The sequence below is a fragment of the Perissodus microlepis genome, chromosome 4 (genome assembly GCF_051167445.1).
Source record: "Perissodus microlepis isolate ML-2025 ecotype Zambia chromosome 4, ASM5116744v1, whole genome shotgun sequence".
Lineage (NCBI taxonomy): Eukaryota > Metazoa > Chordata > Actinopteri > Cichliformes > Cichlidae > Perissodus > Perissodus microlepis.
Genome location: NC_140464.1, coordinates 19,147,027 through 19,219,115, shown reverse-complemented (window position 1 = coordinate 19,219,115; position 72,089 = coordinate 19,147,027). Strand labels below are relative to the sequence as shown.

Here is a 72,089-nt window from a genome sequence, read left to right as displayed (position 1 = left end):
ACTGCAGGGTTTGAGATCTTTAATGAAAACAGATGGCTAAAGCATATATAAAAAATATTTATATTATAAATTCAAAACAGAATATAATCAAGTCGCAGATTTTGACTCTGTGAAACAGTGATATTGTTTGCTGAGGAGGAGTCAGTGCAAAACTAATTTCAATATAAATATCTATGCTATGGTCAAGAGTAAAAGTCGGGACTCAGTCTAACAGACACAGTGTTGACTGTTCAAAGACATTCTGACTTTAACAATGACCAGATCAGTTTATTTAGCCACTTTAGAGTTTCTGATTTGTTTCTCAGCTGGTAAGGACATCTGTTCTGTTGGAAAAATAAGCTGATATAAAGAAATTTGATAACTTACGAAACTAGTGATAACTAATGATAATAATGATTTATGTTTATATGATGGGACCTAGAACACGCTGGAGAAATTATGTCTCTCGGCTAGCCTGGCAGCTACTTAGTGGTCGGGGAGAGGGAGGTCTGGGCTTCTCTGTTTAGGCTGGCCACATGACCCGGCAGCAGATAAGCTGATGAAAATGGATGGATGAATGGAGTTCAACTTATTTAGCTTTCAGGCCACATTAGGCTATTAGAGACACTGAGATAATGAAGTTCAGTTTTGAATTAGACTTCATCAGGTAGACCATCTATGGACAGAATGTGCAGCCTGAAAACACTGCTGTGTATTAAAGTAAAAGAGAGACACATTGAGACAAAAACCATTAGGAGACCTAAACAAAAGGTTCACACACACTAACAAGAACTGACAAGCAGAGAGACTCTCACACCAGACCATTTTGTTAAGGAAGCGTCTTTTATGTTATAAAACAGCACTTAACTCACTATCTAACATCATCTAACTCCCATGATGATTAAATAATGTTTCCTTTAACAATTTGTTATAAACAAGCAAATAATTAAATAAATAAACAAAGTGCAGTATTCCTGAAACATATTTGTCTTGGTCTTTTGTGTTATTTTTGAGTTTTGAATCTTTAACGTATTTGAGTTTGTCTTTTTGTTTAGGTTTTGGTAAATGGACTGGTTCTTTTATAGCATTTTTCTACAATCTCCAGAGACAACAACAGAAAGCAAGTGTATCTGCAGGTGAGAGGCTTGACAGCAGGAGGATTTCTGCTTATTATTCTGTTTATTATTGTGCTTGAGAGCCACAGTGAACCAAGGTGAGGAAACACTGTACACAGCTCTTAAAATTAGCAATTTACTTTTACAAAAATGACTTCCAACTCAATATAATAAACAATAGAACTGCATTGATCTGTAATATGTTTATCATTATCTATTCATTCATTTTGGTTGTAATGAATAGAATCTATTTTGATTTACTTTGTTCATACTTTCACAGTACTCAACAGGCAACTTATGTTGCCTAAAAAACATCATCTAATGTTTCATTCTTGTTCAAATAAATCTGTTTTTAAAGTTACATTTCAGTTTCTCACCTCTCCAAACTCTCTGTTAGCAAAGCAGTCATGCATGTTTCAGTTATAACCTGACAGTTTCCATGTGTATGCAAAGTGAACTTCCTCTCAGTTTGAAATAAAGATTTGAAATCAGTCCGTCAGTTTCATCAGATGAGAAGCTCCCATCAGATCACCTTCAGCACCATCATGTTCTCTGTAGCTCTGCTGCTACTGCTGCTGCTGGATCCTGTGAGTCTCACTGAACGCAAACACTGACAGCATGGACACCACACACTGTTACTTTTATAGAACCACATTCAACTTGTTTTCTCTGCAGGTGTGAAGTGTGAGCAGCTGACACAGCCACCCTCTGTGATTGTGCAGCCAGGTCAACGTCTGACCATCACCTGTCAGGTCTCTTATTCTATGGGCAGCTACACAGCTTGGATCAGACAGCCTGCAGGGAAAGGACTGGAGTGGATTGGGATGAAAAGTATTTCGTATTCATACTATAACTCACTAAACAGAGAGTTCAGCATTGACTTGGACACTTCAAGCAAGACAGTGACTTTAAACGGAGAGAATATGCAGCCTGAAGACACTGCTGTGTATTACTGTGCCCGATACCACAGTAACACAAAGCAGCAGCAGAGCTGAACAAAAACCTCTCAGTGGCTGAGCAGTTGTAGCATGAAGCCACCAGAGGTGGAGCTCTAAGACCAATAATGTATTCAAAAGTGTTTCTGTGGGAAGGAAACAGTTCTTAGAAAAACTATTCAGTTTGTGTGGAAAATCTAAAAAAAAGTGATTTTGAAAGATCTTGAAATAGCTCTTAAATAAAATGTCATGGCATGAATAAGCTTTACTGTTTTCTTTAATGAAATGTTTTCAGACAGACTGAGGTTTATGTTGTGATCACTACCTTCAATGAAGTAGTAGTAGCAACAAATGTTACCTACACCAATTCAGAGACAGTTTACCATCTCAATAGACAACAAAAAACAGCAACTGTATCTGCTATTTAATAATAACAAAGACTGTTTATTATCATGATCAACAGTCACATGTTTGGTGAAAATGATAAAAATTCACACAATAATCACTACTACAAAGACGATGAAAGCAACTTTGTAATACTTTCTCCTGTCCAGTCTCAAAACAACAAAAACTAGTTCATATAAAGTGTTCACAAGGGCAACATGCACATTTACACTTAATCATACACCATAAAAAAACTTGCTGTAAAATCTGTAAAAACTCTGGGTTCAAGACCCGGGAATCATGACAAGGAGGAGGAGATGAAGCAAGCTGATCTCTAACTATGATTAACCACCACATTAGACTGCGCAGAGACAAATGAATGAGAAATTATGTGTTTGAAATACAGACACTAATTATTGCTGTTTGTCTGTAAGAAACGAGCACTTAACCAGTGTTTAAAAAACCTGGATAATCTCACAGAGTGACCTGTAAATACTCAGGGTCTAGTGGTGATATTATTGCTCCTTGGATCAGATATTCTGGTGGAAAAGGACCAATATATAACTGAAACTCTTGACATTCAGAATTTGTTTTGACTGAGTCTGTAAGACTGATAAATACAGATCTGAAACCTGAGCTGGAGAAGATCAACATAAGCATGGACAGAGCAGAGAATCACAGAGTGTGTGCCCACCCCAACCCTGAACTCTTGTAAGGCAAAGGTAGTAAACACTGAGCACATGTTACTGGAGACAGGAATTCAATAAATTGAATGTGTCCAGAGTTTAGTAGTTAAAAAAACACATGCCGCAGTAACTGAGCCCATGTTTGGAAGCAAAAATGATAAAGAAAAAAAATATTATTATTTTGAGGTACCTCTGAATACATTTTAGCCCTTCCATAGTAAAATCCCAATACCATATTTCTGCCCCGTAATGAATTGCTGTCCTCTCAAAGCACTTCCATCACACCCTGACTTTCCAGATGATGCTGAGACTGTCTGTAATGATGACAGTGCTCTGTCTTCCCTGTAATTTGGTTTATGGTAGAATGCCCTAACTACATTTTTCATTCCGATTAATTTATTAAATCATTTTCATTTATTTTACCTCTGTTTCTTTGTACAAGTGTGAATGGTCAGGATATGGAGTCCATTCACTCCAGTGTTAATAAAACCCCAGGAAACCATCAGTATTCCCTGTAGAGAACCTGGTTTCAGTTTTGGTGTAAATGGCATCTGCTGAGCACACTTCTCTGACTTCAAGTTGGAAAACATCAGGTATGTCATCTTTTTGCTGTCATCTTGACAGACTTCTATACGTCCTCTCAAACTGCTCACATATATGTTATCACTGGAAGGTCTGTGGCCAACACCTATCGATTTCAGTCCTTTTCCTGGTTGTTGTCTTATATAGTGCATACCACAGCAGGTAAATGCGAAACCAGATCCTCTACAGGAGAGACAGAGTCTCCCCAGGCTGTTTCACTACAGGACGGGAAGGAATGGACTCCATATTCTGACCTGTAACACCTGAGGAGATGGTAAATGATGAAACAACAAGAAACAGAATCCTAAACAAATGCAGTGATCTGTCAGGATTTGAATCACAAAAAGACCTGAACTTTAGCATACTTTAAACTATTGTATATTTAATTTAATGAGGTATAATATAACAGGCAATTTAACTACAAAGGAAGAATGCTGCTCTATTATATGGAGATAATGTTACTATATGGGGGGTATCTTCATCAACAAGATCACAGGACAACCTATTTTAATGAGACTGTGCCCAGCCTGCGGCTTCCTGAACCCATGCACTGGCTGCCATTTGAGCTCAATTCAATTCAATTCAATTCAATTCAATTCAATTCAGTTCAAATAGTGCCAAATTATGACAGTTGCTTCAAGATGCTTTTTATTGTAAGCTAAAGATCCTACAATAACAGAGGGAAAACCCCAACAATCAAACAGCACCCTCTGAGCAAACACTTGGCCAGTAATGTATCATGTCCTAATTCAGTACTGGTATTAATCAATGACTAATAAGTGATTAATAATTGACGCACATCATACTTTAGATGATCAAAAATATTTTAGCTGTTGAATTTCATCTTTGCTTCTGATTTAATCTCTCAGGGATTTTCTTCTTATACTAATTTCACTAATTAACATCATTAGTTGTGAGTTGTTCCAGTAGTTTCATTTTTCTTAGTCTCTGGTGATTTGCTGCCCCTCTCTTATCTTTTTTGAAATGGGATAGTCTTTTACCACGTATAATAATGAATAATATATTTTGAATGAGTAAATTAATTTTAGAAGAAAATAAAAATTGGAAAAAAAAATCCGTTACAACCCAAAACTTTACTTCTCAGCCTCACAGTGTGGATGGATGTGATAACTAAATATTTTTCAGATTAATTCATGAAATGTACAAAGTGCAGTTGAAGATCTAAAATAACCTTATGCAGTAATATTAATAACTGCCAGCTGTGAGAGAGGTCATGTTAGTCTTGTTCTATATATGTTCTAGTTACACAAAATATATCATTTTAAACAAAAAAAAATTGATATCCAACTTTAAAATATCCTATTTTTGAATGTTTTACGAAGAGAGAAAATCAGCTAGGTTACAAAATGAAGGCAACATTAGATTCAGTCATAAGGAATAACAGCACAAGAGCCACACCTTCTTCATTAAATCCTGATGCAAATGCGACTGTGTGAAGTGTACTTCTGTCCTGCTGACCTATCTTGTACTTTGTGTAGATCATCGGAGCAGCAGTGGAGAATCAGGATGACAAACAGACTCACTCTGCTGCTGGTTGCTTTTTTTCTGCCATGTGAGTGCTTCTGCTTCTTGTTTCATCATTTACCAGGAAACACTGTGTCAGTCAGTAATACCAGAACATCATTTCTGTTTTCATTTCATCAGGTGTTACAGGTCAGAGTATGGAGTCCATTCCTTCCAGTCTTGTAGTGAAACAGCCTGGGGAGACTCTCAGTTTGTCCTGCAGGGGATCTGGTTTCACATTTACCTGTTGTGGTATGAGCTGGATAAGACAACAACCAGGAAAAGGACTGGAATGGATCGGGGTTGGCCACATACCTTCCAGCAGCAACAGATATGTGAGCAGTTTGAGTGGACGTATAGAAGTCAGTAGAGATGACAGCAACAGCATGGTACATTTGAGGCTTTCCAACCTAAAGGCAGAGGACTCTGCTGTGTATTACTGTGCAAGACACACACAGTGGTTTCTGATATGAGAGAAGCTTTACAAAAACCTTCAGACATTTAACAGGAACCTACAGGGGGCAGTAGATGGTCAAAAATCTAATGTTAATCTGCAACTGTTTGACATAATGAACAATTAAGGAAGGGAATTTAAAAGTGCTGCAGAGATTAGCAGTTAGAACATGCTTTTGAATAATATTTGAATATATTTAAGATATTTTTGCTCCTCCTTAATAAAATAGGGATGCCACACTTATGTCCTCTCACTAACTATCTGAAGCACTTCCTTCACTTTCAAGATGATGCTGAGACTGTCTGTTCTGATGACAGTGCTCTGTCTGCCCTGTGAGTCCCTTTATGCTATAATACACAAAGTGATTTTTTCATTACTATGATTGTATTAAATTATTTTTTAACTGTTTATACTTCTGGTACTTTGGCAGGTCTGAATGGTCAGGCTATGGAGTCCATTCCCTCTACTCCAGTGTTGAAAAATCCTCATGAAACTCTCAGAGGATCTTTCCTGTAGAGGATCTGGTTTTAATTTTGGCAGCTATGGCATGCACTGGATCAGACAACCTGCAGGAAAAGGCCTAGAATGGTTTGGAACTATTTGGAGTGACGCAAGTAGAACTGAATATATTGCCAGTGTGCAAGGACGTATAGAAATCACCAGAGACAACAGCAACAGCATGACATATCTGAGACTGTCTAATCTAAAGCCAGAGGACTCTGCTGTGTATTACTGTGCGACAAACACACAGTGGTTTCTGATATGAGAGAAGCTTTACAAAAACCTCCAGCTATATATTTTCATAACAAACTGTAGGGTGCAGTAGATGATTACAAATATTACAACATTTTTAAGAAGACATGACATGAGTGAGAATATTTATAAAACATTTGTTTTTGAAGATAAGGTGATTCATAAAGAAAATCAATATGAAAAAAGTATATAAGCATTAAAACAGAGGGCATGAATAAGTTTAAATTAATCAGTAATTGAAATATGCACATGAGCACATATATCACCATATATGTAATCCATATAATCATAATCATCAGAATGGCTGCTCATTCTCCTGACCATTTATATTTCACTTACTGCTGAAGAGATTATTCAGAACATGATACATGTTCTTCTACGTCTGAGTGCATATTTAAAATAATGTACTTCTAGACACACAACTGTGAAAACTAATGATAAAAAAATCTGTATGAAAAAATATGTCAACACTCAAGCAAGCACTCTCTGATCACTGTAACATTGCTGATTTTACAGCTGTGTTCGTCTAGCATAGCTCTCCCTAACCAGGAAAATAGCACTGCTAATATCTGTACCACATTACTGGAAAATAGAGAAGGAACTCAAATGTTTCAGCACATAGTTTAGAAGTTACCGTCTCCCATAGAAAGTGAATCTAAGGGAATAAAACCAATGCTAAACAACTCTAAAAAACAAAAGCATACAATTTGATGCAACATATTTTGTTTTTAGATTCATTTGAATGATACGTGAAACAGACAGTTCAGGCCATTTGTTGTAAAGTCCATCTATCAGCCATCCACAATGATGAATCGGCTAAGAAGTACAGAATAGATAGATGGATGGAGTTTTAATTCCAGTTGTAATGATTTAAATAGTTAATTTAATTGTCTGCAAAATAGATTGAAATGATTCATGAGTTAGCAATCGTCAGCATGAAATCTTTTATTCTAATTTCTTTGACATTCCATTAAATCCATTTTTATTCATATATTATTACTTTAAAGCAAATATCATCTAATCATACTTTATATTGTAAGGTAAAGTCCTAACAATATTACAAAGAAAAACCATGACAGTGGAGAAAAAAAAGAAAAAGGACCTCTTGGAAAGCCTGATTCAAGAGGTGCCATTATCTGTAATAACTGGAAAGGATGAAAAAGAGAAACCAAGAGGTGATGAACATTATAAAAAGAGCACTGCAGATTGGGAAAGTCAAATCTGAAGCATAGAGCCCTGGAGCCAGAGCAACCCACTGAAAGGTAGGGCCAAAGAGGAGAGTGGCCAAACTAGAAGAAACAGGAGAAATACATTTAATTAAAAAAATATTACAATACAATAAAATATTGATCATGAAAAAACCCTTTTGTTGCAAGAGCCATCATATGTCTTGTGAATAAAAGTTGTAAATTATTTTCTGTGCACTTCATGTTGTAAAATAAATACCAAATAATGTTTTCAAGAGAAATCTAAGTTGACTGAAAGTGCAGTAGGGAGAGAATCAAACTTCCTTTAGTTGAATGAAACCTCCAGGACACCCAGGCTCACGGAGGGCATCAATCTGTTGTGATCAGGTGGGGTGAGTAAAAAGTCAAGAGAGAAATGAAAATGTTAAAGAGACAATAATTAATACAACCATAAATAATCAGTAGGTTGGTAGGATGAGATTCAGATGAGATCAGAAACATGCATCTCTGGGCAAGAGTTTCCTGGAAAACAATACCCAGAAAAAGAGTGAGTACGATGTCTTTTAATGCTAAAAAACTATTCCCATCAACAAGTGAGTCCATGTTTGGAAGAAAAACTAATGCAGAAGTAAAAGAGTGAATTAAATGCAATGTTTTTATTTTGAGATGCATTTGAATTTTATGTGACCCAGATAGTTTAGCCCCTCCCTATTGAAATATACACAGGATACTCAGGTTCTTTTAATGACTGGCTCTCAAAGTATTTGCTTCACACCTTCTCTTTCAAGATGTTGCTCAGTTTGTCTGCTCTGCTGACAGTGCTCTGTCTGCCTTGTGAGTCACTAGAATATATAATACAGCAGGTGGAAATTACTAACATGTACTTGAATTTGTTTCTCACATTACTGATCTTTCTTTATTTATAATTTTCATGTTTTTTGGCAGGTCTGAATGGTCAGGCTATGGAGTCCATTCCCTCCACTCCAGTGTTGAAAAATCCTCAGGAAACTCTCAGTCTTTCCTGTAGAGGGACCGGTTTCAATTTTGGCCAAGCAGGAATGCACTGGATAAGACAGCCTGCAGGAAAAGCTTTAGAATGGCTGGGTGTTATATGGTATGATGCAAGTAAAACAGTGTATACAAGCAGTGTGGAAGGACGTATAGAAATCACCAGAGACAACAGCAACAGCATGATGTATCTGAGACTGTCCAGCCCAAAGCCAGAGGACTCTGCTGTGTATTACTGTGCCAGATACACACAGTGGTGTACAAATATATATAATATATATTGTGATTCTACAATATATAAGCTTTTAAGGATAATTTCAGAAGAATACATAAACAAGATATATAGTCAAGATTTTAGATTCGCATAAAAAACAAATGTCCAGTAGTTTTTACATGAGCACACTGTTGTTAAATAATATATCATGAAATAAATATATGTTTATACATTTAATATATTTTCCGAGTTAACACAAGGTATGGCAAATACAGTAAAATCAAAAATATTTCAGCATCATTTAGACTATACTTTTTCAGCTATCTAAAGAGTGGTTCACCATCTGTAGAGATAATAGAAAGGTGGAGGTCAACCTGTCAAAAAAGTATCATTTTGTTTTTTCAGTGCCTGATGTCATGAGGTCACGGAAAGACGTGAAGGAACGACAAATGGGATGCTCAGAAAAACCAACTGCACTAATTTGTACTGATGAATGTTGTCAGATTTACTGTGGTTGCGAGTTAAACTTCTAGGAAATAAATACATTTATAAATAAATGAAAACATTTTTTGTTATTTTACCATCCATCCATTCATCCATCCATCTTCTTCCGCTTTATCCTGGGCTGGGTCGCGGGGGCAGCAGCCTAAGCAGAGAAGCCCAGACCTCCCTCTCCCCAGCCACCTCCTCCAGCTTATCCGGGGGAACACCAAGGCGTTCCCAGGCCAGCCGAGAGATATAATCTCTCCAGCGTGTCCTGGGTCTTCCCCGGGGCCTCCTCCCGGTGGGACATGCCCGGAACACATTAACCCAGGAGGCATCCTTGTCAGATTCTCTTTTATTTTACTTTGGGGTAAAATCAGGAAAAACTAAAGTAATTATCTTTGTATTAGTAATGAATGATCAAACCCTGCTGAGTAAAACATGAATGAACATACATATTACTTGTATATCTGTTTGTTTGCTTAGCTTGATACTTTCTTTTGATAAACTGATTAATGATGAGGAGAAGCTGATGCAAACTCAGGCTGTTTCCATCTTTGAATATGTGCTGCAGAATATAAAAATGGGCACGACAAGATTGAGCTGCACCACTGAAGACTGTCAGAAAAATGGCTTTGATGATAAATTCTCATGAGTTTATGGTTGTTTTTCTTTTCTTGTCAATTTACAAGCCAAATAAGAACAGATTCGTTTCAAAAATAAAGATAAATTTCAATTCAATTCAATTTTCTTTTCTTTTCTTTTATTTATATAGCGCCAAATCACAACAACAGTTGCCTCAAGGCGCTTTATTTTGTAAGGTAGACCGTACAATAATACATACAGAGAAAAAAAACCCAACAACCCACATAGCAAGGTCTGGCCCGGATCTGGTATCAAGCCGGCACTGCTATCTGACTTCTGGCATGATAAGACGTATGATATCCAGATATGAGCCAGGCCTGGCATAGATGGCACTGTCTATGTGATGGCATGCCATATCTGGCTCGATTGTGGTTTGGTTCATGTGGCCCAGGCCCATAGAAAACAGGTCTGGCCCGGATCTGGCATCAAGCTGGCACTTCTGACTGACTGGTGTCATGTCAGAGTGTATGTAAACCAGATATGAGCCAGGCCTGGCGTAGATGGCACTGTCTATGAGATGGCATACCATATCTGGCCCAATTGTGGTTTGGTGTATGTGGCCCAGGCCCATAGAAAACAGGTCTTCCCTGGATCCGGCATCAAACTGTCGCGTCTGACTGACCCGTGTCATGGCAGTGTGTATTCCAACCAGATGTGGGCCAGGTCTGGCAATGAGGCACTATTTATGTTCCTATTTTCCTATTTTAGTTAGAAGACCCAAATATATACTGCTATGGTAGCCAAAGTTTCAAATGCAGGTTTGACAGGTTTGTGAGTTTACACTTTATCCAAAACCTTGTGACGGTTTACTCATCTGTGCCAGTGGGTGGCTGTAGCTCAGGGGTAACAGTAAAAATTTACCACCCAATTTACCATCTGCTGACAAAACAACAGAAAGCAGCTGAGAGAGAGAGAGAGGGAGATGCATGGAGAAAACCAATCAGGAAACCTTAACAAAAATGCCACAAACTCCACACTGACATGAAGCCACAAGAAGAGAGGCTCTCACCCCACTTATGCTTACAAGACCAGACCACTTAGATAAGAACGCTTTTTATCAACTTTATTAAACACGAAATAACTCATCCAACACTTACTTCCATGAAATAATAGAAAATGCTCTGTAATGTAATCTTTACTCATTTGTAAGAAAAACCAACAAACAACAAAAAATGTTTTAAAAATGCAATGCTCCTAAACCATGCAGAAGTCCTGTTCTTAGAATTTTGTGTTGATTTTGAGTTTTGAATCTTAAATATATCTGAGTTTGAAATTTTGATTGAGTTTATTTAGGTTTTATTTAACTTTAGCCTTTAGAGTTCGGATTTTTATGTTAGGTTGAATGTCATTCATCATTCATGCTGAGTGACAGTTTTAATGTATTTTACTTTTTTGTGGAGGTTCAGATGTTTGATAAAACGGTTTCCTGATTTAGTGCTGGTTTTTAAGCAACAACTTGTTGTTTGTGAAACTTTTTCAGAGATGCCATCAACATGAACTTTAGCAGTAACAAGTCATATTGTTCCCACAGTATTAATATCTTCATAGAACATGTGTTTAATAATTAGCACTTATGGAGATTTTCATACAGTTTGAGAGAAAATTATTATCTATTTTTTCATAAATAATAAATATAATTTGTGCATTTATAAGATTTACCTGACTAATATAAGTGATGTGCAGAGGTTTGTGTGACATGACATGTGTTCCTCTTTGAGGAGAAGAAACTGATGCAAATTCAGATTTTTACATAAGTGTTGCCAAATATAACACAAAGACTGCATGGTTGATTTACACAACTGTAGACTGAGCAGAGGGACATGACTTTTACAATGAACTGTCCTGCCTTTATGTTTGTTTTCCTTATAGTGTCAGTTTACTGGGCTGGTAAGGACAGCACATTTCTGAAACATTATGAAATGTTTGAAATAAAGAAGCTAATTTTGTTTTTGTCTGTAGGTACTGAGGCTCAAACATTGACTGAGTCTGAATCAGTGATTAAAAGGCCTGGAGACTCCCACAGACTGACCTGTACATACTCAGGGTTCGGTTGGGAAATTCATGCTGCTTGGGTCAGACAGGCTGCTGGAAAAGGACTGGAGTGGGTTGCTTGGATCCACTCTAATGGTAATGAGATCCGCTACTCTCAGTCATTCAGAGGCAGATTTACCATCTCCAGAGACAACAGCAGAAAGCAGCTGTATCTGCAGATGAACAGCTTGACGACTGAGGATTCAGCTGTTTATTATTGTGCAAAAGAGCCACAGTATCACAAACCATCAGCAGAGCTGAACAAAAACCTCTCGGTGCCTGAACAGTTATAATATGAAACTACCAGAGGAGGAGCTCTAAGATAACTGATTATTATTATTATTCAAGGGAAAGAAATGATAGAGGTAGTGGTTGCGCAAATACAAATTCTGATACATAGTCTTATACGTATGGGTTATGTAATTATAAAACTGGGACTATGTGATGGATTTACAGCACTGTAGACTGGACAGAGAGACTTTTACAATGGACAGTTCTGGATTTGTGTTTGTTTTTCCTGTCCTCTCAGTTTATTGGGCTGGTAAGGACAAAGTATTCTTTCTTTTAACATTATGAATTTATATGCTTGAAATAAGAAGCTAATTATTTGTTTATCAGGTCCTGAGGGTCAAACACTGACTCAGTTTGAATCAGCAGTTAAAAGGCCACAGACTGATTTGTACATACTCAGGGTTCAGTAATTATAGTAATGTTTGGATCAGACAGGCTGCTTGAAAAGGACTAGTGGATTGCTTAAATTGCTTATGATAGTAGTAGCACCCACGGATCTCAGTCAGTCAGAGGACGGCTTAACATCTCCAGAGACAACTCTTCTGTCGCTGGCCCACCTTCTCAGAAGAGGAAGCAATGCCATATGAAAACTCAAAAACACAGACACAAAAAACACAACACATTTAGAGAAATAAACTGCACTTTGACATCATCAACACGCTGAAAGAAACACTAAAAGTGCAAAGGCATGAAAAACACCTAGGATCAGAGGAGTAACCATTTTGATGATACTTTGTTCATAATTACATGTACTGTATGTAACCCAAATACACCTTACTCTATGTTAGGGGAGAAGCTGGATATGTGTAAAAACAATCAAAACACAGGAATTTCAGTTAACTGTGACTTTAGTTATCAACAGGTAATAGGTTCATAACAGAAATTACAACCTGGGCCTTTCACAAAATGAAATAAAATTTAAAGTCATTGTCCTTAATTATTTGAATTGTTCCTTTAAAGGGTATTTGGTTAGGTTGGAACCTTATCTTCAGTTTGTTCCTCAGAGTTATAGAGGGTCGATGGTCAGTCAAGTCAGAGAGCAGATCAGCTGATCTGTCAGTCAGCAATTTATACACTGCCCCCAAAAATATAAAAATCAAATTCAGCAACGTCGCAATTAGAGAGGTTACATATTTAATTATATCACATTAGTTATAGTAATATCACTTTCTCACTTTAAGAGCACTCCTGCCACTACTTTACATGCATGTTGAAAGTTAACACAGTGAGGCCATTGTAATGGGAGACATTAAACAGATAGTGAGGCTCCTTCTGCTTATTAGGGATGTAAATCCTTAGGTGAAGGCTAATCCTTTCTAATTCTTTCAATTTATTGGGCTGGTAAGGAAAGTGCAGTTGTTTTACTAACATTGTTGTGAAATTGAACTGATATACTCGGAAAACAGTCACTAATCATTCTTTTTGTCTGTAGGTACTGAGAGTCAAACACTGACTGAGTCTGAATCTGTGATTAAAAGGCCCGGAGACTCCCACAGACTGACCTGTACATACTCAGGGTTCAGCAGTGATATTCATGTTGCTTGGATCAGACAGGCTGCTGGAAAAGGACTGGAGTGGATTGCTGTCATCTGGGGTGACAGTAGTGGCAGCTTCTACTCTCAGTCAGTCAGAGGTCGGTTTAGCATCTCCAGAGACAACAGCAGAAAGCAGGTGTATCTGCAGATGAACAGCCTGACAACTGAGGATTCAGCTGTTTATTATTGTGCTCGAGAGTCACAGTGACACAAGAGGAAGAAACTCTGTAAAAAAAACTCTGCAGTTTGCTTTCTGCCTTTCACAGTCACGTAAATTAAGTACAACATAGCAATCATACTCCATAAATCTACTTAAAAACACAATGAAACTACCTTATTGCAAAAATATGTTTGCAAAGCTGTCATGTTTATACGTGTTTATGACTGTGAAGAATAAATTGACATGTATAAATCTATGTAAATAATCTTAAAATTTTCATCCTTCTTCTAAATGATGTTTTTCACCCTAATATACGAGTTCTTTTGAACATCATCAGTGTAATCTTTTTTGATCCGCTTATATATTTGTGTTTGTTTAAGATAAACAAACTGTGAGCAATCACTTGCACAAAAATGCTGGACACTATAACACACAATAACGCTTTTCTCCTCTACTTGAACTCTTAAAGTGCACTATACTACATTATTATTGTTAGGTCAGTAAAGCACCCCTCTGACAGCCAAACATATTTGTTTCCTGATTGGAGTGTTAAATTTGTTATTGACGTGACATTGACCAATCAGCTGAAAGGAAGAAAAATTGGGTCAAAATTCATATTTGCAAGTTGAAACTCACACACAACCAGGGAACTTGACAGCAGTGTTTTACACGTGGTTTTTTAACACTGGAAAAAGCAAGAAACTCCCCCGGGGTGTTCACTGTAAGCACATGCAGATCAGAAAGCAACACAACACAGACAACAGCAGACAAAACTACCCAGTGCATATCGAACTCATCTTATATGGGGTCTGTGATCCCCCCTCCTGCCGTTGGGTACCCTTTCATCCTTTGTTTTTTTCTTTTTATCTTCCACTTATGATCCATAACTTTCTGACCCTACCCCATAACTTCTCAAGAACCAGTTGTACATCCATCATTGAATTGAGACCTTTTGTCAGCTTTATGGCCAAAGTAAGTCCGAAAGTCTACAAAACAGCAGTTAACAGTTAATCAATTTGGCAATTTTGTGAGGTGCGCATTCCAGATGTAAACTACTATCTATGCTAAGTAAGGGTTAGCATAGATAGTAGCAAGAACCTGAATCCCTGGTGCATGCCCAGCGGCGCCGGGTTTACTTGCTGTACAGGCATTGAAAGGGCTGGACAAAATGTGGGACGGTACAGATAAACGCAGATGAACGCTGAGAAAGGGTCCTATGTGCATACTTTACCAGTGCCAAGCTGAATAACCCTATGTGTGGACTAGTCACCGTTGGCCATAACACAATCAGAGGTTACTTATTGATCCTAATTATTACATTTTCAAACACTGATAAGCATGTGTTCATATAACAAGTGGCACAAACGTTTTCATTAATATAATGGTAGATGTATTTGACCTAAATATATGGTCCGTGCGTTTTGAACATGCAGGTCAAATGCTTAACACAGTGACTTAACTATATAAAACACTCCATTTTAAGTGTGCATAGTATATATGAGTATGTATGATTGCACAGAATTTATGTGAGTAATTATTATTACATGTCTAGTGTATACATGTATGTATATCATAATAAAATCCACAACACATTTTCTTTTTAGGCATTTGAATAAAATTTAAGCCACATACTTCTCCCTACTAAAATCCAGGTGGCGGACTTCTGTCCTCTTGATTTGAAACCCTTCATTCACACCTTCACTTTCAAGATGATGTTCAGACTGTGTTGTCCTGCTGACAGTTGTCCGCCTGCACTGTTGTGATACATAAATTATTATTTTTTAATTAGATCATTTGTTTAAATTGTTATTTTCTTCCTGATTTTCATAGATCTGTTTTTTCTTCTGGTTGTTCAGCAGGTTTGAATGGTCAGGCTTTGGAGTCCATTCCCTCCACTCCAGTGTTAAAAAAGCCTCAAGAAGCCCTCAGTCTTTCCTGTAGAGGAACCGGTTTCAATTTCAGCCAAGCAGGAATGCACTGGATCAGACACCCTGCAGGAAAAACACTAGAGTGGATGGTTATTTAGTGCTGTGTGTTACTGTGACAGATACACACAATGGCAGAAGAATATGGTTTGCATATTTAGGAGACGGCATAAACATGCACATACAAATACACATTATAAGGTGAGCAGCTGCTTTTGCAGTCTTTGATTTTCTGTTTAACTTATTGTCAAAAATGTTAGAAAACGTTTTTAAGTTACAATATAAACATTGAAAATACTGAAATGGGACATAAATGAGTCATATTTAATATCTAATTGGATTTGCTGCAGAGCAGGACAAATATCAGCATGATGATATGAACAAACTCATTATTAAATCTTTTACCATTTGTTTAAACAACAAGTACTTCTGAAGTATTCTGTCTCACCAGTTCATGAGAACTAAAAGGAGCTGTTAAATGCATCAAACTCACCAGTTGGACACTTTGTGCTAATCACTGTTAGGTTTCAGATCTTTCCCACAGAAAACAACTGACTGCAAAATGTGAACATTGCTGCATGAAAGCAGTGCAGTAAATGAGCATCTGTAATTTTCTATTAATTGTGCTGAAACCCTTTTTCTTACTACTCAATGCCACAGCACAATCTGTTTTCTCTTATAATCGATCAGAATCCATCTGTATGCGAATCAAACTTCCTCACGGGCTGATATAAAGTCTGATATCATGCCGTCAGTCACAGAAGAAGATGAGAAGCTCATCAGATCATATTTAGTACCAACATGTTCTCTGTAGCTCTGCTGCTGCTGGATCCCGTGAGTCTCACTGAACAGAAACACTATGATCACTGCACACTGATTCTTACTGTTACTACATTCAACATGTTTTGTCCACATGTGTGAACAGCTGACACAGTCAGCCTCTGTGATTGTGCAGCCAGGTCAGCGTCTGACCATCACCTGTCAGGTCTCTTATTCTCTTGGCTACTGGACAGCTTGGATCAGACAGCCTGCAGAGAAAGGACTGGAGTGGATTGGGGTGAAAGTTAATGGATATTCATACTACAAAGATTCACTGAAGAACAAATTCAGCATTGACTTGGACACTTCAAGCAACTCAGTAACTTTAAATGGACAGAATATGCAGCCTGAAGACACTGCTGTGTATTACTGTGCCAGAGAGTGACAGTAAGAGAAAACATCAATAGACCTGAACAAAAACCCCTCAGTGCATGAGCACATTTGTAACATGAAGCCACCAGGGGAGGAGCTCTAAGACCAATAATGAATTTAAGGTATATTTAAGAAAAAAAAAGGGGGAAAGGTTGTTAAGGGGTTACTATTCTTGATAGAGGGAGTGTTAGACACAAATATTACTCGCAGCAGTTCAGCACCAGTTTACCATCTCCAGAGAAAACAGCAGAAAGGAGCTGAATCTGCAGATGACATCGGAGGATTCTGCTATTTATTGTTGCCAGTGACACAGAGATACTTTATCAAGAGAAGGGTTTGCTTCACCTTCACCCTCATCTACACTTTCACAGAAATACAGCTTCAATCGTTTTTTAAGCTGTAGAGAGATTTTTATAAAGCACTGTGTTCTGCTACATCATAATATCAAGATGAAATAATCTAATTATATATTCTTGTTTTTGCTTGTCTGTGGGCAGACACCCCACCGTTCTTATTCTGTCAGTGGTGTTTGGTTGCCTTTTAATTGTTTTTTAACTGGAAAACCATTTGTGATATGTCCATCATTCACCATGCTGAGGATGAGTTTTGTTAGAGTTTAGTTTTGTATTATCAAGTTTTGGATGCCTCATAAAATGTTTAATGATCTGGTTCCTGTTTTTAAGCAACAGCTGATGTTGTAGTGAATCCACTTCCATCAACATGAGCTTTAACAGTAAAGAGACATAATGTTCCTGTTGTCAATTACTGTATTACGTTATGGAGCACACATTTAGTAATGAATAAATAGTAAACTGAGGATTTTTCTCTTTATTATTGTGTTCAAGAGCCACAGTGACACAAGAGGATAAAATGTTGTCTAAGTAAATAGAAAACTTGCTCTCTGCAGTTTACATTAATATAAATTAATTTATTGCTGTTCAACATCAACAACATCGTGAAAGAAACACCATCTTTAATACATTTATCAGCATTAATTCAGGTCAGACTAAACATAATGAATTTCAAAATCACAAAAATACAGTCAGGTCCAAAAACAAATAATATAATTTTAATATATAAGTATAATGTTTATAAATATCTGAAAAGATTTTGGTTGGTGATTAAATTTTGAAGAAACTTTTTCTTTACTAAGTAAAAAAAACAATAATAATTTTTTTGTGTATAATTATTTTTATAAGATTTGCTTAATTTTTTTTTTTAAATACAAGTGGTGTGCAGATGTTTGTATGAGATGAAGTGTGTTTCACTTTAAGGAGGAGTTTATGCAAATTCAGATTTTTACACATGTGTTGCCAAATATAACAGGGAGATTTTCATGACTGTAGACTGAGTAGAGAGACATGACTTTTACAATGAACTGTCCCGAGTTTACCTTTGTTATTCTGATAGTGTCAGTTTACTGGGCTGGTAAGGACAGCACATTTCTTCTGCAAACATTATGAAATGTTTGATATAAAGAAGCTAATTTTGTTTTTGTCTGTAGGTACTGAAGGTCAAACATTGACTGAGTCTGAATCAGTGATTAAAAGGCCTGGAGACTCCCACAGACTGACCTGTACATACTCAGGATTCAGCAGTGATATTCATGGTGCTTGGATCAGACAGGCTGCTGGAAAAGGACTGGAGTGGGTTGCTTGGATCCGCCATGATAGTAATGAAATCTACTACTCTCAGTCAGTCAGAGGCCGCTTCACCATCTCCAGAGACAACAGCAGAAAGCAGGTGTATCTGCAGATGAACAGCTTGACGACTGAGGATTCAGCTGTTTATTATTGTGCCAAAGAGCCACAGTATCACAAACCATCAACAGAGCTGAACAAAAACCTCTCAGTGCCCGAACAGTTATAACATGAAACTACCAGAGGAGGAGCTCTAAGATGCCTGATTATTATTTAACTGAAAGAAATGGAAGAAATGCAAATAAGGGGGTTGCTATTCTTGATAGAGGTAGTGGTTGAGCAAATGCAAATTCTGATACATATGTATTATGTAACTATAACACTGTGACTACAGCACTGTAGACTAGACAGAGAGAGATGACTTTTACAGTGAACTTTTCTGGGTTTATTTTTGTTTTTCCTGTCCTGTCAGTTTATTGAGCTGTTAAGGACAAAGTATTCTTTTGCAAACATTATGACTTGACAAGAAATTATACGCTTGAAAAAGAAGCTAATTATTTGTTTAACAGGTATTTAATTTCTATTAAGTTTTTCACTTGATATAAGATATTTGTGATTAAAATAAGTGAAAAAAATCTGCCAGTGGAATAAGTGAAAATTCTCCAGATCCAAGATGCACTGTCTAAAAACAAGTTCATATATCTCACTAAAATGTTACTCTGTAGCTGATTGTGTCTTATTTTAAGTGTGATGAGATATTTTTGACTATAAATTAGACAAATATACTTGGTAACATTTTGAGTTTTTGCAGTGCTGTGATTGTGCAGCCAGGTCAGTGTCTGACCATCACCTGTCAGGTCTCTTATTCTCTTGGCTGGTACACAGCTTGGATCAGACAGCCTGCAGGGAAAGGACTGGAGTGGATTGGGGTGAAAGGTATTGCAGGCTCTTACTACAAAGATTCACTAAAGAATAAATTCAGTATTGATTTGGACACTTCAAGCAACACGGTGACTCTAAATGGACAGAATATGCAGCCCGAAGACACTGCTGTGTATTACTGTGCCAGAGAGTCACAGTAACACAAAACATCAGCAGACCTGAACATAACCTCTCAGTGGCTTAGCAGTTGTAGCATGAAGCCACCAGAGGAGGAGCTCTAAGACCAAGAATGATTTAAGAGTGTATTAAAGAAAAAAAAGGGGGGAAATGGCTTTAAGAAATATTACCCATAGCAGTTCACCACCAGTTTACCATCTACAGAGAAAACAGCAGAAAGCAGCTGTATCTGCAGGTGACATCAGAGGATTCTGCTGTCACCTGACAGCAGAACCTGACAGTGTTATATCATATCTAACTGTCGCCTCCCTGCTCTCTGAAACAGGGTAATCAACCTTTTATTAATGTCAGATAGGCTATTTGTATATTCTAAATATATCTGTAGCTCAGTATGGTGCAAACACTTATTATGACAGAGGATTCCTGGCCCATGTTAAAATTGACAAATGTCATACTGTGAAGACATGAAATCTGAACAGTATGCTAATACTAATATTCACTCATTCACTCATGAATTTTCATAGCAGATTAAAGTGGATTGGAAGTGTGCATTATGGATACAGCACATACGACACTGTGTAGCACTAGAGATGTGTAATTAATAATAATAATAATGGATTGGATTTATATAGCGCTTTTCAAGGCACCCAAAGCACTTTACAATTCCACTATTCATTCACTCTCACATTGACACACTGGTGGAGGCAAGCTACAGCCACAGCTGCCCTGGGGCAGACTGACAGAGGTGAGGCTGCCATATCGCGCCATCGGCCCCTCTGGCCAACACCAGTAGGCGGTAGGGTAAAGTGTCTTGCCCAAGGACACAACGACAAGGACAGGGCAGGGATCGACCCGGCAACCTTCCGGTTACAGATGCACTTCCCAACCCCCTGAGCCACGGTCGCCCCGAATTAGTGACAAAACATTCATTAACTGTGCTCAAGAGTCACAGTGACACAAACATGTAAACATGTAATATTTGTATTTGTTTTTTTCTTTTTGTGAGTAAAGGTGTGCCTTTACAAAAATAATAGTGAACCATAGTGGAAGCAGGTAGGGGTTCTCTGACATTTTTGTTCCAACAGTTTTCTCATGTTTTGTGGCTAGTTGGGAGCTCAGCCACTGTATTTTGTTTACTGATAGACAGAGTGTGCTCAGTTTGTTTTTAGCTAGGAAGGGGTGTTTCGTTTGTTGTTTTGGCCTTGAAGACCCTGACGCACAGAGCTTCTCTGTGTTTTATTTTGGGCCTAATTGGTTCGTTTGGTTAATTGTGAAATAAACAGTGTTTTACTGACGTCAACTTTGTGGCAGTTAATAGTTTTCTTTTCAGTTTGTGTCACACCCACCCCAGATAAAACCTTGCTTTTAAGTGGGGTGTAACACTTCACCTAATTAAATAAACACAGCTGACCTTGTGCTTTAAATGAGTTAAGAACTGACTGTATTACAATAAAATTATTTTGACTCACATGTTTTTAAACATTTACATGACATTTATATAGTGCATATATTTATCCCTAAGGCATCAGATTAAATGCTTATTTATTCAGCTGTGTCATTAACATGAAAGCTACATGGAAAATGTGAATTGTCTGATTTCCCTCTGTTAGCTTTTGTTTTCAATGAAGCATAACAAAAATATTTTATTACTCTGCATAATGAAGCAGATAATATGTTACAATTAAAGTACAACTTATAAATCATAAGAGATGCCAACACAAGAGCCACTCCTTCTACATAATATCCTGATGCAAATCTTCACTGTGTGCTGTGTACTTCTGTGCTGCTCACTTGTCTTGTGCTGTGTGTTGATTGTTGGAGCAGCAGTGAACAATCTCTAGACTCACAATGACACAGACACTCACTCTGTTGCTGGTTGCTTCTTTGCTTCACTGTGAGTTCTTCTGCTTCTTATTGTTTAATATTTTTACAGGAAACAACGAGTGCTATAAGAACATTTTGCAGATGTCTGTCTCACTGGTTCCTTTTTAACTCCTCAGGTGTTACAGGTCAGAGTATGGAGTCCATTCCTTCCAGCCCTGTAGTGAAAAGCTCTGGGGAGACTCTCAGTCTCTCCTGCAGAGGATCTGGTTTCACATTTAGCTGCTGTACTATGCACTGGATAAGACAAAAGCCAGGAGAATCACTGGAATGGATGGGAGAAGGCTTCACAGATTCCAGCAAAAACAGATATGTGAGCAGTTTGAGAGGACGAATTGAAATCACCAAAGACAACAGCAACAGCATGGTGCATCTGAGACTTTCCAACCTTAAGCCAGAGGACTCTGCTGTGTATTACTGTGCCAAAGACACACAGTGGTTTAAGTAATGAGCGAGGCTTTACAAAAACCTTCAGCTATACAGGACACTACAGGGGGCAGTAGATGATCAAAAATATGATGTTCAACTCACTGTCACAATAACACCTGTGTTTGCACGATCTGTGAATACATATTAGTAAAACACACAGAATCTAAAAACATGTTATGGTAACAATGAAAAACAATGTGAAAAATAAAATTCATAAACTTTTAACCACAATTTTAAGAAGAAAAAAAAACAGCAATGAAAATAGGATATTTAGAAAAATAAATATTTTCACTACTTTTCACATGAACACATCAAAATGTTTTAATTGATTCTCTTTAAATTCTGAGTTAGTGCCTTTAAACTTATTCTGAGTTAAACTGGTGAAACCCTTGTTGAAAGATAAAACGCTAAAAAAGACGAGTCAGAAAGGCCACTGAAGCAGAAACAAAGAAACATGAAGAGAAACATGGTACTTAAATAAATGAATTTATAATAAATTAATTTATAAATAAATAAATACTTAAAAAAAATTCTACTTTGGGGTAAAGTCAGGAAAGTCAGAAAATACTAAAATCAGGAAACACTGATTATAGAATTTAGTAAAGAAATAATTTTCTTTTTCTTAGCAGATACAGTGTTTCAATACAATGTTTATTTTTAACGAGTGATCAAATCCTGCTGAGTAAAACATGAATGAACATACATATTACTTGTATACATGTCTGTTTGGTTGATTAATGATGAGGAGGAGGTGATGCAAACTCAGACTGCTTCCATCTTTCTTTTATTTTCTTTGGCTCTCGGAGGAGGTGGACGCACTTTTTCTCCTCTCCCTTATCTTCCCTGCTAGTTCTTATGTCCTTGTCTAGTCTCGTGTCTTTTTTGTATTACTTTCCCTGGAACACTCTCTCACAGTCTGTGTCTAAAACCTAAAAGAGAATTATGGATTTGATCAACTGGTCTCTGAATGCTATTGACACCCTTTAACGAGAAGTCTGGGCTCGGGAGAACCCGAGTGCCCTGGAGGGACTTTCCCTGCCGGATACACGATGGACGGGTGGCAGAGGATCGTGTGCCTGGCGGGACTGTCGATCGAGGACGCTTAAGATATCTACCTATTCGGAACCATGATAACAGGGTTCTTGCTGATCGGAGCTGGCTTGGCCCTGGCTTATCGGAGAATTAAGAGAGCAGAACCGGCTGTTCAAACCCCCACAAGGCTGCCCGCTGGGATTGGAACAACAGGTGCGACTTCTCAGAAAGGGCTCACCGAAGGCAGCATGGTTAAGAGCTTGGAGGCATTTACGACTGCAGTGAATGCTCAGAATAACACCTCTGAGCGTATGTATGTTGGATTACATCAGGAAAGAATCAACTCAGAACAACATCTCTGGGCGGAAGCTGGATCACATCTCGGATCAGTTGGCTGCTGTCGTGAGGTCTCAGAATCTGCTATGTGAGCAAAAGAGTGACAAGACCACGGAATCGACGGCTAATAACATCATGGAGAAACTCGTAGCTATTAACGGGAGATTGAGAGACCAGTGTCGGAGTGTTAAAAACAGCTTGAAATTCTCATGAGTTGTTTGCAAAAGAAAAATCACCATCATAATGCGGCTACCCCTTCGGCGCCAGCTTTGGGCTCAAGGCTGGAGCTGAACAAAAACTCCCTGATAACGACTGTGTTGAGTCTGTTCCTTCCCATTCCCTACAAGGCCACCTGGGTTGGCTGGAAGACTGTTTACTTAGCCTGGCGGGGCGAAGGACACTGTCTCAGCTGAACTATGGACACGCACACACATACATATACTGATACTGATAAGCACTCACTGACACATCACCCTCCCTATCCAACGCCACCTCCAACGCTTACCTCCCCCATGATGTGGACATCGGGTCAGCTGGAGGCGGAGTCGAAGATAGCAGCGGTCCCAGATCAGATGTACACACTGGAACACTTTCCCATGTTGCTTGTCTGTGTTTATTGTGTTATGGTGTGTTGATACCTGTGCATTCCTGTATTATCCTTTTGTGTTGCACATTTCGATGTTTTTTTTCCTCGCTACCTGGCCTGACCTGTCTCCCCAATGTGATGTTTGTGTATTGTATGTACGGTCGGCAAGGTCTGTCATCTCGGTTGTGGGCAAAAGACCTGCAACTGACAAATAAAGGCTATCTGAGAGATGATGAGATGCATCATCTCTCATCTCATCTTTGAATATGTGCAGCAGAATATAAAAATGGGCATGAAAAGATTGAGCTGCACCACTGAAGACTGGCAGGAAAATGGCTTTGATGATAAACTGTCATGAGTTTATGGTTGTTCTTCTTCTCTTGTCAATTTACAAGCCTGGTAAGAACAGCTTAAAAAAAGTTTAAGATAAATATTTTGATGGCAGAAGATAATTCTGGTTGACTGTCTGTACCAAAGGTCAAATGCTGACTGAGTCTGAGGCTGAGGCGGTAGTAAAAAGCCCTGGAGGACCTGTACATACTCAGGGTTCAGTAGCCATCAGAGGAACAAAGAAAAAAAGCATTTAAACTGCATTTCAATCCAAAACAGATAGACAAAAATGGGCAGACATAGAAATAAAGTGCTATTTTGAGTACTTCAAGTACATTTTCAAAACGGTATTGTCTTTAAATAATAATAATAAAAATTTTAACATAAAGTGCAGTTTTTCTCCTTAGAAAATAAGGGAAAAACATAAAAGGATATTTGACCAGCTTCACCTTTAAACCCTGAGTAACCTTAGCCAAAATTATTTTGTACATTAGGCTAAAACAGTGTGATCATCAAACATTTTAGTGCAAAAAATAACAAACTCATTGGACTCACAATACCTCCATGCTTATTTACTGTCCATCTCTTTCAGCCAGTTACTTAGACGAACTAGCCTGTTCACATTTTCAGAGCTCAAGGCAGCTCTCTTTTTTGTTACTATATGACCTGCAAGTGAGAACAATCTCTCACATGAGACAGAAGTGGCAGGACTAATCAAATACTTGCAGGCCAGGACAGACAGCTGTGGGTGGGTCACTGCTCGAGTGGACCACCACTGCAGTCTGTCTCACTGATGGTGGATTGTGCTCTGTGCAAACTCAGGGCCCTGTTAAAAATCATCTGAATCTGTGTAGTGGTCTACAGTCCAGAGCAATTCATTTTGCAAGAGAATGTTTAAGTTTGTCCAATGTTGACTCACTAATTTTGATCTTGAAGCCAGTCAATTCCTCAAGTTTGGGCTGCTGACACCTTTTGTTGGTACTCGAACTGCTAGCTCTAACAGCTCCCACAGGTTCTGTGCTGCAACATGTTTTGCATTTAGATGGTACTGTAAGGTCGAAGTGCTTCGGTGGTGTGCAAACTCCTTTTTGCACAGTTTGTATAAAACCATGCGTTAATCAAAGCTTCCGTTGGGTAGTCTTTCGAAATGAAATTTGCCTCCGGTCAGTCCTAGCAACACTCTTTCTTCTTATTAGCTGTGTCCTAATTCAAGGGCCGCGTCCTTCGGAGGACCGGGCGCTCGCAGTCCACGTTGGCAGGGTCCTCCGAAGACCGAGAAGGCCGTAAGTGTGAGGCTGTGGAATGGGACCGTTTAGCCTTCTGATGTGCGTCACCACTGTGTCGGTAGCCAGCTTCTCCTTGCTATCTAAAATATAACAGGACATTGGAGTAAATTCTGTGCCATCTCACACTTCTGTTTAATCAGTTTTCTGTTTGACGTTTATTCAGCCGTGTGAAAACTATAAATGTAATCGCAGCCAAACCAATTTACTCAGGAACAAATAAAACACTGAAAAACACTGAAAAAAGTTATCTTAGTGACTTTCGCTACTCATGTTTAACCTGAGCGGCGAAAGACTGCAAAGGATCTGAAAACGATGTGCTGGTAGTCCGATGTTCTTGCCGGCTCTAGTGAGCCTTGACCATCCGGTCAGTGATTGAGGTGGTGGGGTAACAGACGTCTCCGAAAACATCAGAGCGCTTTTGCACATATGTGATATCTTGATAAACCGAGCAGATATTTGAAGTTTACACACCTGAAAATATGTTAGAAGTTCATTTTGTGACCCAGAAAGAGTAATACTTCAAACTCTTTAGCTGTGCTCCTCCGCCATTGCTGTGTTTGAAAATTATTTTTTTATTATTATACAAATATTATCAATAATAATTTAATTAATAAAGTATTGAAAAGCATAATAAGAGTAATATTAAAACTAAGTAGCTACCGCCGTTGTTGGAAACTGGAATTGGCTGGGCCGCGTTATGAATTCTGGGCCAGGGTGGGCCACAAAGGATACACCCGACCCATCCTTCAAATTCATATTCATATTCATGAATATTTGGTTAATTTTTTTATTCTTTTAATAAGCTGTTCTGGTAAGGATGATACGTTTACTTTCACTGGTGAAAAGACAGAATATCTGCATCATTGTGTCTAATGAGCTGTTTTTTTTTTAAGGTACTGACGATTGTTCTTTTTTGTGGAGGTTTAGATGTCTGATAAAATGGTTTACTCATTTAGTGCTGGTTTTTAAGCAACAGCTGTTGTTTGTGAAACTTTTTCAGAGATGTCATCAACATGATGACATTCACACTCTGTATTATTAACTTTATAGAACATGTGTTTAATAATTATTACATATGGAGAGTTTTACTAATGTATCAGAAATTCATGCATTTTGTGAGAACCTTATTATTTCATAAATAATAAACATAATTTGTGCATTTATAAGATTTACTTGACTAATATAAGTGATGTGCAGAAGTTTGTGTGACATGACATGTGTTCCTCTTTGAGGAGAAGAAACTGATGCAAATTCAGAGTTTTACATAAATGTTGCCAAATATAACAAAGCGACTACATGGTTGATTTACACGACTGTAGACTGAGCAGAGGGACATGACTTTTACAATGAGCTGTTCTGGCTTTATGTTTGTTTTCCTTATAGTGTCAGTTTACTGGGCTGGTAAGGACAGCACATTTATATTGCAATTATGAAATGTTCGATATAAAGAAGCTAATTATGTTTTTGTCTGTAGGTACTGAGGGTCAAACACTGACAGAGTCTGAATCAGTGATTAAAAGGCCTGGAGAATCACACAGACTGACCTGTACATACTCAGGGTTCAGTGGCGATTTTCACGCTGCTTGGATCAGACAGGCTGCTGGAAAAGGACTGGAGTGGGTTGCTTGGATTAGCAATGCCGGTAGCATCTCTTACTCTCAGTCATTCAGAGGCCGGTTCACCATCTCCAGAGACAACAGCAGAAAGCAGGTGTATCTGCAGATGAACAGCCTGACAACTGAGGATTCTGCTGTTTATTATTGTGCTCGAGAGTCACAGTGACACAAGAGGAAGAAACTCCCTACAAAAACTTAACATATCAAAAAAAAAAATTTAAATTGCAAAATTTGCTTTCTGCAATTCACCTTTACAGATTAATACACATCAACACACTGACGGAAACATTATCCTCATCTGTACTTTATCTAAATGTTTTAAATTTCATCAGTGATATTAAAAAGGTCAAACAATCTCTGAGCTAGTGTTGTGAATTACATTGTTTTGCGTTTGCACCAAAGACTTTTTGCAACACGACTGCAATCTCTAACTATTAGTAACAGGAGAACTCATATCACTTTTATAACTTTTTGTTGTTGTGATGGCAGATTTCTTTTCTTATGTTTTGATCACTTAAGTAATTTAGTAATATCACTTTCTCACTTAGTTATATGGATGTAGAATAGCATAACATCTGTGTTTCTAATGTTTCCACACACACAGTGAAGCCATTTTGTGAAGATGTCAGACACATCCAGGCGCCCATGTGAAGGGGTCGTTATTCTCCTTATATTGGGAAGCAGATTTGGGATGTAAATCTTTAGGTAGCAGCTGAGTGCACAGTAAAGTCATAGGTTCCATGTGAGTTTATTCCAAAACTTCCATGACATTGCCAGTCTGTATCTAAAGCAAACGTCCTCACAGACTCTTATAAAGAGTGATGTTAGTGCTGTGAACAGAAGAAGCTCCCATCAGTTCACCTGTAGCTCTGCTGATGCTGTTTGTTGCTGAATCCTGGGAGTCTGACTGAGGCAGTGACACTACTATTACATTTCTCCAAAACAAGTGCTGTAAATACTAAATGCCTTCTCCTTGCTCTCTGAAACATTTATTTTATTACTCATCAATTTATCAATGACAGATTTCATATTTGTACAGTCCTCTGTAGTTCAAAAGGCAGTATAGACACTTATTATGATGGGCACATAAAAATAGTTTGGAAACACATTTATTTGTGTTTCCAAACTATTTAACTTGACAGGTATTGATGGTCAGACTCTGACAGAATCTGAACCAGTCATTCAAAGGCCTGGAGAATCCCACAGATCTGTACAGGCTCTGGATTCACATTCAGAGACTACTCTATGAACTGGGTCCAACAGGCTCTGTGAAAAAGACTAGAGTGCCTCGCCCTTATAAACACAGGAAGTTCTCATATCTATTACTCCCAGATAATCAAAGGGAGATTCAAATCAACAAAGATGACCCACTTTAATACCACTGCTACTACTACTACTACTACTACTAATAATAAATCTACACTCTCAGTCAGAGGCTGGTAAACTGAGGATTTTTCTCTTCATTATTGTGGTCAAGAGCCACAGTGACACAAGAGGATAAAATGCTGTCCAAGAGGATGGAAAATCTTTCTTTCTGCAGTTTACATTAACATAAATGATTTAATTGCTGTTCAACATCAACAACATTGGGAAAGAAACACCATCTTTAATGCATTTATCAGCATTAATTCAGCTGTAAAATGTAATCATTGTAATATTTGTTTATTTATAAGGTTATCTTAAATAAGTTCAAAGAATATAATATAAAGATTACACGACTGAAGCACACCAGTGTAGACTGGGCAGAGACAAATGGCTCAAACAATGAACCATCCTGAGTTGAAGGCTTTTTCTTATCCTGTCAGCTTACTGGGTTGGTAAGGACATCTGTTTTCTCTCATAATCTGTGAGCATCCATCTGGATGCAAAGCAAACTTCCTCACAGGCTGATATAAAGTCTGATATCATGCAGTCAGTCACAAAAGAAGATGAGAAGCTCCCATCAGATCATATTTAGTACCAACATGTTCTCTGTAGCTCTGCTGCTGCTGCTGCTGATGGATCCTGTGAGTCTCACTGAACAGAAACACTATGATCACAACACACTGATTCTTACTGTTACTGCATTCAACATGTTTTCTCCACAGGTGTGAAGTGTGAGCAGCTGACACAGCCAGCCTCTGTGATTGTGCAGCCAGGTCAGCGTCTGACCATCACCTGTCAGGTCTCTTAATCTCTTGACTGGTACACAGCTTGGATCCGACAGCCTGCAGGGAAAGGACTGGAGTGGATTGGGATGAAACATACTTCAACTTCACATTACAAAGATTCACTAAAGAGCAAGTTCAGCATTGACTTGGACACTTCAAGCAACACAGTGACTTTAAATGGACAGAATATGCAGCCTGAAGACACTGCTGTGTATTACTGTGCCAGAGAGTCAAAGTAACACAAACCATCAGCAGACCTGAACAAAAACCTCTCAGTGCATGAACACATTTGTAACATGAAGCCACCAGAGGAGGAGACCAATAATGATTTAAGGGTGTATGAAATGGCTCTATTCTTGATAGAGAGAGTGGTAGACAGAAATATTAGAAAACAGCAGAAAGCAGCTGAATCTGCAGACGACATCAGAGGATTCTGCTGTTTATTGTTGTCCTCAAGAGTCAGAGTGACACTGTGATACTAAATCAAGAGAAGGGTTTGCTTTGTCTTCAGTATATATTCTTGTTTTTGCTTGTCTTTTGGCAAACACCCATCGTTCGATATTCTGTATGTGGTGTTTTTTGTTATGTTTTTTTTTTAATTATTTTTTTTTTTAAATGAACCTTTTTTGATATGTCCATCATTCACCATGCTGAGGATTAGTTTTATTGGAGTTTAGTTTTGTTTTATGGAGTTTTGGATACCTTATAAAATGTTACTGATCTGGTTCCTGTTTTTAAGCAAGAGCTGATGTTGTAGTGAATCCACTTTTTCAGAACTTGCATCAGAATGAGCTTTAACAGTAAAGAGTCATAATATTCCTATGATTAATGACTGTATTACTTTTTGGAGCACACATTTAATAATGAATATATATGGAGTTTTTTGCTCATGGTTAATAAATCAATTGGTGACTAAATTTGTATTTATTAAGTAACAAATAATAATAATAATTTGTAAATATATATAATATTTGCTTAAATATTTTAATATAAGTCGTGTGCAGTTCTTTATATGAGACAAAGTTTTTCTTTAAGGAGGAGTTTATGCAAATATGCATAAATATGCAGATTTTTACGCATGTGTTGCCAAATATAACAAAGGGACTACATGGCAGATTTTCATGACTGTAGACTGAGCAGAGAGACATGACTATTATAATGAACTGTCCCGAGTTTACCTTTGTTTTTCTTATAGTGTCAGTTTACTGGGCTGGTAAGGACAGCACATTTCTTCTGCAAACATTAAGATATGTTTGATATAAAGAAGCTAATTATGTTTTTGTCTGTAGGTACTGAGGGTCAAACGCTGACTGAGTCTGAACCAGTGGTTAAAAGGCCTGGAGACTCACACAGACTGACATGTACATACTCAGGGTTCAGTGATAATAGACATGCTGCTTGGATCAGACAGGCTGCTGGGAAAGGACTGGAGTGGGCTGCCACAATCTGGAGTGACAGTAGTGGCAGCGTCTACTCTCAGTCAGTCAGAGGCCGCTTTACCATCTCCAGAGACAACAGCAGAAAGCAGGTGTATCTGCAGATGAACAGCTTGGCAACTGAGGATTCAGCTGTTTATTATTGTGCCACAGAGCCACAGTGACACAAGAGGAAGAAACACTGTACAAAAACCCATCAAACTAAGTCAAACACTGATTTTTGTTTTTTCTCCCAAATTAAAGAAAAATACATTTAATTGACTCACACTCACAACAACAATAAAGTTGGTTTTGTATAGTTTTGCAATAAATAGTTTTTTGTAGATGTTTAATTGTAAATGTTTTCATCTGCCATGTCGGAATTGAAAAGATTTTTCCAACACTACAAACAAATCCAACACTATATTTGTTTTTTAAATAATATTTCCTTTTATTTGTACTTTTATTTGTACTTTTGTTTGTGTGTGTGTGTATTGGCGGTTTGCAAACAGCAAAATTGTGCATTACAGCCACCAACTGGTGTGGAGTGTTGACAGAAGTGTAAAAGAAATACATGAATGAATGAATACATCTCCCACATACAGACATATATCTGCTCATTAGTGCTAAGTGATGGACAATGTACTCAATGTACAACTGAGGCCTAAACTTCTTTTGTGGGCTGTACTACACAGCAAGCCACTGTCAATTAATTTAATTAATTTACTGGGCTGGTAAGGAAAGTGCAGTCGTTTTACTAACATTGTTATGAAAGTGAAATGATAAGCTTGGAAAACAATCACTAATTATTCTTGTTTGTCTGTAGGTACTGAGAGCCAAACACTGACAGAGTCTGAATCTGTGATTAAAAGGCCCGGAGACTCCCACAGACTGACCTGTACATACTCAGGGTTCAGTGGTAATTATGAAACTGCTTGGATCAGACAGGCTGCTGGAAAAGGACTGGAATGGATTGCTTACATCAGTGGTGGCAGCAGCTATATCCACTACTCTCAGTCATTCAGAGGCAGATTTACCATCTCCAGAGACAACAGCAGAAAGCAGGTGTATCTACAGATGAACAGCTTGACGACTGAGGATTCAGCTGTTTATTATTGTGCTCGAGAGCCACAGTGACTCAAGAGGGAGAAACACTGTACAAAAACTCAGCACATCAAACCAAGTCAGAATTTGCTTTTAGCTTTTTCGAAATGAACTGCAGTGATGGGACATGTATGAAATGCATGTTGGCACTTTGGACATACGTAGTTTTCTTTAGAGGACCACTCTAGGTTTTCATTGGCATGATACCTTCTTTCTGTTTCGGCCTTATCAAAATATTTGCTCTGTTCGTCCTTTGAGAGCGACTTCCACTGTGGACAGAAGATCACAACAACACAGTGCCAGCACACAGCTTAAGTCCTACAAAAAACTGCAGTATGCATGCACAAACATGGGCATGAAACATTAACGAATGCCTAAATATATGCAGGTACACATTTACTGTCGCTCCCATAACTGCATTTACAGCGGCACTCCCAGTGATTTTCAATTCTGCTTTGATTTTTGGCCTTTGCCCTTAAGATATATCATGAATGCATTTGGTGGTTTCTTGATCTATGGGCTATCTTCATCTTGCTGGGATTGACGCTTTCTTTTTCTACAGGAATAAAACACAGAGTAAGAGCATGTGTTGTCACTGTGTACAAGCGTGAGGACAGTAGTGTAAAAACATGAGTAAAGCTGTGAAATGAATGAAGAACCATTAAAGGAGGCTGATTAAAAGAATTCACACAGACATCTGCAGACAAATGACAGATACCTGCAGATTGCTGAAAAAACAGCAGAGAAGCTTACTTGGGAGTGGAGCTGTTGGGTTGAGGAGCAGGAGTGACAAAATCACACACCTTCACACCATCCATTCACTGGGCAGTGATTACGTTTAGTGATCAGCAAAGCTTCACACCATAGTAATACAAAAATAAAATACAAGGAAGGTATGGGTTATGTGCTGGCCCCGGAATAATTTCCTCAAGAGTGGAAGGAACACTTTTCACTGGCTGAGTGGAAGATGGCTGAGAAGTTGCATCAAACAACCAGAGGAGGCGCTCTAACACCAGCCATTTTAACAGAGCTTGCAATGATAACTATAAAGACGTTATGTGTATTTGAGTGGGTGCAAAATATGATGATATACAGCTAAAAGACAGTGATCAGCACAACACAAATTTTCAGCCATGTGCACAAACTAGTAACTAGTGCAGCGCAAATAGCTTCCTCTATAAAAGAGCTATTAAGCTGCTAAAATCATCACTACAAAAATCCTGTAAATATACATGTTCTATTTTTTCAGCAGTATGTTTTGTTGAGAAGTAGACATCAATTCAAATCTCTAAGTAACTTGTAGTTACTTAATATGTGACATAAGTTTTTACTTAATATATAAATAAATAAGAACTAATGAGCTTAAATTTAATGATTAAAAGGTCTGGAGAATCCCACAGACCTACCTGTACATACTCAGGCTTCAGAGGTGATTGTGACTGGATCACACAGGACTGGAGTAAATTGTTTGGATCCGCAGTAAAAGTTACCATGTCACCTACTTTCAATCAGTCAAAGGCTGATTTATCATTTAAAGAGACAACAGAAATCAGGTGCATTGGCAGACAGACAATGTGACAGCAGGAAGATTCTGTTGTTTATTATTGTGCTCGAGAGCCACAGGGACACAAGAAGAAGAAACGCGGTACAAAACACAGCATTTAAAATTTGTAATTTACATTCACAGAAATGATTCATCATTATTCATTTATTCATTTTGATAGTAATGAATAGAATCCACTTTGATTTACCTTGTAATACACAGTAATGTGTATGATAAACATAAAACACTCAACAGCTCATGTAGCCTAAAAACATAATTTAATGTTTGATTCTTCAAATAAATCTGCTTTTAAAGTTACAGTTCAGTTTCTCACCTCTCCAAACTCTTAGCAAAGCGGTAACACATGTTTCAGTTATAACCTGACAGTTTCCATGTGTATGCAAAGTGAACTTCCTCTCAGTTTGAAATAAAGACTTGAAATCAGTCCGTCAGTTTCATCAGATGAGAAGCTCCCGTCAGATCATCCTCAGCACCAACATGTTCTCTGTAGCTCTGCTGCTGCTGGATCCTGTGAGTCTCACTGAACAGAAACACTGACAGCATGGACACCACACACTGTTACTTTTATAGAACTGCATTCAACTTGTTTTCTCCTCAGGTGTGATGTGTGAACAGCTGACACAGTCACCCTCTGTGATTGTGCAGCCAGGTCAGCGTCTGACCATCACCTGTCAGGTCTCTTATTCCATGGGCAGCTACTACACAGCTTGGATCAGACAGCCTGCAGGGAAAGGACTGGAGTGGATTGGGATGCGATATACTTCTGGCACTCACTTTAAAGATTCACTAAAGAGCAAGTTTAGCATTGACTTAGACACTTCCAGCAATAGAGTGACTCTAAATGGACAGCATATGCAGCCTGAAGACACTGCTGTGTATTACTGTGCCAGAGTCTCACAGTCTCACAAAGCATCAGCAGACCTGAACAAAAACCCCTCAGTAGCCGAGCAGCTGTAACATAAAGGCACTAGAGGTGGCGCTCTAAGACCAGCAATGTATTCAAAAGCTTTTCAGTGGGAAGGAAACAGTTCATAGATAAACTTTTCAGTTTGTGTGGAAATTCTACAAAACTGATTTTGAAATATTTGATAAAAAATGTCACAGCATGAATAAGCTTTACTGTGTTCTTTAATATAAATGATTTCAAATTGTGACTTAAAATGTTTTCATTGACAGGCTAATTGTTTTTAAAATTGTATTTTGACTGCATCATCTACAACTAAAAGCAAAAACCTGCACAGATACTTGTGAATGAATTGTTGATTAAAGTTAAATATAGAAAACCACATTTATTGACAGAAAAAAGGTTCCCTTCGTCTCAGAAACCAGAGAATCCTGATTGTGAAATGATAGAATAATGATCAAAAATCAGAAAGAACAGTTTTGTTTGTTGTCACATGGACTCTTGGACTGTGTTGGAAACTCTTGTGTAGATAAGATTGTTTTGTCATTAGGTTTTTATCTTTTTATCTTTTATGTTGTTTTAGTGTAACACTGAGGGCTGTGGGGGCGCTGTAATTTCAAATTCCTGTGTGTGATCTGTACACATGGTTTTTGAAAATAACGCTGACTTTGACGTTGAGTAATGAATGAGCTGCATCCGACAGACTGTTGGAAAATGGCTCCAGAGGGTGACCACTACCATCACTGAAGTAGTAGTAGCAACAAATGCTACCCACACAAATTTAGAGACAGTTTATCATCTTTATAGACAACAAAGACAGCAGCTGTATCTGCACATAAATAGTCTAAAGCAGGGCTCTCAAACTCACAGCCCAGGGGCCACTTGTAGCCCACATCACCCCTACTTGCGGCCCAAATATTGACGTGAAAAAATATAATACAATTTGGCCCTTGAAATTACTTTTTTGTTAGGGAGGATTTATTTGTTGTTGAGTGCAATGTTAAAATAAGTTCTTCAAAAAAAGTTATTTAATATGAAGACAATATGACCAAAGAGTACAAACATGTTGAGGGTTCGGCTGTGTTAGTTCAATAAGAGAGTTATTTGTGAAGAAAACAATTTTCACTAGCAGTTCACTTTTGAGTCTGTGTTTCCGCAGGCCCGGCTAGTTTAGAGACTTATTCCTCATGAAGAACGAAAAAGAAGACGGAGCATCTTCAACCGGTCTTTTACTCGCTAACGAGGGAAGCTTTGGTCAGAACCAGGCGGTGGGGCTTAATGCTCCTTACCTGTCTCTAGCCCAAATCCTTCAAAGAGCAGCTCTCCTCGCAGCTATTTATTCCCATGACAGTTACAGTTTACACAATATAACACAAGCACCTCCCACCATAGAACCCCCTTGGTTACAAAAGACAAGGCACTGTGTGTGTGTATGTGTGTGTGTGTATGTGTGTGCACGAACGTGTGTGTGTGTCTGTGTATGTGTATGTGTATGTGTTTGTGTGACCTCCTGCTCACCAAAAGGATCATAAAAGCAGGAAGCTTACAACACAAGAAAGAGATCTCTCAGATAGGATGCATCTACAATAAAACCTCCATCAGCCTCCCCCAGCACCAAATTGGCTGGAGAGGTGGTCAGACACAAAGGAATGTCTTTGATCCTATAGTTTGAACTAAGACGAATCCTAAACAAATGCAGTGGTCTGTCAGGATCTGATTTACAAACAGACCTCTGTTTCCATAGAAGTTGAAAGACTGAATAAATAAACCAACAATTTTTTCAAATTATTTAAACACCCATTTTTTGTACAAACAACCGTACTACTGTATATTTCAAATTTCATGAAGTATAACAAAACAGACAATTTAACTCACTCTGTTCCAAAGGAAGAATGCTGCTCTAGCACACGGACACAGTGTTACTATATGTGGTGTATTTTCATAAACCAGCTCACAGGACGGCCTATTTTAAAGAGCTTGTGCCCAGAGATGCCAGAGAGCTTTTCTGGATACTACATTTTTATTTTCTTTAGGAAGAGTGTTGTTGAAAAATAAATGCATGCAGGAAAAGAAACCGAGCCTATTTGTAGTGTACATGCCAGACACAGCACACAGTACGAGCAATAAAGAACAAGTTCAACATCAACACAGACTGTTCTAATAGTACATTGACTCTAATGATCAGTGTATTACTGTGTCAGATAACCAACCCTTTTTTTTAGTCTTGTGATTTATTAAACATTTCTCTCTTCACTGATTATAGACTTTATATGATATAATATATGATACTATATAATATCATAATCCTCACTCCACCCTCACTGGATGCAAAGAATACACATATAATGAAATTTTCAAAGGCGTTGTTGTAGCAGAGTGTACCAAAAATCCTTAAAATAACCACAATAAATACAACCCAATTAAAAAAAATACATAAATGAAAAAAAAATCTTTACAGTCCTATAATAAAATGCAGCAATTGTAAAAGGAGAAATTTCAATTCATTTGAATTTTGCGTGACCCAGACATTTTAGTCCCTCCCTATTTAAATCCAGACGGCTTACTTAGGTTCTGTTATGACTGGCTGTCCTCTCACAGCACTTCCTTCACACCTTCTCTTTCAAGATGATGCTTGGACTGTCTGTTCTGCTGACAGCGCTCTGTCTGCCCTGTAAGCTGCTTCATAACACAGCATGTGGAAATTAGTTCATTAAATGTTCCCGAATGTATTTATAACTTCCCTGATCTCTTTTTTAATTTTTTTTTATTTTTGGCAGGTTTGAATGGTCAGGCTATGGAGTCCATTCCTTCCACTCCAGTGCTGAAAAAGCCTCAGGAAGCCCTCAGTCTTTCCTGTAGAGGAAGAGGTGTCAGTTTTGGCAGCTTTGGAATGGACTGGATCAGACAACCTGATGGAAAAGCATTAGAATGGCTTGGGCTTATTTGGTCTCATGGAAGTAGAACTGCTTATGCGAGCAGTGTGGAAGGACGTATAGAAATCACCAAAGACAACAGCAACAACATGGTGTACCTGAGACTGTCCAACCTAAAGCCAGAGGACTCTGCTGTGTATTACTGTGCTAGACACTCCCACAGTGGTGTAAATACTCAGGGAGGCTTTACAAAAACCTCTTAACTCAGTCTTGCAGTCAACAAATGAAGGAAGCAGTTTGAAGATAAATTTAAGATATTATGTCTGGCACCATGCTTTTACATACAGAATGAAAGCTGTGGACTTCCTGTTTTTATTATGTGCGCTGTTTAAGAACATATTCATCTGTTGTTGTTGGGAAAAATGCCTGTACTTGAAAGTTTTACTGCACTGTTGAATTCATTACTTGTTAATTCATAAATAAACTGTTTGAAAATATTACATTAACACAATTAAAAACATGATATTTGGCAGAAATATTTTGAAGCCAAATGTAGTTAACTGGTTTTCATGCACAGCAACATACATCACTCCAGGAGGTACAAAACATCTACTTCTGTGTGTTTTAAGATACACAACATTAAGTAGTTACATGTTAAATTTTCAGGGGGCGTCATACAGATGTGAAATATGCACAAACCTTCAAATTCTTTAATAGCCAGGTTTAAAAATAATACATAAGCAATAAGGCCCACAGGAGCTGACATGTACTTGAAGAAGAAAAGTAACTCTATCTGACACTTGCGGTGAATTTGAGCAAACCAAAAATTTAGTGAAGGAGCCTTAAGTACTTGTGCAACGACAAGCCTGCTTTTATATCCATGAAATTTTCCATTCAAAGTAATTTCTTTAACAGTCTTCTATAAAGACTTGACCTCATCATGTCAGTTTCAGCATTAAAAGTGAAGCTCCCATCAGGTCACTTTTATTTTCTCTACAGCTCTGCAGCTGTTGGATCCCGTGAGCCTCACAGCTTCAGTCAGCCAGCCAGCAGGAAAAAGGACTGGGGTGGATTTGTATCTAATGTGTTGGATATACTTGTGCCACAGAGTCACAATAACACAAACCACCAACACCAATATTTAAATTTTCTGTGCTTCTGATTTTAGATGTTGCACAGGTTAAAATTCAGCATTTTCCTCACAGAACACATTCAGCCTCTGTGCTTTTTTAAACATATATTAAACTATAGAGACAATCCATAATTACTAAAACACTGTTGGATTTATACCAACAGTAAGGATTGGGGAAAAACTACTGAGCATGTCAGACTTCATCTAATTAAGGAAGCACAGCTGATTGTGTAATTTAAATGAATTAAGAACTGACTTCATCAAAATAAAGAATGAAGAACAAATGAAATCATTCAGATTCATATGTTTTTAAACATTTACGTAATAGTTATAAAGTGCTTATGTTTATCCTTAAGACTTCGGATGAATGGCATATTCAGCAATTATTTAATTATTTTTGATTATTATACTTCATGATGAAGAAGCTGTTTCAAATAATAAATGCTACAATGAAAATATGACTTATTAATCATAAGAGATGCCAGCACAAGAGCCACTCCCTCTACATAATATCCTGATGCAAATCTTCACTGTGTGCAGTGTACTTCTGTGCTGCTCACTTGTCTTGTGCTGAGTGTTGATTGTTGGAGCAGCAGTGAACAATCTCTAGACTCACAATGACACAGACACTCACTCTGCTGCTGGTTGCTTCTTTGCTTCACTGTGAGTTCTTCTGCTTCTTATTGTTTATTATTTTTACAGGAAACAACGAGTGCGATAAGAACATTTTGCAGATGTCTGTCTCACTGGTTCCTTTTTAACTCCTCAGGTGTTACAGGTCAGAGTATGGAGTCCATTCCTTCCAGTCCTGTAGTGAAAAGGCCTGGAGAGACTCTCAGTCTTTCCTGCAGAGGCTCTGGTTTTACCTTTAGCTGCTGTACTATGCACTGGATAAGACAAAAACCAGGAAAAGCACTTGAATGGATGGCAGAAGGCTTCTCATCTTCCAGCAGCAACAGATATGTGAGCAGTTTGAGTGGACGTATAGACGTCAGTAGAGATGACAGCAACAGCATGGTGTATCTGAGCCTTTCCAGCCTAAAGCCAGAGGACTCTGCTGTGTATTACTGTGCCAAAGACACACAGTGGTTTAAGTAATGAGAGAGGCTTTACAAAAACCTTCAACCATACAGTTTCACAGGTACCTACAGGGGGCAGCAGATGATCAAGCATATTATGTTCAACTCACTGTCACAATAACACCTGTGTTTGCACCATCTGTGAATAAATATTAGTAAAACGCACAGAATCTAAAAATATGTTATGGTAACAATGAAAAACAATGTGAAAAATAAAATTCATAAACTTTTGACCAAAATTAAGAAGAAAACAAGAAAACAGCAATGAAAATATAGGATGTCAAAAAATAAATATTTTCATTACTTTTCACATGAAGATATCATAATGTTTTAATTAATTCTCTTTAAATTCTAAGTTAGTGCCTTTAAACTTATTCGGAGTTAACTTGGTGAAACCCTTGTTGAAAGATAAAACGCTAAAAAAGACGTGTCAGAAAGGCCACTGAAGCAGAAACAAAGAAACATGAAGAGAAACATGGTACTTAAATAAATTAATTTATAAATAAATAAATACCTTTTTTTTTCAAATTTTACTTTGGGGTAAAGTCGGGAAAGTCAGGAAATACTAAAATCAGCAAACACTAAAAATAATTTTCTTTCTTTTTCTGACCAGATACAGTGTTTCAATACAATTTTTATTTTAAATGACTGTTCAGACCCTGCTGAACATACATGATAAACCCTGATGAACATACATATTACTTGTATATATGTTTTTCTGGTTAGCTTGAACATTTCTTTTGTTAAATTGATTGATAAGGAGGAGCTGATGCAAACTCAGACTGCTTCCATCTTTGAATATGTGCTGCAGAATATAAAAATGGGCATGAAAAGATTGAGCTGCACCACTGAAGACTGTCAGGAAAATGGTTTTGATGATAAATTCTCATGAGTTTATGGTTGTTTTTCTTCTCTTGTTAATTTACAGGCCTGGTAAGAACAGCTTAAAAAATGTTGAAAGATACATGTTTTAATTACAGAAGATAATTCTGGATGACTGTTTGTAGGTACTGAGGGTCAAACGCTGACTGAGTCTGAGGCGGTGGTAAAAAGGCCTGGAGATTCCCACAGACTGACCTGCACATACTCAGGGTTCAGTAGCCATCACTGGAACGCTTGGATCAGACAGGCTGCTGGAAAAGGACTGCAGTTTGTTGCTACTATCAGCCATAACAGTGGCAGCATCTACTACTCTGAGTCAGTCAGAGGCCAGTTTACCATCTCCAGAGACAACAGCAGAAGGCAGGTGCTCTCCAGGCCTTTCCCTGCAGGCTGTCGCATCAAAGCTGTGTAGTAGCTGCCCATAGAATAGGAGACGTGACAGTTGATGGTCAGACGCTGACCTGGCTGCACAATCACAGAGGGTGGCTGTGTCAGCTGCTCACACTTCACACCTAAGCAGCAGATGAGCAGTTTGACAGCAGAAGATTCAGCTGTTTATTATTGTGTTCGCCACTCACAGTGACACAAGACGGAGAAATGCAATACAAAAACTCAGCAGTTTGCTTTCTGCCTTTCACAGTCATGTGAATTAAAAACAATATAGCAATCATGCTCCATAAACATACTTGAAAACACAATAAAACAACCTTATTGCAGAAGGATTTTATGAAGCCTTCATGTTCATACGTACTTGTGCCTATGAAGAATAAAGTGACATAAAAAGTCACAATTTTCATCTGTCTTCTAAATGATGTTCTTCACTGTGTAATGCCAAGTGTATCATACTTCAAATACGAGTTCATTTAAACCCTTTTTATATTTTTGTTTGTTTAAGATAAACTGTGAGCAATAAATTGCACAAAAAAGCTGGATGTACAGTAGCTAATAGTAAATGGTTAATGGTTCTTATGTAACACGTCTCTACTCTCCTTTAACACTCAAGGTGCTCTATACAACATTAATGTTGCTACAATAAAACAAACTGATATTTAATTTCTGTGTTTTATCTGTCAGATAGTTCAGTAAACACTCAATTATCTCATGTTCATGGTTTACAGAGTTAACTCTTCACACCTCATTCCAAACTGTTACTACTTGCCATCAACTATTTTGTCCAATATTGAGATCATAAGTATTTGTCACGATTATTCATTGACTGTTAAGACAAAAATGTTTTTATTCCACCGTGATGGAAACAGAACACAGCTTTCACATCTGAGCAAATCTTTGTATGGAAATAAAAATCCTGCTCTTTTCCACCTAAATTCTGTGATCGTTTAGATGAAAAATAAAAATAGATGTCATAAAATCTAACAAAAAAATGTAAATGTATTTACATTACACTTCCTAAGCATAAATTCACATGTGTTCATATATGCTTAGGAACATCATGAAGGCTTCATTCACAAAACATTATTATTCAGTTTATTTAGTTTTATTGTATCTTTGAGAATCCTCACAGAGTGTGATTAGCAGAAAGTAAATTGCTGAGGTTACTGTGGTACTCTGTCATGGTACTGGGTCTGTGATCCAGTGTGTGTTATTTCTAGTTTAAGTTATATTCTCTGATTTATTGTTATTCATGGTTTTGTCTCCTTATTGGTCTCTGCATATGTTATATCCATAGTTCCTAGTTTTTAGGTTTCTGTTACTGTGCCTTCCCTGTGTCCCATATTTCATGTCTAGTCACCCTGTGTCGTCCTGTGTCCAGACTATGTTCCCTCTGTCTCCCCAGTCAGTCATATCTCCTTGTCTCAGTGTCAAGCCCGAGTCTGAAATTGAAACCAGTTCCTCTACAGGAAAGACTGAGGGCTTCTTGGGGCTTTTTAAACACTGGAGTGGAGGGAATGGACTCCAAAGCCTGACCATTCAAACCTGCTGAACAACCAGAAGAAAAAACAGATCAGTAAAAATCAGGGATAAGTATTGACTTAAACAAATGATCTAAATAAAAATAATAATTTATGCATGAACATGAAGCAATTTACAGGGCAGACAGACAACTGTCAGCAGGACAGACAGTCTGAACATCATCTTGAAAATGAAGGTGTGAGCGAAGAGCTTTAAATCAAAAGGACAGAGTCTGCCACCTGGATTTTATTAGGGAGGGCCAAAAATATGCGGCTTAAACATTATTCGAATGTATCTACAAATAAAATTTTACATTCAATATCACATCGTTCAGTATTGGTTTAACGCATAAATATACTGTATGTTTGCTTATGTAATACAATATAATCCAATGATTTAATACTGACATTTCTTTTTCAAATTCTTATTTAATGTAAAATTACCACCAGAATAAAATAAAGTCACAATTTTTCAGTTTGTTTGTTTTTTCAGGTTAAGATATGTTTTGCTGAGGAGGAGGAGTCAATGCAAAACTGATGTTTTCAGCAGCTTTTTATGGGTTTGAGAGTAAGACTCAGGGACTCAACCTAATATACACACAGCAGGCTGGACAAAGGCAACTGACTCTTAGAATAATGAAAACTTTTTATTTAGTTGTTTTCCTGATTCTGTTCTGTTTCTTGACTGGTAAGGACATATATTTCTGTTATACAAATAAATATATAATAAAAAATATGACTGGACTAATGAGCTGTTAACATTTTTGTAGGTACTGAAGGTCAAACACTGACTGAGTCTGAACCAGTGGTTAAAAGGCCTGGAGACTCCCACAGACTGACCTGTACATACTCAGGGTTCAGCAGTGATATTCATGCTGCTTGGGTCAGACAGGCTGCTGGGAAAGGACTAGAATGGATCGCTTATATCAGCAGTGGCAGTAGCACCTACTACTCTCAGTCATTCAGAGGCCGCTTCACCATCTCCAGAGACAACAGCAGAAAGCAGGTGTATCTGCAGATGAACAGCCTGACAACTGAGGATTCAGCTGTTTATTATTGTGCTCGAGAGTCACAGTGACACAAGAGGAAGAAACGCTGTACAAAAACCCATCAAACTAAGTCAAACACCGATATTAGGTTTTTTTCCCCCAAATTAAAGAAAAATACATTTAACTCCCTCACACTGAAGCCTTGGTTTTGTACAGTTTTAAAATAAATAGTTTAAATGTAAATGTTTTCATCTGTCATGTGTAAATTGAGAGGATTTTCTTTCCCAAAACTACAAACAAATCCAACACTAAATTTGTTTCTTAAATAATGTTTCCTTTTATTTGCACTAAAATTGTTTCTTACTACTTATACTAAATTCCACAGTGTGATCTGTTTTCTCTCATAATCTGTCAGCATCATCTGTATGCAAATCAAACTTCCTCACAGGCTGATATAAAGTCTGATATCATGCTGTCAGTCACAGAAGAAGATGAGAAGCTCCCATCAGATCATATTTAGCACTAGCTGCTGGATCCTGTGAGTCTCACTGAACACAAAAAATATGATCACTGCACACTGATTCTTACTGTTACTACATTCAGCATGTTTTGTCCACACGTGTGAACAGCTGACACAGCCAGCCTCTGTGATTGTGCAGCCAGGTCAGCGTCTGACCATCACCTGTCAGGTCTCTTATTCTCTTGGCCACTGGACAGCTTGGATCAGACAGCCTGCAGGAAAGGACTGGAGTGGATTGGGATGAAAAGTACTCGGAGCTCTTACTAGAAAGATTCCCTAAAGAAAAAGTTCAGCATTGACTTGGACACTTCAAGGAAGACAGTGACTCTAAATGGACAGAATATGCATCCTGAAGACCGCCCCCCCCAAAAAACTGAAAAAAAACAGTAAATGAGCAGCTTGACATCAGAGGACTCTGCTGTTTATTATTGTCCTCAAGAGACACAAAGCAAAGACTCTATCCTTTCATAACTTGTTAGAACTGTTTTATTATTATTTTATTAATTTTCCTTTATTATTTATTATGAAAAAAACTAATTTCAGTCTAATGATACTGTAATTTGGTCCTTTATATTCAATGAAACAGAAAAAACTGAATTGAAAAATGAATTTGAAAAATCGGCTATTCTATATAAATACAAACTGTGTTCTGTTACATTGTGCCGTCTGCAGCAGAGACACCCTACAGTAAATGGACAGAATATTCAGCCTGAAAACAATGCTGTGTATTACAGGGCCAGAGTCACATTCACAGAAAAAAAAAGCTCTAAGACTGCGAATAAATTCCTGTTTTTTTAGTGTCTGTTTATTTTTTATAAATCCTTGGCAATGATTTTATTATGATTTTGTAAGTATTGATAAAGCCCTAAAACAAAATGCCAGTACATGAAACTGAATTTAGTTATCAATAATGTTATAAAGTGATTAATTTATGACATAAAATGATTTCATTAAAATAATATTTTGGTTTGTGAGCTTGTATTTATTTATTATATTGTACATTTTAATCTACAAACTAATAAGGTGCAAATTATGCAAAGTACTTGTTTATTTACAGAAACATAGAACCCAACATTTACATGTACAGTAAATGTTATAACAATGTTTTTTCTTTCAATTTTATTAGCAATCATATCAAACTTTGTTATGTTGTATGGATTCAACATACAGAGTCGAGCAAGGTCATGACCTCTGAAGTTCTCCTCTTCCTCTCATATTGATGTCTGCACTGTAGACTGGGCAGAGACAAATGGCTTCCACAATGTTTAGAAATTATTTTTGGCTTGCTTTTCTCATTTTTATTTATTCCAGCCTGCATAAGCCAAAGACGCAGAGTTCACCCAGGACATGTCAATAACTTGTCACAGGGACAAGTTTAAATTTTTCTTTTAAAATTCAGTTTTTAATGAACCTCAGAGTTATTTTTTAAGATTGTTTTTGTTTTTCATCTTTTAAAAATGTTAAAAACACAGTCTCTTTCACTGCTTGAACAATCAATGTATCTCCAATAATGTATCAGCGTCCATCTGTATGCAAAGTAAGCTCCCCCACAGACTCGATATATTGCTGCTGGTTGCAAAAGAAGAATAGAAGCTCCTGGGAGATCACCTTCAGCACCAACATGTTCTCTGTAGCTCTGCTGCTGCTGCTGGCTGCTGGATCCTGTGAGTCTCACTGAACACAAACACTGACAACATGAACACTACACACTTTTAATTTAAATGCATTCAACACATTTTCTTCACAGGTGTAAACTGTGAGCAGCTGACACAGTCACCCTCTGTTATACTGCAGCCAGGTCAGCGTCTGACCATCACCTGTCAGGTCTCTTATTCTCTTAGCTGGTGGACAGGCTGGATCAGACAGCCTGCAGGAAAAGGACTGGAGTGGATTGGGGTGAAAGATACTGGGAGCTCTTACTATAAAGATTCTCTAAAGAGCAAGTTCAGCATTGACTTGGACACTTCAAGCAACACAGTGACTCTAAATGGACAGAACATGCAGCCTGAAGACTCTGCTGTGTATTACTGTGCCAGAGACTCACAGTAACACAAACTGTTAGGAACCCTGAACAAAAACCTCTCAGGGCCTGAACAACTGTAGCATGAAGCCACCAGAGGAGGAGCTCTAAGACCATGAATGAAACTTAACTTCATCTTCTAAGAAACTTCTTCTGCTTGTTGTCTCATAACTGTTAAAATATGATGGGTTTAAATTACGCCTAACGAATCAAGTGCTTTTATTGTCATTTCAACCATGTGCGGTGGTACAGTACACAGTGAAGTGAGACAGTGATCCTTCAAGGCCATGGTGCCACATATAACAGACACGCAGCACATGACTACATGAAAAGCAAGTGTGAAAAAATTGCAAAAAAGAAACAAAAACATGAATAAAATAATTGAAAAACAAAGCTCAGAGACTCATTTTCTTTACTTCTGTAATTCAAGATACAATCAGTTCTCAGATACAATTTGAGATTATAGTACCAACTACTGTATAGTCCAATAACGTCACACTACATACAATACTTTGAGCAGTCACTTTATTAGGTACACCTGTTCAACTGTTGTCACGGTCCTGGGTTGGTGACCCAGTGTTTTCTGTTATTAATCCTTGATTTCATGATGTGTTATTGCTAGTCTGTTGGTTTTGGTTTCTGTCTCAAGTATTCCTAGCTCCTCGGTGCTTTAGTATTTTCCGAGTTCTAGTTCTTAGGGTTTGGTTCTGTGTTCCCTCTGTTCAGTGTTGAGACTGTGTCTCTGTCCCTCTCATATCCTTCCTGTTCTATTTTAATAGTCCTGCTCTGTGTCAGCTTCGGTCCCCCATCTCGTCTGCCTAATTAGTTCTAAAATGCAATTTTAGTTGAAAAGTGCATTTTTGAGGAATCATAAACAGTGACACTGTGTGCGTCATGTCTGAGTGTATTTTATTATGGGACAGCAGTGAAAGAGTTCAGGGGGATTTTGACACTGTTACAAGAACTGTCTGCATTCCCACCACATTATACGATATATAACTGTCACCTCCCTGCTCTCTGAAACAGGGTAATCAACCATTCATTAATGTCAGATAGGCTATTTGTGCATTCAAAATATATCTGTAGCTCAGTATGGTGGAAAAACCTATTAGGGAATTCCTGGCCCTGGCAAAATTGACAAATAGGTGAGTTTGTGTAATGAAAAATGCCTTAACTGTTTTGACGGCTGCATTAAGAGCAGTGAGAATAAAATTTCTGCTGTGAGAACTGAACCAAACTGACTGAGTAAAACCTGTAACAACATATTAGGTAAAAGTATAAGTTCAGATTGACTATTTACTGATATCTTGCTCAGTTGTTCCCTGATCTCAAGACTTTCATTTTCTCGTTATGTCAACGTATTAAAAATTGTATGAATGGGTGACCTGAGGAAAAAAAGTCAATACATATTGTTTTTATCACATTCAGAAGGTTGATTAAGATTAAGAAAGTAAATTAATTAATAATAAATATTCTATTTTTTTAAAATTCCGAACATAATATAATAAAATCATAAAAAACTGGAAAATTGTACATGACAATTTTCTACTTTTGTAGCTTTGACTTTGTGAAACAGCAGTATTTTTTACTGAGGAGGAGTCAATGCAAAACTCCTACATTCAGTAACTTTATAAATGTTCAAGAATACGAGTCAGGGACCCAATCTCATATACCCACTGTAGACTGGACAAAAACAACTGATTCTTACAATGACCGGACCTGTTCATTTAGTTATTTTCCTTATTCTGTTTTTTTTCGTGGCTGGTAAGGACTTGTTTTTTTTTGTTTTGTTTTAACAACTGATATGAAGAAAAGTGATTAAACTAATAAGTGGTTAACATTTCTGTAGGTACTGAGGGTCAAACACTGACAGAGTCTGAGTCAGTGGTTAAAAGGCCTGGAGACTCCCACAGACTGACCTGTACATACTCAGGGTTCAGCAGTGATATTTATGCTCACTGGATCAGACAGGCTGCTGGAAAAAGACCGGAATGGATTGCTTATATCAACCCTAGCAGTGGCACTGCCCACTCTCAGTCATTCAGAGCCCGGTTTACCATCTCCAGAGACAACAGCAGAAAGCAGGTGTATCTGCAGATGAACAGCTTGACAACTGAGGATTCAGCTGTTTATTATTGTGCTCGAGAGGCACAGTGATACAAGAGGAAGAAAGTCTGTACAAAAACTCAGCACATCAAAGTCATAATTTGCTTTCTGCCATTAACAACTTCATAATCAAACAATGAAACAGCTTTTTTAATTAAACATTTTAAAAATGCCATAAAAACTTTGGGTTCATGTTTTTTTTTTTATTATTATTATTTATATATTTTTCACACACTAGTAAAAAATTGGATGGGACTGGCTGGTGCTGACTAGTAGTGTGATCTGGTGTCTTTAATTGCTAAGCCCCTCTCTCTCACCTCAGCGGAGGTGTTTAGCTGGTGTTTCTGCAACATAGTATCAGCTAAATTATGGAGGACCACAAGAGCCATGCGCATCGAAATAAAGAGTTCTGTGTTTAAATAATGAATTGTAGAATAAATTCTGCATTTGTAGAGTCATTTTTGAATTCCAATTTAAGGTGAACTGTGGTCCCCGGTCGGAGACGATGTCAGCCAGAATTCCATGGAGCCAGAACACGTGGATAGAAACCGGGCGGTTTCTAAGGCTGTGGGAAGCTTGGGCAAAGCAACAAAATGTACAGCTTTGGAAAAACGGTCAATAATAAATAGAATTACTGTGTTACCTGCAGAGAGGAAGGTCAGTGATAAAGTCGACCGCTATATGAGACCAGGGGCGGCCTGGGGTTGGAGTAGTCCAGCAGCCAGCTGGTTGGCTGACTTATTTTGGGCACACGTGGAGCAGGCGGAAATATATTCACGGACATCTTTGACTAGGGTGGGCCACCAAGCGAATTGCTGGATAAAAGAGGCAGTGCGATGGATTAGGGGGTGACATGTGAACTTAGAGGCGTGTCCCAGTGTAGTACCTGCGACCGGAGTGCGGCAGGGACGTAGAGTAGTCTGGGAGGCCCGGTTCCCGGGTCTGGGTCAGTGCGCTGCGCCTCCCAAATGGCAGCAATCTTACTATAATCCCGAATGAGGCGTCGATAAAAGTTTGCAAAGCCCAGGAACGATTGGAGTTGTTTACAATTGACTGGAACCGGCCAGTTCAGCACTGCATCCACCTTAGCAGGGTCAGCCTTAAGGTTTCCCCGTTCAATGATGTAGCCCAGGAATGACACAGTGCTGACATGGAATTCACATTTCTCAGTTTTGACAAACAAGCGGTTTTCCAGGAGATGCTTAAGGACCTGTCTTACATGACGTTCGTGAAAATGAGCAAAATGAGCATGTCGTCCAAGTAGACGAAGACAAAATAGTTGATGAAATTACAGAGGACGTCGTTGACAAGAGCCTGAAAAACAGCTGGAGCATTAGTTAACCCAAATGGCATGACTAGATACTTGAAGTAATTATTCTTGTTTGTCTGCAGGTACTGAGAGCCAAACACTGACTGAGTCTGAATCCGTGATTAAAAGGCCTGGAGACTCCCACAGACTGACCTGTACATACTCAGGGTTTAGCAGTGATATTCATGTTGGTTGGATCAGACAAGCAGCTGGGAAAGGACTGGAATGGATTGTTTTCATCTGGAGCGACAATAGTGGAAGCTTCTATTGTGAGTCAGTCAGAGGCAGATTTACCATCTCCAGAGACAACAGCAGAAAGCAGGTGTATCTGCAGATGAACAGCCTGGCAACTGAGGATTCAGCTGTTTATTATTGTGCTCGAGAGGCACAGTGACACAAGAGAAAGAAATTTTGCACAAAAGCTTATCACACTAAGTCAAACACTGCTTGATTGCTGCTCAAATTATAGAAAATACATTTAACTCCATCCTCACACTCAGAAATACAATAAAGATGGTTTTGTGAAGCCTTTGTGTTGTAAAGTTTTACAATAAATAGTTTTTTGGTGGATGTTTACATTTAAATATTGTTATCTGCCATGTCTGAATTTTTTTTTTTTCAGGATTTTTTGTTTTCCAGAAAAAAAAAATCTAACACTGAAAAACAGCTGGAGCATTAGTTAACCCAAATGGCATGACTAGATACTTGAAGTAACCAAGATGAGTGTTGAAGGCCGTCTTCCATTCATCTCCCTCCCTTATCCTCACCAGATGATAAGCATTGCGCAGGTCCAGCTTAGTGAAGATGGAGACTCTCTGAAGCAGTTCAAAGGCAGATGTTAGCAAAGGCAGTGGGTACTTGTTTCTCACATTGATCTTATTAAGACCCCGATAGTCAATACAAGGCCTTAAACTCTTATCTTTCTTTTCTACAAAGAAAAACCCAGCCGCAAGAGGAGAGGAAGATGTATCTTTCCAGTGCCTCACGTTCAGGTTGAGAAATACTGTATAAACGGCTCGTAGGAAGAGGAGTGCCGGGGAGGAGGTCAATACCACAGTCATAAGGTCTGTGAGGGGGCAACAAAGATGCACGGTCTTTACTAAACACCTCCAGGAGATCATGATAGATGGGAGGGACGGAGGAGAGATCAGGAGAATCAGGGGCAGAGCCTGGATCTGAAGAACTGATAGGCGATATAGCGGCCTTTAAGCAGGTCATGTGACACCCCTCCCCCCACCCCGAAACCTTAGCTGTCTTCCAATCTAGTGTGGGATTGTGTTGTTGCAACCAAGGAAATCCTAATACCAATGGCGTGAGCGGAGCTTTAAACACAAACAAGTGTAGGGTCTTGGAATGATTGCCGAAGAGTGTTAAAGAAATAGGCTCAGTGATATGGGTGACGTCAGGGAGGCGTTGCCCATTGAGTGCCGTAACTTTAAGTCTGTGAGGAAGGAGCTCAGTTGGAATGTTTAATCGGCGGGCTAAAGCTGCATCAATAAAACTTTGCTCTGCTCCGGAGTCAATTAAGGCACGGAGCGGGTGAGAAGTCGAACACACAGTGATTTTTGCGGGGATTAAAAGGTGTAAGGGAGAATCTCTACAAGAAAGTTCGCCCACCCGTACTCCCCTCTCTACTGGCGGGCAGAGAGAGTTGAGTTAAAAAGCCTGTACACTTTTCCAACTCACCAGAAAAAGGCTCGGGGGTTGGGAACGATCGTTCAGGAAGCGCCGGTGGTGCTGGTTGCGAAAGATTTGCGAAAGAGGAGATTGCGGGATGTACTTAGCAACGTTGTGCGCTGGGCAAGTGCCGGAGTGAGAGCTGCCAGCTGTTGGTTGATATGCTGCAACATTTGTTCATGCCGTACCAGTATGACTTCAGGCGAAACGGCAGGCTGATCTGGCTGTGGCACGAATTCCGAGTCCGCTCAGTCCATACTGGCTGGATCTTTCTGTTACGGTCACCGGGGGGACTCAAACGCAGGACTCCTTGCTTAAAGGAAGAAGTGACTCAGTGCTATATACAAGCGTGCGGGGATCAAGCTTCCAGGGAATCCACGGGGAAAAGCAGGGGAACACTCTCACTCCTCTTCAGTCTCTCTTGGCATCTCACCAGTCATTTACTCCTCTCTCGCACCAGAAACTCCGTAGGGAACAAGGGCAGGTCCAGAGGTCTTTACACAGGGAAACAAAAGCGTTTGCACAAGAAGCTGAAACGCAGGAACTAGACTGTAGTGTCTAAGCCAGGATTTCACTGACACAGGTCAAGCAATGATCCAGCGAAGAGCAGTCTCGCTTCTTCCCTTTAGTAGAGGCCAGTTAATGAGACGCAGGTGTTGATCATCTCCCAGGTATGTAGGCCAAAGGTGGGAGCCCACAATGAACTCCGCCCAGGCAACAGAGGGAGAGAGGGAGAAAGGGAGAGAGAGAGGGAGAGGAGGAAAAAAAAAGAACACAAAGCAAAACTTCTCAGGCACATCTGTCGGACCGTGACACTTTTATACTCAGCTCTCTCTTCACCACAACAGACTGGTGCAGCGTCCGCTTCACTGCGGCCGCTGCACTGCGGCCGCTGCACTGCGGCCGCTGCACCAATCCGTCTGTTGATTTCCGGCTCCCTTCTCCCATCACTCATGAACAAGACCCTGAGATACTTAAACTCCTCCACTTGGGGCAGGAACTCATTCCTGAATCAGAGTGGGCACTCCACCCTAAGCTGTTTAACTTCCTTAACCCTTTGAAGCCGGTCGGAGCGGGCACGCTCTTTTTTGCGTAACTATTTTTAAATCCCGGTAGCACTGCAACCGCATAAGCTAGCGCAATAATTTTTTTTGCATATGAAACCGGAGGAGTTGTACTTACATCTTATGCCATCAGCTTGTCCTAAGTCACAGTTTCCTTCCACATAAAGCTTTGCAAAAATTGCATAAAAAGCCCTTGCAGGAACAAAAACATAATATTCCAGAAACACGCTTTGCCGATCCGATCAGCTGTTCATAACACTTCCCACATTGAAACAGACGTCAGCGTGAACGATCGCATGTCCACCATTTCCTGCCCGAAACCGGAAGTGACGTCATTTTCGCGGAAAATGTAGTTTTTTACTTGTAGGCCTTAAGAGCCTATACTGGTGTTTTTATAAGTCATGTTTGACTTTATGCTTTTCTGAATAGTTTCTGGGATGCTTAGAACTCGAATTGCACTGCTGGAAATAGTTTATTTTGATGCACATGCTGTTTTCTTTGCAAATTTGCATCATAGGATTGTTTTTCGTTTTTCCTGCAGTATATAAAAATTGGTGTATCTCAAAAATAAAACTATGAAGACATTCAAAATAAATTTCCTGTTGTTGTAAACTATTTTTTGCAACTTTTTTGTATTTACAGTTTTGAGGGATAAGCCTCTTAAATGTCTCTAACTAGAAATATATGTTAAAAAAACAAAAACGATTTTAAATTTTTTTGTAGTTTATTGCACTTTTTTGCAATTAATGTAGTTACTATGGACTTAATGCCTACATATTATTAAAATATGGGCTATAACAGTTGTATTGATGTATAGCAACTTGAAATGCTCCCAAAAATGGCACTACAGCATGTAAAAATATAAAGTAAGCTCTGGCGGACTTGGTTCTATGGTAGGTCTTAAAGGGTCAAACAGCTGTACAAAATCCAGTAGTCTTTATCGTGTCTACATGTATCTGATAATCAGTTGTATATTTTAGTTTTTCTCATTTTCTGAATTTTTGTACAAAATAATACACAATAAATTATTTGTCCCAATTTTTAGTCAGTGTAAAAATGACATATTTAAAAACATTCAACATTGTAGACTGTTGTTGCATGAGTTATCTACTGAGGGATGTATTTTTGTTACATCATCTCCTTTTATAACCTGTAGAGTGACAAATTTCCAAAGACAAGAAGCGAGAGCAGCTAAATTGGGTCTTAATGGTACTGCAAACTGTGTAACTCAAAAAACTTTCAGGCAATGTTTTAAAACTCACACATGATTCAGAAAAATAAACTGCATGTGGCATAAACGCTAATCACACTTGGCAATCTTTCTTCTGTAAAAAACTTCACATCAGATTTACAGAAGAATTTATCAGAGCAGATATTAGATCAGATATTGACAGTGGCTGCTAGAATTACACTAAGAAAAGAGCAACAGTGAATAATTTATATGCTTTACACAGATGCTTAAAATATAGTAAACAAAAAAAAAAGCATTAAAAGTTCTTATTATTAGATAAATACAGGCCAACCCACATCATCAGCGCCTGGGATCAGCAGCCCATGTGATACCAAAAATGCAAAATGGTAGCTTTTACAACTGGTTGCATTTTAGTCTATTATTACAAGATTTGAGAACTAAAATATTTGGCAAAGTAATAAGATATTGTGTATGTGGTACACATGCAAACTGATATGAGAAATTTAAATGTGCACTTTGTTTCTCTTACTGGCATAACCACACCTCACACCTGCTGTTTGTGATGCTCCGTTGCTCTTTGCATTCTTTCACTTCTGTGTTTTGGTACTTTTTTGAGACCTGGTTGTTACTCCGCTTCCGCTTGCTGCTTGCCCTGATCACTCTGCCTTATCATGCATAACAACTGTGCAACAGACTTCCTGCCCTATTTTCGCCTTGCTGAACAACACTAAACAATGTAAAAGTACAACTCTAACATAACTTAATGACAACTGAAATTGAAGAGTTCTGCATTTACCAGAATCTGAAGGTATGTATAACTTAGATAAGATTAATGTTTTTCCTTGTTGTGTTCACACATGATATTTAGAATGAGTTATGTAAATCAAACTAATCTCTTCTTTATTTCAGTGCCATGGATTGTGTCGCCAAACATCACATTGTACCCAGTTTCGGATGGGGAATTTGGAATCTCACCAGTAAGGCTCATCTGCTAAATGGCTTTTTTCCAGACAAACTGGCTTTGGAGTGGTTTTAGGACAAATCACCACTGAGTCAAAACAAGAAGCCAAGCAGAACGAAGCTACAAAGTGAAGGGACAGAGCAGAAAACCTTCAGCCTGAGCAGCAAACTCTCAGTGTGGGGACAAGGATCAACTTTTACCTGCAAAGCTAATCACAATTATACTGAATATAAGAAGACAATAAGCATTTGTCACAGTGAGTATGTACAGCTACTGTCTCAAAGCCCATATTCAACATGAACATTTGCAGGAATATGTAAAGCAAATTAAAAACAGTCTTAAGATAAAGTTTATTAATTAGCATGTTTTTCTTTAATTCCACAGACATTCACCTTTCATTCATGTGGAGATTCCCAAGTTTAAGACTTAAGCGTCAGACTCTAATGTGCAAGGAACATGTTGGGTCCACACTAATTTTGATGCCATGATCTCCTGGCTGATTAATGGAGCGGCACAAACAGCTAATAAGAGTAAAACACAACTCTTATTATAAGTAAAAAAAAATTTTTTGAGTTGGCGGAAGCAAGTAAAGCATTTAACATGCAGAGGAGAGCAAACGTGTGTCACATCTGCTGAGAAGACTATAAATATTGCAGGTAAGATGATATTAAGATTACAGGAAATTCAGGCATCTTATGACCAAAGAGGACCTAAATAATATTTTTGCTTTTTTTTTTAATTGTCCTCCAGTTCAAACTCCATAGAAATCAGGATCTTGCCCAGATCTGCTGAAGGGAAAAACTGTCCTCATGTGACCTCTACATCACCTTACAAGTCAATGGTGATTAAAGTTAAAAAAAAAAAAAAAAAAAAAAAAAAAAAGATTTTCCTGAAGGCTGAAGGCGCTGGCCTCCTTTTAATCAGTAGTCAATTCACAGTCCCTCAGACGTACTGGAAGAAAGACAGAAACTTTACCTGCAAAGTCAATAAGTTTATAGTCAAACTCTACCAGCTATATTTTTGGTAACAAGCTACTCTTGCTTCCCTTTTAGGCAGCTGATTTAACTTTGTTGATTTATACTTTAATAGTTTCTGTTAAATAGATTAATTGATGCCCTGATTTGTCTCACTTTAGTGGAGCTTCTTCTGGTCCAAAGTACTAAAAATCAAGAATGTGGGATACTGTTTGTCCGTGATTTGAACAGCCCAGCGCGTGCTCCCGACACAGGGAAAACCAATTCTGCAGGGGAGACCTACCTTGGCACTTGTGCAGGTGAAACCAAAGGGAAGATATGCTTCACCCTCATTGTTTTTTTTATCATCACCACCTTATATGGTATCATAGTTAGATTGATTAAGATAAGCGCCTGTCATTTGATTGTTTAAAAGTAAGATTCCAGTCCAATTTTTAAATTATACTGGGCATTTTTACTATAATAATAATAATATAATAATAATAATAATAATAATAATAAACACCATGTTTATCCTTCAGAAAATTGCTTCATGCACCAAGATATTGTAATTCTTAGATTTTCCACAAGAGTGAGACAAAGCTCCATGTGCAGAAGCAGCAATATAGTTTCCACCTCTAAGTAAAAAAAAAACTACTAATGTTGTGATTTTAAGATGCCGATAAATGTGTTGGTATGCCAGTGATGTTATGAAGAGGTGCAGTCATTTGAAAGCACAAAGACTGTTGTTGTAACCCTTCTTCTTTGCAAACATATGTAGTGTCCTTGTAAATCTGTACACTCCCTGTCTTTGAATGAATTGCATTTGTGTACTTGAGGTTTAGAGGAATTCACAAGTGGCAGGGAGAGCACTAAACACACTAAAGCTTACTATTGGCAACCTCTGAAGTGATCTGTTGTGCATTCAGACTATCCCATATTTTCACATTAACAAAAACACATTTATTAACATTGGAAATATCAGTATTTAATACACTACCAGGACACACCTTCTCATTTAATGCTTTTTCTTTATTTTCATGACTATTCACATTGTAGATTCTCACTGAAGGCATCGTAACTATGAATGAACACATATGAATGACCTGACGTCCTGGCTCATCCTTGCCATAGCATTTGTGCTGTACCTCATCAATTGCTTTTTTGCTTCCCCCTGAGTTCCTGTGCTGCTCACTATTTCACCATGTACCAGGACACACTGATTGATGGTGAGTTAATGATACTTAACATTTTATCTGTCTCACTCGTTCCTCTCTGTTATCATCTCATCAAATGTTACAGGTCAGAGTATGGAGTCCATTCCTTCCAGTCAGAGAAAAGGCCTGGGGAGACTCTCAGTTTCTCCTGTAGAGGATCAGGCTTCAGTTTTCATTGCTGTGTTATCTGGTCTTATCTGATCTGGGACAGAGAACCTGCAGGAAAACCACTGGAATTGATTGTGAGCGGCTTTTTCAACTTCCAGCAGAAATAGTTATGCAAGCAGCTTGAGAGGACGTGTAGAAATCAGCAGAGATGATAGCAACAGCATGGTGTATTTGATTTGGTTTGATTCCAGTTTGAGGCCAGAGGATTCTGCTATTTATTACTGTGCCAAAGAGAAACACAGTGGTTAAAGCAGCTGAAGAGGCTTTACAAAAACATCCTGCCATCTACTTTTAGAAGAACCCAAAGGAAGCAGTTGTTCATCAAAAACAGGGACACCGGCTGATGAGATAATTGTAAGAAATTTCTTTAATAAAAGAGATGATAATGGTAATAAGAAACATTATTTAGAAAAAAAGCAAATACTGAAAATAATGGACATGGATAAAAAAAAAAGATTGCCACCTATCAGACATTTATTAAAACAACAGAAGCTTCCATGCTATCACCTTGAGTACCAACATGTTCTCTGTAGCTCTGCTGCTGCTGGATCCTGTGACTCTCACTGAAGTCGAGACACTAACAGCAAGATCACAGCACATTAAGTGTTACTGTTATTACAGTGATATTCAATGTTTTTTCAAAAACATTTAAATGTGAAAAGTTGCCACAGCTTGCCTCTTTAAATGTGCAACTCACTGAATACTGAAAGCAACATTTACTGAAAAAAAAGGGAACTTTTTTGGCACAGGTCTAACTGTATATCTTTGTGAATTTAGAATAAGATTTGAAATGTCAGTTTTATCTTTTATTTCCTGTTTATGTTTATTTTCTGTTTTTCTGTTTATTTTTTGAATACAAGAAATCAATTAAAGAATGTCTGAACTGATTTGACAAAACCACTTTTTTTTTTTTTTACAATTCTTTATATCTCTTCAGATCTCTTATAATCTGTCAGCATCCATCTATATGCAAAGCAAACCACCTGACAGTCGACTATAAAGACTTGAAATCATGCCACCAGTTAAAACAGAAGAAGAGAAGTTCTCATCAGATTATCTTGAGTACCAAAATGTTCTCTGTGGCTCTGCTGCTCCTGCTGGCTGCTGGATCCTGTGAGTCTCACTGAAAAAAATCACTGACAGAATGATCACAGCATACTGACTGTTACTGTTAAATAAAACATGTTTTCTCCACAGGTGTGAAGTGTGAACAGCTGACACAGCCAGAGTTTGTGACTGTGCAGCCGGGTCAGCGTCTGACCATCACCTGTCAGGTCTCTTATTCTCTAAGCAGCTGGAGGACAGCTTGGATCAGACAGCCTGCAGGGAAAGGACTGGAGTGGATTGGAGGTGCACATTATGGACACAGCACACATTACAAAGATTCACTAAAGAACAAGTTCACCATCAACTTAGACACTTCAAGCAAGACAGTGACTCTACATGGACAGAATATGCAGCCTGGAGACACTGCTGTGTATTATTGTGCCAGAGGGTCACAGTAATACAAAACATCAGTGGAGCTGAACACAAACCCCTCAGAGCTTCAACATGTGTAACATCCTCCACCAGTACAGGAGCCCCCAGACTACAGAACACTGTTATCTGCTGCATGTCGCTGTTTAGCACTGGAGATTGACATGATAATATATATTTTTTGAAGTTATAGTTATGAATAAAGTTTTACATTTTCAACCTTAGTAACTTGCTCAATTTGACATTTTTTTCTGTAATTAAGTGACAATAATATATTTTGATACTCATTTATATGATAAGTTTTTCCAGCTAAACCTTTGTGTAAAACCACCTGTAATGAAGGTTAGAACTGGTTGGTTTTCATTATTTGCAAAACTAAACTAATACAAATCTGTAATGATCACTAAGCAGGCAGGACTCATGCTAAAGTTCACTGAATTTATTTAAAGTGAATTGAAATACAAACTAAAGCTTGGCACTAATGAAGGTCCCAGGAGGACAGGGCTGACTTTTCCACAAATCCACACTGATACAGATTCTCTCATAAAAACACCAAATAGCTCTCCTCTCCTTAGCAGAAATTTTGAGAAGGACAAAGTTCTAGGAGCCAAGTTTTGCTAACCGATGCAATGCAATGATCCAGCAAAGACTGATGATCTGACGTTACATCAAGTAGTGGCTGCAGAGAAGTACATGAGGAACAGGTGTGTGCACGGATAACCTGAGATGTGTCCCACCTCCACACAAAAGCAGCACAAAGGATAGAAAGACAGAAAATAGAGCGAACTGAGGACAAAGCAATATTCATGAAATATGCACATTATCTAAGTCATCACAGGGGTAGATGTGAGAAGCCTACTGTTTATTGTTTAAGATAAGATAAGATAAGATAAGACTTTATTGATCCCACAACGGGGAAATTTTTGAGTCACCTCAGCTCAGGTACAGATATCAGATGGAAATACAACAATACAAATAAGTACAATCAATGAAAAAAGTAAGATAATACACTATATACAATGGTAGCATACACAGTATGTGATTATGGATATAGTTGGAAATATGGAAGACATAAACTATATAGCTTGATATAGCTATTGTACCACTACTATTCCTATTTATAGACATGTACACATACACATGTACACACTAAATATACATATGTATACATACACATACATATATACCTGCACATGTCCACACACATGGAAGGTCCATTATGCATGAAGTGGTGACCGTGGATTTTCACAGTGTCCAGTGACTTATGATATCGTGATTGAGGAGTTATAGAGTCTAACTGCTGTTGGGATGAATGATCTGCGAAAGCGCTCCTTCCTGCAGCGAGGGTGTTTCAGTCTCTGACTAAAGGAGCTGCTCAGCCCACTCACATACTCATGCAGTGGGTGATGTGGGTTGTTCATGATGGATGTCAGCTTTACTTACATCCTCCCCTCACCAAAGTTTAGTCAAAGTTTTACAAATAAAAACATGTTTTTAATTTAATTAAAAAAAACTATAAAATAAACAGTAAAATTATATCTGTCACTTCCCATGTATTTGTCCTCCCAATGATATCCTGATATTAATCTTCAGGCTTTGCAGTTTGCATGTTTTCTCTGTTTCAATCATCAGAAAAGATGCAAAAGTTAATGACCCTGTGTTTCTGGCTGCCTGGATATCAGGTTGTGCCCTCTGGCCTCTTAAAAGAAATCTTAAGGACACTTCACATACAATGTGACGACAGCACTGCTGTGCCCAGAAACCCATTAAGTCCAGTGGCTTGCTCCGCATCATTCTACTTGTCCTAGTAGAAAAAAGGAATGACAGGGACCGGCTGAAGATCATAGCAGAAAAAAACCCAAAATAAATTATGTGCTACATGCTGAACAGGGCAGCCAGTGCAACAAACATTTCAGGTCATTTACTCAAACTAGCAGTCTGGGCAGCACGCTCTACTTCTTATATAAAGCTATTATAACATATCATTCTATTCATCTGTTAGTTGCTAAAAATATTTACTAAGTTCTTGATATACGGCTGAGTTTACTTTGTAGGAGGAGTCTATGTAAAACTGATACCTTCAGCAGATTTATATATCTTGGTACTCAATCTACCAGAGACACTGCAGACTAGACAAAGACATCTGACCTTAACAATGATCAGAAAAGTTTATTTTGCTATTTTACTGATTTTGTTTTTTTTCTTGACTGGTAAGGACATTTTTACATTTTTTGTTCAAATTAATTGTTATGAAGTAAACTTTTTGGAATAATAAGTCATTAACATTTCTGTAGGTACTGAGGGTCAAACACTGACTGAGTCTGAATCAGTGATTAAAAGGCCTGGAGACTCCCACAGACTGACCTGTACATACTCAGGGTTCAGTGGTGATTATAGTAATGCTTGGATCAGACAGGCTGCTGGAAAAGGACTAGAATGGATTGCTTGGATCAGCAGCAGCAGCAGCAGCTGGTACTCTCAGTCATTCAGAGGCCGCTTTACCATCTCCAGAGACAACAGCAGAAAGCAGGTGTATCTGCAGATGAATAGCTTGACGATTGAAGATTCAGCTGTTTATTATTGTGCTCGAGAGTCACAGTGACACAAAATGAAGAAATGCTCTACAAAAAGTCAGCCCATCAAAAGATGGAACAATTTGTTGCCAGCTGTTTTTCCCCTTAAAGTTACAGAAATTACAGTTAAGTTATCGAAAGATGTAATAACACTGCCTCAATGGGAAATGCTTTTATGATGTCTTGTCTTAATTTAATTTTTTATCAGTTAAAAAAAAACAAAGACAAAGACATATTAAAATCTAAATTTCTGTTTAAAATAATTTTCTTTTAATTATGCCCAAACCAGTACTACAGTACAGCCACAAGGCCATTCATTCTCTCTTATAATTGGTCATTGTCCTTCTGTACAGAAAGCAAAGCTCCTCACATGCTGATATAAAGATTAATATCAGCCTGGTGCAGGAGAAAATGAGAAGTTTTGGGTTATCACCCTCAGTACAAGTTCTCTGTAGCTCTGATGGCGCTGTTGGATCCAAAGAGTCTCACTGAGGCAATGACAGTATGATAAAAATACATGGTTTTATTGTATTGTTTTATTATATTAGGGATCCTGCAGGGACAGAACTGGATTGATAATACAAATTATACTGCACAAGGACAAGTTGACTATCATCTTAGACACTTCAAGCAAGACGTGTATTACTGTGCCAGAGAGTCACAGTAATACAAACCATCAGTATAGCTGAATAAAAAAATCAGAGCCTCAACACAGGTAAGTGTTAATAACTCAATAGGTCAGTCATGACAAATAAGAAAATGTCCATAACTAGGTCACAATAATGAAAATGACAAAACAATTCAATGTCACATCCCTAATCAAATTCCCACTCCCTCACTGTGATATCCTGATACAAATCTTCATGCAGTTTATAGCAGCACAAAACATCCAAACTCCACTTGTTGCTTGCAGGTTAATCCATATTTCTATTTCATCCTGTCCCTTGTAATCTGTATTAAAAATAAGCTTCCTCACAGACACATATAAGAACTTGACATGGTGAATTTTGTTGAACCAGAACAAGAGAAGATCACTTTCAGCACCAACATGTTCTCTGTAGCTCTGCTGCTGGATCCTGTGAGTCTCACTGAAAAGAACCACTGACATCATGGATGCTACGCACTGTTACTTTATGTACAATTAAATACAATGTGAACAGTTGACACAGCCAGGTCAGCGTCTGACCATCACCTGTCAGGTCTCTTATTTGCTGAGCTACCACACAGCTTGGATAAAAAAAAAAACCTGCAGGGACAGGACTGGATATTCTGCAGACTGCAGATTCTTACTACAAAGATCCACTGAAGAATAATTTCAGTATCGAATTTAAAACTTCAAACAAGAATGTGACTTGAAAATTGACCAGATTTGCAGACTGAAGTCACTGGTGTGTATTACCATAGAGCCAGAGAGACACAGCCCATCAGCTTAACAAACCCCCTCAGTTGTAGCATCAAACTACCAGAGGAGGAGCCCGCAGATCATGAATGAATTCAAGATTATTTTTCTCTGGAAGTCAGTTTGTTGATAAATTCTCCAAGGTGAGTCTGTAAGCACATCTTATAATAATAATGATAATGATGATAAAATGTCACAAAATTAAAATAATTTCAATGAGAAATTGAAATATAGTGAGATTAAATGATGCTTGTTGATTTGAGGTTTTGTTTGAAATCTCACCATCTTTACTTTTTCAAGGAATTTGTCTCTTTTGAAAGACAGATAACTTGTTTTTAGGTTGAGATAGAAATTATTTAATGAATTAATATAATATATCTGTAAAGAGACATCATCATCATCCACAGACTTCCAAAAACCTGTGCAGATACTCAAAATGCAGACCACAGTTTCTCATGAAATACTTCATCATCCTTTTTTTTTTGCTTCCACAGAAATCATTAAAATATCTATAATATTAATTATAAAACTGGAGCACTGCAGTTAATGTTCCCATGACTCTTCATTTATGTGTTATCCAATATTTTTATTACTCATATGATCATGTTTGTGTTTTATAAGTATTAATCAATAAACGTCATTAAGAAAATTGACAATAGTATCTTCACCTTGACCTGTTCTATTGATATAATCAGTGGCTGACTTTAAAACAGATTTATATATTACATATCCTAACTACATGGCTAATTGTGACTGGTCTTAAAAAATGTGGGATGAATGCAAAACCACAATATTTTTGCATGTTGCTCCTCCTCTATAAATCTGACTTCAGAGAAGATGACAGGAAGCTAAGGACACACAGTTTGACAGTATGGACTACAGGACAGGACTGCTGCTGTTAACTATCTGCTGGGCAGGTGAAAATACTCATAGACCTGATATTACACAACATTTATTTCTCTCAACAAACTATTTAACTCAGTGTGATTTGGTGCTGTTGACAGGTGTTGTTGGTCAGACACTGATTGAGTCTGAACCAGTCATTAAAAGGCCTGGAGAATCCCACAGACTGACCTGTACAGGCTCTGGATTCACATTCAGCAGCTACCCTATGAACTGGGTCAGACAGGCTCCTGGAAAAGGCCTGGAGTGGATCGCTTTTGTACACACACGCAGTTCTCATTTCTTTTTTTTTCTTTTTTTTTTGCCTGTCCCATTTGGTTCTTTAGCCGTCAGAATTGTTGTCTGAAGAGCAACAAGGATACCCAATGGATTTATTTTGCCAAATGGATCATCATGGCATTGCCGTATTGGTCCATTTGATCGACGTTTGTTTTTATTATTTATTTTATTTTATTTTCAGTTGTTACAGACGGGACAGACATGAGTGAGGGATAGGAAAGGGAGAAAGAAAGAGGAAGGAAAAGAAAAACAGAAGGGGAGAGGGACAGTAAGAAAGGGGGAAAAAAAATCTCCTGGATCACCTGTTGAGAGAGAAAGAATAGAAAACAAGCAAAAAAAAAAACAAAGCAACATACTAAACACAACACCATCGCATTAATCTAGCTAAGTGTAAACAGCAGTAAATACTAAATATTGAATGTTGTTGTGCAGCACGCAGGACAGACAGCGCACAATGTGCTTTGAAGTAGCAGCTAAGAAAGGTGTAATTTAAGTCTACGAACAGTGAACACCCGTGTGCACACCTGTGTGGATCAGCGCGCTTGTATTCAAATGGTTTCCCCATGTAATGGTCTGCAAGAGGATGTAGAGAGCCATAGCCCTGTCCCCCAGGGCATGAAGCAGGCATGGAGGAGATCCAGGCCCCAGACATCCAGAGGCCCCAGAGTGCGAGAGCCCAAGGAGGACCACCGGAGGGGCATCCGTGCCAACCTCATGGGAAGGGCTGAGGATCCCCAGACGAGGGGTCACCCAGTAGCCACCGAGCAGAAGCCAGAGGGGGCTCCGCCGGCAGCCAGCTGTGCCAGAGTGAACCGAGCCGCAGGCCCAGAGGCCAGACAGGCTCCTGGAAAAGGCCTGGAGTGGATCGCTTTTGTACACACACGCAGTTCTCATTTCTATTACTCCCAGTCAGTCCAGGGTCGATTTACTATTTCCAGAGATGACTCCAGCAGTAGAGTCTATCTACAGATGAACAATCTGAAGACTGAGGACACAGCAGTTTATTACTGTGCCCGACAGACACAGTGAGAAACAGCAACTGGAGAGTCATACAAAAACTACTTCCTATTTACCAATAACGTGGAATACTGAATTTTATCAAAAAAGGTGGCATTTTCTTTAGAAATGCGAGATGAAATTTTCCTCAATGTACTCTGATGCTAAGTGGTAATACACATGTCGCATACAATGCTATTCTGTATTAAAAAGTGGAAACAACATTTTCAGAATCAAAAAGTTATTAATGAGCAGCTATGGCAAAACTCTAACTGTGTGTCTTCATGAATGTGCAAAGAGTTTTGAAATTTTCCAGTTAAAAATAAAGTGAAATACTGTCCACTTCTGTTTTGCAGTATTTATATATTAAATAAATATTTTTTTAAAACTTTATTTAAAGTCAAATTGATATAAAATTCAGGGAAAGCACAAAAAAGTGAATTTCTCTTCTTTTTCTGTGTGTAAACAAAAATTGTTTATAAAAAGACACCGGAAGATTAATTAAACTAAAGACTAAAGCTTTTTTTGTTATACTGTTTTTGACTATACTACCAAATGTCAGTTTGACTTTTTGTTTTTCAACATTTTTAGATTGATTTGCAAAATGTTTCAAGGGGAGTGTTTTTTTGTTCTTCTAATCCATTGCAGGTTTATAGAAACCTGGCCTGTATTAATACACCAAGACAATGAAACACTCTTGATATATAAAACATTTTCTAGAAACATTTTTTAGAAAGATAAACTGAAATTAAAGGACAAAAAACATTGCATTAGATAAAATGTATTTCATATGAGGAAGCTGCAGATTAATTTACATTTTTAAGTTATTTTTTATAAAACAAGCTGTTAAAATAGATCCACTTCTTAGAAAACATCTCATTCGATTACTTGCACAATTAGGATTACCATTTTTAACAATAATTCATTTGAAGTTGTGTGTGTGGCTTTCTGATAAATAGGTCCCTCCCTGGCAATGTGATAGTGACACAGTTTGTTGCTGAGAAAAGCAAGTTATAGCCAAGCCTTCTGGTGTGCACTTATGCCTGTGGTGTGCTATCAAATACTGTACATTTGTGTGTTCAATAGAAATAAAGAATAATAAAGCAAATCATTGAAAAAAAATGACAAAGTGCATGAAGAGCACATTGGACAGCACTACTAGCTGTATAAACCACAATGGTATGAAAATTGTGTATGAATGATTGTCTTGAAAAAATGGTCAGTTTTATATTTGAAAATTAAAATTTGCTTTAAAATTACAAACAATATATATAAAACTCACAGAAAACTGGCAAAGTGTACATGTTCATTTTTTAAATTTTTTTACTTTGTCAAACAGCAGTATTTTTTCCAGGGAGGAGGAGTCAATGCAAAACTCATATATTAACTAACTTTATAAGTGTTCAAGCCTAAGTCAGGGACCCAACCTCACATAGACACAGCAGACTGGGCAAAGACAACTGACTTTAACAATGACCAAACCTGTTCATTTAGTTATTTTCCTGATTCTGTTTTGTTTCTTGGCTGGTAAGGACATACATTTTGCTGAACAAATTATATGATATGAAGAAATGCGAAAACTAATGAGTTGTTGACATTTGTGTAGGTACTGAGGGTCAAACACTGACAGAGTCTGAACCAGTGGTTAAAAGGCCTGGAGACTCCCACAGACTGACCTGTACATACTCAGGATTTGGTTATGATATTGGTGCAGCTTGGATCAGACAGGCTGCTGGAAAAGGACTGGAGTGGATTGCTTATATCGATAGTGGCAGTGGTAATAGCAAGTACTACTCTCAGTCAGTCCAAGGCCGGTTTACCATCTCCAGAGACAACAGCAGAAAGCAGGTGTATCTGCAGATGAACAGCTTGACAACTGAGGATTCTGCTGTTTATTATTGTGCTCGATACTCACAGTGACACAAGAGGAAGAAACTCTGTACAAAAACTCAGCACATCACAAAAGGAACAATTTACTTTATGCTGTTCACAATGACAGTAATGAACTGCAGTTCAACATCATTAACACAAGAAGAAACAACAAAGGCACAAGGATCTGCAAAATATTTAACAGTATCAATTGGGATTAGTAATCAGTTTAATAATCTATTTCAAATATTTACTGAAATTACAGTCTTATTTAGTTTTCAGCCCACATGTTCTAATCTTTAATAGTATCTTTTTTAATGATATTTCTGAATTGCGCCAAAATACAACAGAGAAAAGAGTATGTTGTTTTTCAGACTCTCCAACTTTAAACCAGAGGACTCTTCTGTGCACAGTATTACTGTGTCTGATACACACATTGGTACGAGGAAATGTTGAAGATATACAAAAACTCAATCAGTTCCTTTGTTGTTTAAAAAGTACGGCTCTAAATAGGAATGTACAAATACAAACTAAGAGGGAGCAGCTGGTGTTGTGGTTTGTGGTCTTCTGTTCCTTATTGTCAATACAATGTTATTTTCTTTAATATGCATACAGGTACACACAACAACAGCTCATCATATAGTTTATGAATTCCTGTTTCCATCACTCTGAACGGTCCTACATACTCAAACGAGTCAAAAGAGATTCTGAATCTCAAGAGTTTCTTTTCCTGGTTAATATCAGTATAAAAATTCTTTCTGAGCAGAAAAAACAGACAAAAACCCCATAGATGCTTTAATAAATGTAATAGACCACCATCCAGTGTAAGGTTTATGACACAGCTACCCTAAAGTACTTATAATAATATATATTTTTTAATGTTGTTAATTACTGATCTTATCCATGCAGTTTATAAATTATGTTTTATTTAAAAATAGCAAAAAAAGGAAATCACATTATTGTGTATATTAAGATGTTAAATTACAGATATTTATTTCCTAAATAGAAAAAATTACTTTTATTGGTTGACTGTTAAGCTTGATTAATTTCTGACATTTCTGACAGAGGAGTCATGTGTACCAGCTATTTCCAAAAAACAGGTTTTTGACAGATTTATAATTTTTTTTATGACAAGTGGTGTAATAAATATTTTAAGCACTGTAGTATTGATTTCTTTTATAATGATAGCCTGAATACTTGCTGAATGCTAAATTTCTGTGACCTGGAGTGTGGTTCTCTTTGAGGAGGAACACATGCAAAATTGTATCTTCCATCTTTGAATATGTGTCACAGGATAAAAAACAAGGACTACATGATTGAATCACACCAATGTGGACTGGGCAGAGACAAATGGCTCCTACAATGAACCGTTTGAAGGCTGTTTTTCTTGTCCTGTCAGTTTACTGTGTTGGTAAGGACAGAAGTATTTCTTTTCCAAACATTATGACTCAATGACAAATTATATGCTTGAAATACAAAGGCTAATTATGTTTTTATCTGCAGGTACTGAGGGTCAAACATTGACTCAGTCTGAATCAGTGATTAAACAGCCTGGAGACTCCCACAGACTGACCTGTACATACTCAGAGTTAAGTGGTGATGACCATTATGTTTGGATCAGACAGGCTGCTGGAAAAGGACTAGAATGGATTGCTTATATCAACCCTGGCAGTAGCAGCATCTACCACTCTGTCATTCAGAGGCCGGTTTACCATCTCCAGAGACAACAGCAGAAAGCAGGTGTATCTGCAGATGAACAGCTTGACAACTGAGGATTCTGCTGTTTATTATTGTGCTCGAGAGCCACAGTGACACAAGAGGAAGAAACTCTGTACAAAAACTCAGCACATCACCAAAGGAACAATTTACTTTCTGCTGTTCACATTTATAGTAATGAACTGCAGTTCAATCTCATTAACACAAGAAGAAACAACAAAGGCACAAGAATCTCCAAAATATTTAACAATATCTGTTGGGATTAGTCATCAATTTGATAATCTATTTCAAATATTTACTATAAATTGCATTCAGCATCTTGTTTAGTTTTCAGACCACATGCATTAATCTTTAATAGTATCTTTCTTAAAAATACACTTATTTATCATTACTTATTGCTGCCTGCAGGGAAAGGACTGGTATGGATTTAAATATAATCCTGGTGATTCATTCAGCAAAGATTTAGCAAAAATAAGTTTAGCCTCAACTTAGACTCTTCCAGCAAAGCACTGACTGCAAGTGGACAGATTGTGCAGACTGAAGACACTGCTGTGTATTACTGTGGAAGAGAACCGCAGCATCAAAACATCCGTAGAGTTGAACAAAAACCCCTCAGTGCCTAAACAGTTATAACATGAAGCCACCATAAGGAGGAGCCCTCAGACCACTGATGAATTTAAGATATTACATTATTCAAGTGATTTTATCATGTAACTCAATGTGAGTTACATAATGCTAGAAGAATGACTGATGTGAAAATACGTGAGTCAGTAGATATTCCTTTATTATATTTCACTTTGACATCTACAAACTAAAACTCTGCACAGATACTTTGTGGCCACTGTGTTTACCTCTGATTGTTATTAAATAAGCAAACTCAGAATATGTCTGAGGGTGTTTTTATTGTTGTTGTTGCTTACTAGCTGTCAGAAATCCCATTTAAAAATTATTTTAACAGACTTTGCACTGTTTAGAAAACAGGTTAAATAACATAGTTAAGACTAAAATTATTGACATTTTAACAATTTTATTATACCTTTGCTGTTACACCCTATCTTGATTGTGATGATCCATTTATAAGCAGTATGTTTGTCACTGTTATGTTGTCATGTTATATTACAGTTCAGACAAGTGTGTATCACATGCCTGTAGTGTGAAGTGGAAGTCTAGTTGTGTAATTATGCAATATTGAGAAAATATAGATGTTTGTTTAAAGAACTGTTTTTGTTTCTTATTTTGGCGCTTCTAACATTTTAGATATTTTTAGTACAATTTTAAAGATTTTCAAAATGCACATATCATTGACAGTCGCTGAGAGCAGGTTAACCAACGAATATTTATAAGAGTAATTTGATTAAATGACAAACACTTTAAACAGTTTAAATCTAAACATAAACACTGTGTGATAAATTAAGATCTGATAACTGTAAAGATTTCAGGAACTAAAAATATAACTTTATTGCATGCAACCAATGTACATATTTTTTCATGTTCTTGATAACTTGATAGCAGAGGATTTTATTGTTTATTACTGTGCTGGAGACTCACAGTGTCACAGGAGTGAGAAACACCATTTTCTCACAGAAGTTACAGAGATTACATTTAACTCATCAACATACTGGAAGATTCAGTAAAGCTGCTTCACTGTGAGATTGTTTTTGTAAAGACTCTGTCTCCAGTTTTACATTAAATATTTTGTCTGTCCATGTGTACATGCCAATGTGACTATTTTCATCGGCCTTGTCTAAATAGAGTTTTTAAGGAATGAAAAAAACATCAAACTTTATATTTGTGTTATAAATAATATTTTTATTGGAATTATCTCCATTTTTAAATTGTTAATACTGATTGCCACAGTGTGATCTCTTATAATCTGTCAGCATCCATCTATATGTAAAGCAAACTTCCTGACACTCTGCTATAAAGACTTGAAATCATGGTGTCAGTTAAAGCAGAAGAAAAGTTCTCATCAGATTATCTTGAGTACCAAAATGTTCTCTGTGGCTCTGCTGCTCCTGCTGGCTGCTGGATCCTGTGAGTCTCACTGGAAAAAAACACTGACAGGATGATCATAGCATACTGACTGTTGCTGTCACATAAAACATGTTTTCTCTACAGGTGTGAAGTGTGAGCAGCTGACACAGCCAGCCTCTGTGAATGTGCAGCCAGGTCAGCATCTGACCATCACCTGTCAGGTCTCTTATTCTTTTAGCAGCTATTGGACAGCTTGGATCAGACAGCCTGCAGGGAAAGGACTGGAGTGGATTGGGGTGAAAAGTACTGGGAGCTCTCACTATAAAGATTCACTAAAGAGCAAGTTCAGCATTGACTTGGTCACTTCAAGCAAGACAGTGACTCTAAATGGACAGAATATAGAGCCTGAAGACACTGCTGTGTATTACTGTGCCAGAGAGTCACAGTAACACATAACATCAGCAGACCTGAACAAAAGCCCCTCACTACATGTACACATTTGAAACATGAAGCCACCAGAGGAGGAGCTCCAAGACTAATAAAGAATTGAAGGGTCTATTTACTCAAAACAAAAATAGAAAAAAAATTGGAAATTCCTTATTGTGTTGCTATTCTTGATCGAGGTAGTCGTAGCAACAAATTATGCTCACAGCAGTTAAGCACCAGCTTACCATCTCCAACGGAAACAACAGAAAACAGCTGTATCTGTAGATGAGCAGCTTGACATCAGAAAACTCTGTTTGTTAATGTCCTCAAGAGACACAAAGCAAAGATCCTATCCTTTCATAACTTCTTAGAACAGTTTTAATATTATTTTATTAATTTTGTTTTATTATTTGTTATGAAAAACAAATTTCACAATCTCATGATGCAGTAATTTTCTTTTCCTTCAGATTCAATGCAATACAAAAACAGAATAGAAAAATGATTCAAAAGAATCTGTGCTATTTTATATAAATGCAAACTGTGTTCTGTTATGTTGCGTATTTATGGAGTCTGCAGCAGAGAGACCCTACAGTAAATGGACAGAATATTCAGCCCGAATACACTGCTGTGTATTACAGGGCCACAGTCACATTCACAGAAAGAAAAATCTCTAGGACTCTAATAAATTCCTGTTGTTTCTGTTTATTTTTTAAAACTCCTTAGTAAGAACCTTTTTGTGAGTTTGTAAGTATTGATAAAGCTCTGAAATAAAAGGCCAGTACATGAAACTGAATTCACTGACCAATGTTGTTATAAACTGATTAATTTATGACATAAAATACTTTTGTTAAAAAAATCTTTTGGTTTGCGAGTTTGTATTTATTTACTATATTGTACACTTTAATCTATAAACCAATAAGTTGTGCAAAGTACTTGTTTATATACAGAAATATAGAACGTAACATTTACATGTACATTAAATATTATAACATTTTTTTAAATGACAAAAAGTGTTTTTTTCTTTCAATTTTATTAGCAATCAAATCAGACTTTGTCTTGTTGTATGGATTCAACATACAGAGTCAAGCAAGGTCGTAACTACTGAAGTTCTCCTCTTCCTCTAATATTGATGTCTGCACTGTAGACTGGGCAGAGACAAATGGCTTAAACAATGGTCAGAAATTATATTTGGCTTGCTTTTCTCATTCTTATTCCAGCAGCCAAAAGGCAAAGAGGCAGAGTTCACCCTGGAGAGGTCAATAATCTGTCACGGGGCAAGTTGTACTTCTCCTTTTAAAATTCAGGTTTTGATGAATGAAATACCCTTCAACCTCAGAGTTCTTTTCTAAGATTGTTTTTGTTTTTCATCTTTTAAAAATGTTAAAAACACAGTGCAGTTAGTGCTTGAACAATCAATGTAATCATGTATCAGCGTCTATCTGTATGCAAAGTAAGCTCCCCCACAGACTTGATATAATGCTGCAGGTTGCAAAAGAAGAATAGAAGCTCCTGGGAGATCACCTTCAGCACCAACATGTTCTCTGTAGCTCTGCTGCTGCTGCTGCTGGCTGCTGGATCCTGTGAGTTTTACTGAACACCAAACACTGACAGCATGAAAACTACACACTTTTAATTTGACTGCATTCAATGTGTTTTTTCCACAGGTGTAAACTGTGAGCAGCTGACACAGTCACCCTCTGTTATACTGCAGCCAGGTCAGCGTCTGACCATCACCTGTCAGGTCTCTTATTCTCTTGGCTGGTACACAGCTTGGATCAGACAGCCTGCAGGAAAAGGACTGGAGTGGATTGGGATGAAACATACTGGGAACTCTTACTATAAAGATTCACTAAAGAGCAAGTTCAGCATTGACTTAGACACATCAAGCAAGACAGTGACTCTAAATGGACAGAACATGCAGCCTGAAGACTCTGCTGTGTATTACTGTGCCAGAGAGTCACAGTAACACAAACTGTTAGGACCCCTGAACAAAAACCTCTCAGGGCCTGAAC

General features: G+C 37.9%; 1 long non-coding RNA gene, 1 pseudogene and 3 gene segments (V, D, J or C); all 5 read left to right on the top strand.

Moving 5' to 3' along the window:
• Positions 1 to 11,755: 11,755 nt before the first annotated feature.
• Positions 11,756 to 12,273, top strand: LOC146388790 (immunoglobulin heavy variable 3-48 pseudogene; annotated as a pseudogene). The gene is made up of 2 exons (XR_014800000.1): positions 11,756 to 11,836; positions 11,909 to 12,273. The product of XR_014800000.1 is annotated as an immunoglobulin heavy variable 3-48 pseudogene (transcript).
• A 33,120-nt stretch (positions 12,274 to 45,393) lies between these two features.
• LOC146388789 (immunoglobulin heavy variable 4-38-2-like) lies at positions 45,394 to 45,848 on the top strand. The segment is given in 2 exon segments: positions 45,394 to 45,463; positions 45,547 to 45,848. Coding segments are annotated over 2 exon segments (345 nt in total).
• Positions 45,849 to 53,775: 7,927 nt separating this feature from the next.
• LOC146388788 (uncharacterized) lies at positions 53,776 to 57,540 on the top strand. Of its 6 annotated transcripts, none has more exons than XR_014800081.1 (7): positions 53,776 to 53,975; positions 54,077 to 54,384; positions 54,513 to 54,784; positions 54,879 to 54,969; positions 55,264 to 55,401; positions 56,384 to 56,820; positions 57,404 to 57,540. It is a non-coding gene; the product is annotated as an uncharacterized LOC146388788 (long non-coding RNA). The 6 variants fall into 6 exon arrangements; XR_014800077.1 differs by having other exon boundaries at positions 56,141 to 56,820; XR_014800079.1 differs by having other exon boundaries at positions 55,264 to 56,310.
• Positions 57,541 to 69,668: 12,128 nt separating this feature from the next.
• LOC146388787 (immunoglobulin heavy variable 3-23-like) lies at positions 69,669 to 70,100 on the top strand. The segment is given in 2 exon segments: positions 69,669 to 69,711; positions 69,796 to 70,100. Coding segments are annotated over 2 exon segments (348 nt in total).
• A 1,498-nt stretch (positions 70,101 to 71,598) lies between these two features.
• LOC146388786 (immunoglobulin heavy variable 4-38-2-like) lies at positions 71,599 to 72,043 on the top strand. The segment is given in 2 exon segments: positions 71,599 to 71,657; positions 71,742 to 72,043. Coding segments are annotated over 2 exon segments (348 nt in total).
• The last annotated feature ends 46 nt before the right edge of the window (positions 72,044 to 72,089 follow it).